Source organism: Lampetra planeri, chromosome 8 (genome assembly GCF_965212315.1).
Source record: "Lampetra planeri chromosome 8, kcLamPlan1.2.h2, whole genome shotgun sequence".
Classification (NCBI taxonomy): domain Eukaryota; kingdom Metazoa; phylum Chordata; class Hyperoartia; order Petromyzontiformes; family Petromyzontidae; genus Lampetra; species Lampetra planeri.
The window spans coordinates 3,123,586-3,195,674 of NC_136114.1; the positions used below are offsets into that span (position 1 = coordinate 3,123,586).

The 72,089-nt window shown below is 47.0% G+C and overlaps 1 protein-coding gene across 1 annotated transcript; it reads left to right on the forward strand.

Moving 5' to 3' along the window:
* Window positions 1-2,596: 2,596 nt before the first annotated feature.
* On the forward strand, window positions 2,597-39,517 carry RAB21 (RAB21, member RAS oncogene family). The gene is made up of 7 exons (XM_078596727.1): window positions 2,597-3,137; window positions 20,418-20,477; window positions 30,574-30,681; window positions 32,212-32,275; window positions 33,710-33,764; window positions 35,509-35,597; window positions 36,803-39,517. Exons 1-7 carry the CDS (start codon window positions 3,000-3,002, stop codon window positions 36,937-36,939), a joined length of 651 nt encoding a protein of 216 aa, XP_078452853.1. The 5' UTR covers window positions 2,597-2,999; the 3' UTR covers window positions 36,940-39,517.
* Window positions 39,518-72,089: the final 32,572 nt, after the last annotated feature.

Genomic DNA, 72,089 nt, shown 5'->3' on the forward strand with positions numbered 1-72,089 from the left:
TTAGGAGCGGTGGCCACCACCCTATGTAGTTAACCCGAAATGTACATAATTAACTTGGGAGCGTTGCGCAGTTATCTGTTATGTTAGCTGGTCTGAGTTGTGTTAGTCAATAAACGTGTTGCCTCTAAGACTCGGCGTGCGCCTGTTTAGAACCCATTACACTTGCATGGTCTGGACCATACCCCATCCCCCCCGGCATATGTTTCTATGTTTGATAATGTTTTTGTTTGATATGCATCTATGTATTACATAGATGCATATTATAGTAACTCCAACTGAGTCGCAGATGTTGTCTTGGCCTGGGCTGGGGCTGGCTCCGTCCCTCGCCCCGCCCACCTTCTAGATCTCTCGAGCTCTTTCCCGAGCTCTTTTATACCACGTGACCGCCCAGCGGCTCCTGTCCACCGGTGACCCCTCTCCAATATCATCTGGTCACGTGTCGGCAGGTCAACCAGCGTATCATGTCCCAACGTAACGCTGGCTGGCTGACACTCCCTCTCGCTCCATCACCGGGAGGCCGCACCGTACCGCACTCTACATTGTTCCTCCGCGCTGACCAGCGCTCACCCAAGCCCCGCTAGGGCTGGTACTATGCCCAGTAAGTGGGCTACACATAATGCCAACACATTATCCGCCATGGCTTCGTAAGCCCGGCACCACATAGTGACAATCACAGTCACTACAAATTTGTATTGGAGTAACGCGCACGGGGTTTGCAAACGGTGTGCACGCATGTGTAAGTTGCGGACAGTGAAGTCATATCAGGGCACACAGGTGCGGAGAGAGACAGCAACCAGAGAAGGTGACCAATTAAGATGCATAACAGTGATTGGCTGGCTGCAAATGCAGACACGGTGTAGGCGTCTCAGAGTCTGGAGATTGAGGGGATAGCGGCGGAAGCCACGGGCGTGAGGTTATGGGAGGTCGCCAGCTTAATTAATGAGTTAATGAGTGAGGGGATATAAGGCAATGTGCGGAGACACGCGGGAGAGCTGGGAGTTGGGTTGGTTGGAGTAAAGACAAGTCCGGGCCCCGCTCTCCACACCTCGTCCTCTCGAGTGGAGATGCTCTAGCAGTAGAGAAGCTAGCAGAGTATATAGGCTAGCAGTGGAGAAGCTACCAGAGTAAAAAGTAATAAGCTAGCAGTGGAGAGGCTAGGAGCGTGAGAGAGAGAACAGGCTAGCAGTGGAGAGGCTATCAGAGTGTACGGTGGGAAGCTACCAGAGTGTGTAGCGATAGGCTATTAGCAGAGAGGCTAGCAGAGGGAGAAAGAGAGAGCGAAGCGAGTGAAGCGTGGCAGGCGAGCAGCGCAGGCGGGAGAGTTGCGACGGAGTTACGTGGTGTTGAATGCGAGTTCTGTTGAATAAAAGTGACAGGAGAAAAAGAGAGGCGTACGCGTGAAATAAAAACACACACATTTAATATACCCTCATTTACTGATATAGTTAATGATTGAATGTTGCCGATAATTTATGTATTTCCAGTTTGTTGAATACCCTAAATAATTCTAATATGTATTTTTGTTTAGCACATAGGCTTGTCTTCTTTTATTTACCAGGTAACGCTTACTGAGCTTTTGACTCTTTTTCAGAAGCGACCTTTCCACAAATGATACCTCACGTGGAGATTTATAGCAGCAAAACAATCAAAACGCATATTTCTAAGTGTGGAGGGGAAAACCAGAGGACCCGGAGAAAAATCCAAGCGACCACGGGGAGAATATAAAAAATGCAAATATACAGGCGTTAGGTTCGAGATCGAACCCACAACCCCCTGTAAACCAGGTGACGGAGATAACATCTCGCCACCGCGGCACCCTATAATGAAGCAGCAATTGTACCACCCCCTGTCCCTGGCTTGAAAGCAGGTCCCCACGCATCTCGCCCCTACAGCTAGATCATTCCACCTGCGCATGCGTGCAAGGGGGACGACGGACAACATAAAATAAAATCACAATTTTAAAAATAAATCTGTTTAAGCACGTTCATTGACATAACAGTGTATGTTCGAGACCTTTCATACAATAATTGTATGTTTCAGAGATACAGAGCGTGATTGACGGACACTTCCTTCTAAAACGAATTCGGGTTCAGATTTGTACTATCACCACGGCGTACTATTTTCGGCCCCATTTCTTGCACTGCAAATGGGTGGGGTCTTCAGCCGTTACATATAAGTCGACTATTTACATCGCAAGATGTAAAACATCAGTGGAAACTAAAGGGTTTAAGTCAGCGAAGTCAGTGCGTCACCTCGCAGCGCACAACTTCTCGCGGAAGCGTCGACTTGAACCTGCCACGTGCAACGAAACCGCCCTTTGTTCCCCTGCGAAACCACCCGATTGGTTCCCTTACCGTGCGTGCGACCGCGATCTCGTGTCTGATTGGCTACAGCCACAGCGTGGGGTGCCTCCCCCCGCCCCCTTGCTCCGGGGTTGTCATAAGAAAGATGGCGGCTCGGGTTTTTTTGTAGAGTCATCGCGCGGCGACTTCTCGCGAGACTTCGCCTCACCGCCGTCACGCTGCAATCACGCGCGGGCACGTCACGCCCCTCGCGAAGGCCACGCCTCCCCCCGCCTTACTTTGGCAATGTTGTTGCAAAGGCAAGGGCGGCCATCTTACTAGGGGGTTAACGCCTCGAGACTGGAGGGGAGGGGGGAGGATCCGCTCCGAAGAACGTTAGTGCAACATCATCAAAAACGCGCCGCGCGCCGTAGGAACACATTCGGGGTTTACCCTATGTAAGATGGCGGTCAGTTTAACACGTCGGCTGAGTTGTCACGCCCAACGCAAGCCCAAGGCTTCATGTAAATCCACAACAAGGAACTCGCCATATTCGCTCCCCTGTCGGCGCAGACGGCGCTCTCGGTTTGCGGTGAGACAGCGGTAGACGCGGAAAAGAGGCAGTGGGAGACGAGAGTCGAGAAGGCGGCTTTATTATCGCCGATCGAGGAGGAGGAAGGGCGTCCCGATACAAAAGCGACGGTCGCTGGATGCGGCATGGCAGGCCCTGCGGGGGGCGGCAGGGCGCACTCGTTCAAGGCGGTGTTGCTGGGCGAGGGCTGCGTGGGGAAGACGTCTCTGGTGCTGCGCTACTGCGAGAACAAGTTCAATGACAAGCACATCACAACGCTACAGGTGCCCAGCGTGAGCGTGCGTGTGTCTCCACGTGCACCTAGCCTGGCACCGAGCGGCGCGGTGACGTCACTTGTTTGTTTTTTAATCGCGAGAGGCGGATGTTGTTGATGTTCTTGTGGATTTAGGGGGGATATAACACGGCTCGCATGGGATAGCTACCAACCCGGTGACCCGGGATCGATTCTCCCTCAACGGTGACCATCCGTGGCAGAATATCTGCCCAAGGGATTGGCCTTAAACGAATGCAGTACAGCACCGTGCCTGGCGCGGTGTGTACAACGTGGCGGCAGGGGATACGGCCTTAATAGGTGCTCGCCAACAGCATCTGCCCCGACGGGTCTACACGTGGGGAGACGATTGCCCGCGTGTATTTGGATCACTGTGTAGCTGAAATATTCGTGGCACTGTTCGTGTGCCTTTGGATTCGCCGCCGTCATTGTCCTTAGGCTTCTTTGTATCGCTCGGTAGGTTACTGCGTGTGTCTCTTATTGAGGGTTATCGAGTGTGTCACTCGTGACACTAGTTTTTGGGTTAATGTATGTGTCACTGATGCGTGTGTGTGCAAGTGCGTCATTGGTTGCAAATACAAATATCCCCCATGTAGCCTTAACAGACTTTTGGGCCAAGTGCTGTTAGCGAGCACCTTTGAAGGCCGGCACGGCGCACGAGGGAGGCAGCACCACGCCCTGGCCGCCTTTGGCTCCCTCGTGACAAATGTTTACACACCGCACCAAAATACAATTGAACATGAATCTTAAGCTCTGGGTGTTTGCTTCGGGTTGTATCACTGTCTTTTGCGTACTGTGGTTGTCACTGGGTTACAATGTGGGTGATTTTACCGAAAGAACCTGCATTTACGAAAGCTTTAAATCAAAATATGGGTCTTAGTTAATGTTTGTGGCACGGTGTTTATCACTTTTTTTTGTGGTCTATGGGTGTGTGTGCCGTTGTCATCAGGTCACTGGGTTACAGCATTTGTCACTGACATAGTTTGAGTAGTTTGCGCACTCCTATGAACCCCGCAACCAACGTTTCAATCCTGGCCATGGCTCAAAGGAGTGGCAAGTTATATCTGAATGTGTTCTGGCCTTCCCACTTCATCATTGGGAACTGAACAGCATGGTCAAATGAGCAACTGCGTATGGGAGGCCTTAATCCAATTGTGACTTGACATGGCTGTAAGTTTTTTTTTTTGTAATATTGATTTCGTTGAAAGTATGTTGGATTGAGGTGGGAAAAGGGCCTTTAGACTTCAAGAAAGGATCACAAGTAAAACAGTCCAAGGAGAATACCATTTCAGAGCAGTGGGGGAGTAACCACCTCACAGGTAAACATCGCTTTGCCAGTTACAACGTTTTTCTAAAGGCAGAAGTAACCAGTGCCACCTAATTCCTTCATCACTCTTCCCATTTTAACATCCGCATATTCCTCACATCAACATGTTCTGTTATTACAACTACACTAGCGTTTGTCACGTATTTTTTTTATCATGTTTCTGGACGAGGGTCTAACGACTAGGGGTTGTTGTAGCAAGGTTCAACGGTTGAAGCACATGTTAATCTTACAAGATTGCGTGACCCCGTGATGTGAGTGCGCGCGCTGTAATTTGAATGGTGTCCAAAGGGTTTGTAGTTTTACAGAAAGTGCTAATGCTGAGCCTTTCTATAATGAGTCCACATGCCTTGCATGTGTTTTTTTTGTAGCGTATGGCGATGTACTTTATGTGACTTTGCCGGTACTTAATTTTCTTTGCATAAAGAATATTGGATACATGCTGCCTCTTTTTGGTGCATCTTCATTATCACACTCGTGATTGTGATGGGGAACGTGTACTGCCAGTCGGGTAGATTATTAAGTACTGTTAAATTATTTTAATTTTTCCAGTACCTACCAAACTACGGTGTCCCTTAGACTTGTGCCAAGCAGTGTCATAATGTGCCGCTTTTTGTGCAGACGACACTGCATTGACTTAATGCATGTGCCCATGCTGTGATGGGTTTATGGCATGCCCCATAAAACTTGCTTTTTCTCTATTTAGTAAAATAACTGAGTATTGTCCATTATATGCGGAGTCGTCACTAAGCTTAATTGTGTGAATTTTTAAGAGTGCCTTTTTTAGTTTGAGAGTGCCATCTTGTGCCAAGTTAATGTAAGCTCAGCCATGGATGGAAATGTGTCTCATCCTTTAATGATGCCTTACAGAACACATGTGAAATCAGCTTAATTAATTTCCCCATTGTGTGGATTGATGTGTAATTGATATGGATGAGATCTCAACCCACTGAAATATGAGTTGGAGAATGAGTGCTCGTTTCAGTGGTATTTGTTAATCTAAACTCAATGCTGTACATGCACTTACTTGTAGGCAGAATGCTTACTGTGCATTTCCCAACGACTTTTGCTGAATTTGCGTCTTTGCTGCAGCGATTCCTTTCTCCACTTGCCAGGTACCTGCCAATTTCTAAATCCATTGCCAATAATGAATATTGGGTCATGGGACGTGACTTGTCCGTTCAGCAGATTGTGGATCACAGTTGACACGTTTTTGCAATTTGCTCAAATGTGGTAACATTTGTGACAGTGTGGGAAATTTCCTAATGGATAATATATAATTATTGAGAAATGTTCTTTTAGTAACTGGTGATTCCTTTCCAGAATTATTGTTCACTACAGTGTGCACACTGGTTGGGTGGTGAAGCGGTTAGCAGGTTGCTCACAATTTGAAAATACGCGAATTCAAAACCTGGATGGGGGTTCACCCAAGCCTATCTTCTTACAACGGTTGATACAAATGTGTATTGTTTTGTGGAGAGGTCACTCGTAGTTGACTTATTGGTACTCATCCACACCATAGGGATGTGGAATGTATACCACTGGATGAGGGCTGTAAACAGCAGATGACTACCATCTCGTGCTCATTTCAACAGGAAACTGCTAGATTTTTTTTTCTTCTGCGCATACAGTGAGCTCTCCTTTGGAGCTATGTCTCCACTAATTGTGTAATCCGCGTGATTCAAATAATTGTCATGGAGTTAGGATTTCGCATCAATTCAAGCATCATTTTTTTTTCATTGTGCATTTTGTGGTTCCAGTAAAATCAGGAGCCATATGAACCAATTGCATAAATGTTCGTCAACTTATGTAAATTTGCACGCATGTATATTGTACGTAGATATTTTTTTAGGTTATGCATCATAACAGTGACCACTAGAGCGGGGCAATTACTCCAAGAACCATACATGTTTTACTAATATACGTGGACACAAGTGGCCCATGTTTATGCCTAGCAATAAGCACAAAGCTACCTGTATGTATGCTACGCTGTACACTTTGTTGCTGTGTGTAGCCTAAGCCACCGCGAGGCTGGCCAGGTGCCATGGACAAGACCCCCTCTCCTTGCTTGAATGCCACACCTAGCTCTGTGCAATCTTCCACATTGGCCATTCCATCTCGTGTACTTGCTTAGGAATCGTATTTGACTCCCTAAGATCGAATCTTGATTTGAAGTTAGGAATCGTGGGAATCGCCGAGCTGTATAGGCACCACCGTAGGAATTTGTGATTTTTTTCACACTGGTTTTGGTTGGAAATGGGAATGATTATTGTCCAGTGCTTGTGAAAATATTTTGGTTATTGATCTATGCTCAGATCCCTGGATTATATTTTGTGAGAGGGTTATTTGCTTTTTTTATGTGGTTTATACTAAGGTCTTTTTGAAGTCACCTTTTAGATGTTTCCTGTGTACCATTTGCTTTTATCTGTTATTGGTTATATGTTGTGCTTTTTTGTGTTCAGCTGATATAATAAACAGCATCCAAACCCCTAAAGTAAATATTAGTCATAGCTTCAAGAGTGCATTGCATTTGGTCTGTTTATGCTGTGGCAGAGTGCCCATGAACATGAGTTCAAATTTCATTCGGTAGATGGACAAACCCATAATTATTCTTGGACGCATTCAGCACTTTGGTCAGGCCATTGCTGGATGAAGGTCTCCCTACAATGTGTGGGTCATGTGGGTTATTTGACCATACTTAACAATGCTGGTCATTGTATATTGGTGAAGCCAGGGAGTACAGTAGTAGATCCTCTGGTCACTACCATAATTCGTTCCATCGTGACTCGAACCTAATTTCCCCATTGGATTGTATGTAAATACGATTAATCCGTTCCAGACTCCTACGAACTGTATATAAATATTGTTTTTTAAAGATTTTTAAGCACAAAAATAGTTAATTATGCCATAGAATTCACAGTGTAATAGTAAACTAAATATAAAAACATTGAATAACACTGGGAAAACCTTGAACAACAGAGAAAACTAACATTGCTGCGTGAAGGTTTAGAATCGTTCAACAAGATGATTGTTTCGTTTGCTACATCAGTCGGTCGATTCTGAGAGAGAGAGAGAGAATTTTCGTACGAGCAATTCATGTTTTTATTGAAAGTAAGTTAACAGTAATATTTGGGTACAGTATTGTTTTTGGAAGCATTCGCCGTAATATCGTATGAACGTTTACTTCACCGCATCATCATATAAATGATGCGAGAAGAGATTAACGGGTTCTTATGTTAGCGATGTACGTACTCAGCGCTTTCGCTCTCTAAAGTATGGCTTGAATGAGAGGGGAGGGGTTTGACTACACTCACAAAATTTATATCTTACTAGGAATTTTATATAACAAAAGTTATATATATATAACTGTTACGCTTTGTGTTGTTTGTTGTAACCAAACAACAGGAAATTTGGCGCTTACAAAAAATAATGGTGCGGAGGGGGAAATCGGCCGCGGTCGTGTTTGATCGTCACCCGAGTTTGTGTTCGTGACCAAATAAAAAAATTTGTTAATTTTTTGGTCTTAACCCGATTTGGTCGTGGTCAGAAGCGTTCGTGACCAGAGGTTCTACTGTAAATGGCTTTTTCTGCTCTGTTCTCGATTGAGAATATGGTTCCGCATCATTCTTCAAGGGGTCATTAAAAATTAGAAGCACTTTGTGGGAAGTCAATAGGACTTATCCTATCTATATATAGCTTATTGACATTGGAATGCGGAACTTCCATCGCTGGCTGTCAATGGAATGGAGCATCACCCAATTATCTTTTTTGAGAATGGGGGCACACATTTCCTCTGAATGCATGGTAGAGGTGCATTATATTTATACATTTGTAGTGTTGTGGGATTCAGGAAATGTCGGAGACGGTTCCTGGAGGCAACACTCTTTATTAAACCACCTCGCTCGGCAGTACAGTCCCAGAACACTCAGGGTTATTGTCCTACTGTACCACTGTCTGGGGAGGTACTGCCTCCTGGCTAACTTGCCCTAACACAGGACTATACTCAGGGTCCTCCGGCTATGGGTGCCTAGGGGGAGGCTATTCTAACTCTCCCTAGCCAGGGTGCGAGTTCCGACCACTGACCCACTGGACCCGGCCCTTACAAGGAGGTCGGGCCAGGGGTTCCCAGGGTCTCACCACTGAGCCGCGCAGGGTCCCGGCCCTGATAAGGACCGCGGGGCTCGGGGTCTCAAGGTCCTATCTAGCTGGTCTTCGGCTTTGGGCTTCAACTGGTCCCGATCGGCTGGGGAGGTGCCCTTTTATGCCCCTTGCTGATCGAGGGGTGGGGTTGCTTGGGATCCTAGATCCCCCACAGCCTCCCCCCCCCCGTTGGTAGTGCCGAGGGGCTTAGCTGTCTGGGATCCTGAGCCCCCAGCAGCCTCTCCCCTCTTTGGCTTTTACTGCAGCCCCTCCCCTGGCGGTACGAGGTACCACCTGCAGATGGGCCCTGTCTACCACTGCCGGTAAGTGCGGCCCATCTACGGCACTACACATTACTAGCAGCCCCCATATTCTTTGGATGTGACCCTCCTTCCCTGCTCCAGAAAGCCAGGTGGAAAAACTGTTTTCAAATACAGGCAGTCCTTGAGATACAAGCATCAGACTTACGAATATCCGCATTTAGGAACGAACCGCCATAACCATCCGACTTGCAAACGTTCGGTCGCACTTCTGAACTGAACCGCGAAACTATTTTTCTCGGAGGAGTAATCTTCCACGAAATGTAATGAGTCGCCTCTTAGAAACTCACCTTCCGACAAGCAAGCTAGCATCAGGATTCAAGGTAAGTAAAAATAAAACAGTTCTTTTATTTCATTTTCATCTTTCATATTATTTACAGCAATACATCAATCACCTGTTGGATGAAGGGCCTCCTCCCACCGTGCCGATGTGGGATATTTAGCGCTCATGAACCGGTTAAGCACTGTGGAATGCAGGTGAAGTCTCCACGCAGATATGTGCGAAGACGTCACCACCGCACACACGCACTTGGGAGAGTAGCACCCAGACGGACAGGAATCCACTCAGGTTATCTGACCAGAAAACTTCTAATTTAGTATGATTTGAAACCTCCAGAGGCTATTATTTCATGTGGCCTGCTTGGACACTATGGGATTAGTGTGATTATGGTTTACCTTGAAAGGCAGAACATTTTAAAGCAAATTGGTTTAATGCCAGGAAAACATGTACAAGATTAATATGCAATATTGTAAAGGGATTAACCATTGAATTGTGCAGCACTGAAAGATAGCAACGTTAAATTCCTACTTAAAGAAATATGAATTTTGTAATCGATGTAATTGGCAAGTGAATCAGGAGGCTCATTCATATACTGTACTGTATTACAGAAGGGGAATATGAGTGGAACTCTAACCCATAACCTCGAGGCAAACGTGTGCATTTACTGGTAGGAATTTTACAAAGTTTATGATTGTTTTATGTTTAAGCCCCCATGATGACATCTGATATAGTATACTTTTATAGTCCTGTCTGATGTTTTGAGATATGGAGCCTAATGCAGATTAGTAATGTATTAGAGACCACAAGAAAAAAAAATTCTTGTAACATTGAAGTGAAATTGGGTTAAAGGCATTCCCACAGTGTATTATGCAGCTTAGATGGAAACTGTATGTGAATTGAACAGATACAGTGCTTCCTCGGTTAAAAATATTAATTGGTTCCACGAAAACCGTCGTTAATTGAAATTGTCGTATAGGAAATACCGTACAGGAAATACATATTAAAAGCTGAATTTTTTGTAAGATGGTCAAAAGTTTACCTTTTGACCCTAAAAACTTAGTTTATAATATTTAAACATAAGAACATAATAAAGCATTACTATTAAGAGAAACATCGATAAATAATGAATAAATAGAGCATAAAATTAAAATTCTTACCTAAGGCTCTCAAAACACTCATAGAAGGGCGTCGATGATTGGCTGAGGTCTGCCGAGTCCACTTAAGAGCATTTGGATTGTCCGAAATTGGCAGTCGCGTGATATTGTAAACCTATCGTTTATCGATAATGTATTGTTAATAGAAGCAATGGGACCCTATGGTAGGCAGATCCCTAATCGAAATATCGTTAATGGCATCGTAAACGTAGGGACCATTGTACTGTATAATCTTAGGTCAACTTTGCATGTGACATTACTTTGACCACGCTGTGTGGATTGGGGCGAGTGCCACCAGAAATGAACATTGGTACTGTACTGGCAAGGGACAAGCAGTCATGAGGGGATGCATGTCACAGTAAAGTATAGTCGTGTTCGCCAAGTAATTTGTATTCCTTTTTATTCCCAGTAAATCATCCTAATGTTGCTGGAGAGAAAAATACATTTTAATTAGAAACTCGTCGCCAGTAATGCACTGCCGTGTCTCAGCAGTCCCAGGATGATGATCTAGAACTACTTATTAAGTCACTTCAATATGCCTTCATCCACACCCAGGGGCACATGTCCCATACACCACCCAAAATTGTTAATTGCATGTCAATGAAATAGAAAAAGACCAGTGAAAATGCAAATGTAATAGGATCATTTGTTGTGCAGTCATTGGTAGCTTGACTAAAACCATCAATTTGCTACTGCTCAAGACCGGGTTTAAGCTGCCATGGCGGGGAAATTTTAACTCCCTCGCTTGGTGTACAGGAGGTCGTGGGTTCGACCCTGACGCCTGTTTATTTTTTGGAGTTTGCATGTTCTCTCCGTGGTCGTGTGGATTTTTCTCTGGGTTCTGAGGTTTTTCCCTCTATATTGAGAAACATGTGTTAAGAGTGTTTGGCTGCTATAAATATCCACTTTGATCATTCACTTTGTTGAGCTATAATTTGTGGCCAGGTCACTTCTGAAAAAAGAGCTATATAGCTCAGTGGGCCCTACTTGGTAAAATAAAAAATATATAGTTTAGTTTGAAATCCAGGATCTCATTGGTATTGACTCAGTGCTTAAACACATAGTTAACCTGAGCCACCTCGCCACCTCTCTCCAAATCATTGTCTCCAGTCACGTGTACCTGTTGTAAAGGTCATGAGTGGAAACACGTTTAACAGCTGACACGAGTGACATCGGGGTTACTGCATGTGCAAATCCTGTCTTGTCTGCACCTTTCTATATTGATGCACATTTAAAGTGTCACTACCATCAATGGTGCTTATGTATTGCATTATCGGTGAATACATACTGCTGCAAGATACACTATGGTCTATTCAACTGTACCGCTCTTACTGGGTGGACTCTTGCATATTTGAAAAATATGTTTTAAAAAATCACTCGAAATTTTACCTAAACAAAATGCGTATGGACAAACTTTCTCTGTTTGAAATTAGAACATTTGTGTACCTTCCTAATAAGGTAGAACTGCTAGTTTTATTTATTATGCCTTTTTACCAAGAAAGCCTCACTGAGTCTCATTACTGTTTTTCAGAAGTGCCCTGACAAGCGTAGGACATCTTCATTCATAAGAAATTCAGAACATCTTGTGAATGTTATTAAATATATTAAACTTAACCCTAATGATATTCTGGTGAGTTTTGATGTGATTTCTCACTAAGGTTCACTTCTGATAAAAGGTTCCAGTGAATGAGTCGCTTAAATTATTTGATACACTCGTAAAGAATACAGGTTTGACAAAATATATCCGAAACTCGCTGACCATTGTTAAAATAACACTTACTTCTTATGGAGAGGTGATTTCTTTAAACAAAAGGCAGGAGCAGCAATGGGCTCTCCTTTATCTCCTGCTATAGCAAATCTGTACATGGAAAACTTTGAAACAAGATCACTTGCCTCGAGTACATTAAAACCATCTTTTTGGTTTAGATATGTGGATGACACTTTGGTTGTCTGGCCACATGGTAAAGATACACTTAATGATTTTCTAAATCATTTCAATGCACAAAACCTGGCCATCCAGTTCACTATGGTAATGGGGTTGAATAACACACTCCCGTTTCTTGATATTTTGCTTGGACATGGTCTAAATGGTAAAATAACACCGCGTTTACAGAAAGCGAACGCACACTGATGCCTATCTGAATGCAGATTCACATCATCACCCAGCTCAGAAATCCTCTCTTACCACGATGCTCATACACCGGGCTAAAACAGTGTCTGATGATGAAAGTCTAGTGAGAGAGATTAAACATGTTAAATAAGCACGACGACAGAATGGCTACAATAATGCTCAAATTAACAGAGCACTGAATGCCAAATCACAATCGCAAAGCAACACTGCTGAAAGCGATCAGATCGTTAAAACAATTAAAATACCATATCTCAGGAGTAACTGCAAAAGCAAAACATTAAAGTAAGATTTGGTACAGTACACGGAATTCAAAAACTAGTATCTTGCACTAATGACGAATTACCTAAATTATTAACAGAAGGTGTATATTGGATTAATTGTTTGTGGCAGATGCTATATTAGACAGACGGGACGTAACATCGGCGCAAGACTAAAAGAACACCAAAGAAATATTAAATTATCTCAAACGCAACTGTCGGCAGTGGCAGAACATGCTTGCCAACAAGGACACTCAAATTGATTTTGATAATGTTGAAGTGTTGTGTAAAACGAATTATTACTGATTTAAAGCTTTCGTGACTGCAGGGATTCATCTTCTTGGTTCTTTCGGTAAAGTCACGTAGAAGGGAAGTAATAAAATAATAAAAATAAAACATAATAAAATAATTCTCACGACGTTTCGGCCACAACGCAAGCAGCCGTCCTCAGGTGAAGAACAGGTCTGTCAGAAAGACAGCGTCTGAATGAACACCACCAGGCTTAGCAGCGTATATTTAAGCTGGGTTGGAAGGGGAAGAGCGCCCCGACAAAGGAATTTGCATATCAAGAGGAATCTAGCATACCCATGGGAAATGCAGGTATGCGACCAGTGCCACTTATGCCCGTGCATTATGCAGGAATATCAGCATCAAAGGGAGGGGATATGGGAAATGCAGGTATGTGATTAGTACTACTTATGCCCGTACATTATGCAGGATTAGCAGCATCAAAGGGAGGGGATAGGGGTAGCATTAATAAAGGGAAGGAGTGTTAATAGTATGTAGCTGCAGTAACTAAAACCACCACGTAAACAACTAAAGTATAAACTACATAGTATCATCAGTATACTAAATATACTCTACAATAAGCTGAGTTACTAACAGTAAGTAATACATTACAATTCTACGTCGTAAAAAATATAATATGCTTCCATCTAAAATTGATTCTCTTACATCACACGAGTCTACACCGTACTATATACTGCCATAGACAAACCCAACATTAAATTAATCACATACCTGGTTTTCCCATATCCCCTCCCTTTGATGCTGCTATTCCTGCATAATGCACGGGCATAAGTGGCACTGGTCGCATACCTGCATTTCCCATGGGTATGCTAGATTCCTCTTGATATGCGAATTCCTTTGTCGGGGCGCTCTTCCCCTTCCAACCCAGCTTAAATTTACGCTGCCATGCCTGGTGGTGTTCATTCAGATGCTGTCTTTCTGACAGACCTGTTCTTCACCTGAGGATGGCTGCTTGCGCTGTGGCCGAAACGTCGTGAGAATTATTTTATTATGTTTTATTTTTATTATTTTATTACTTCCCTTCTACGTGACTTTACCGAAAGAACCAAGAAGATAATTATTACTGGCTAAGACTAATTAGAGAATCCATTGAAATTGAGAGACGTGGAAATAACTTTAATTGCTCTGACAGCTCCAGGCTTGGTGCGGCCTGGAAGCGTATTATTAAATAATACATATTTCAATTCCTTATAGGGGAAACACATACTAATTAACTGATTACTAATGTAGTATATAATTACAATAACACATTACAGATAATTACTAATCTACAACTTATTACTAATTGTAATAATTAACGTATTACTAATCTACTATATAACCCCCCCTCACCTTTAATTTCTGCACTTGAGTGGTTATAGTAATTGGGTTCAGTTATTAAATAATACACATTACAACTAATTACTAATCTACAACTCATAATCGTAACAATTGACTGATTACTAATCTATTATATGATTACAATACCCCCCCTCCGCCTCAAATCACTGCACCTGAATGAGTTAAATGATGACGTCACCTTGCTGCTCTATTTAAGACCAGGAGCAAGTGAGGGCTTCACTATTCTGGCAAATTGCCCGATGATGCTGGATGTAATTACCAGCGAAACTTCGTACTCAAAAATTGAAAATGTTGTGGAATCACTCTTTAACACACCGGTGGGCTAAAGTAGTGAACTATTTGTCTTTTGTCAATGTGACACTTTTTTGCTGATTGGCCGTGTCGGGTGGTGGAGGGTTACGACACATTTATAAATAACGCGATCTAACCCAAAAACGTTTATTATGAATTCCAATTGAGTTATTTAGCGAATATTATTTGGCCAAATAGTTTACCATAACGCAGGCACACTGGCCCACTCTTGAGAATTATGTCACGGGATCTTTAACATCCACTGTGAAAGAGAGAACGTATTTTTATGAATCGAGGCGAATGCAGGATTCGAACCATGAACCACTGCAGGTCCCGTGTCATAATCCTGGATAATTATAATCTGGGTCTTTGTGCATGATCAGCACATGTGAGTGCTGTTTTTATGTTAAGAGAATGTCACAAAGCTAATGTGTTTTTAATGTTGCACCGGGGTCCCAGAGGTATTGCCGTACGATTACTGTATATTGAATACATCATAAAGATGCGTACAGCATGGCATGCATCGAAGATGGATTGACCATTTGTGATAGACCTGCATTTTGCAAAAAAACCCATTGGGAAGAGAAGTCCTTCACTGTAGATGTAACCATGGATAAGCACCGACTTAAGGACCCTTATCAGGAAACTCTTACACGTGAGAGCTGACATTTTTTTGACACCTGATAATGCTGGATTTAATTTCGTAGATCGTTTTAAACTTTTTTTTTTAATGTTGCTTACTTTGCAACATTCTAGTATTGATACGCTCTGGTTCTTTCGGTAAAGTCACGTAGATAAAAAAAACATGACGTTTCAGTCGCAACACAAGCGTCCGTTTTCACGTGAGAAAAAATTATCTGTTGTTGTGGCTTTTTATAGGCACGGGAGGGGGGAGGGAAGGGGGGGAGTTTGGCTGTAGGAGTTCACAGGGGAGAGGGTTTGTGGCGTGCATGGGCGGGTGGTGTTAGAGAAATTAGCAAGTAAATGGACTTGTAGTACAAGTAGTAATCGGACGACGACAACCGGGTGGGTGAGTGAAAATCAAAGCAGTTAAACTTGACGTGGTTTATCACATCCTTCCAATGATTGCTCAATCTTTATCCATCTTCTCGATTAAAGTTTTGTCTGTATTTCTGGAATGCTTCATGACCAAATCTCTGAAGGTGGCCCGAGGGTTTGCAGAGCAAGTTAGTCTCGAAGAAAACAATGTCATGTGTGCCCACAGTGTTGAAACAATGATCCGCCACCGCCGAGGAGTTGGTTCTGCCGTGTTTCAAATCTGCTTTGTGTTCGCGAACCTGGTCTCAGACCCACCTCTCCCACCGGTGCCAGCCCCCACCTGTCCCTGCACGCCACAAACCTTCCCCCTCACCCCTGTGAACTCCTTCCCTTCCCTTTCCCCTCCCGTGCCTATATAAAGCCACAATAGCAGATAATTTTTTCTCACCTGAAGATGGATGCTTGTGTTGCGATCGAAACGTCGGTTTTTTTTCTACCTACGTGACTTTACCGAAATAACCAGAGAGTATGGATTCCTGCAGTCACGAAAGCTTCAAATCAAGATTCCAGTATTGTCCATTAACAAAATAATTTGGCATATTTGCCCACGTGACAACTTGATTTGATTGGCTCTTTTGGCTAGTGATATGCCTACACGGGCTGACCCAAAAATGTTTTATGAATAAGGTTTTTGGATCGTGACTCTGCCAGGGAAAGGTATACCTCGCCCTGGAGTGGAACGCCGAGTCAAGTCCCTTTAGGTCTTGTTTGGACCTTTCAGGTTTTAAGCAACCCTTTGATGAATTTCACCAGTTTATTGTTGGGCAAGTCCGTAATACTTAATACAAAAGTTTTGTTCATGTTGCATCATTCTTCCTGAGTTTTCTTGCTCTCATTGCAGACAGACTGCTTTTGCATTAACGATTTCCATCGTAGTCAGAAAGCATGAACACAACAGGAAATCCCAGCCATAGCGATGTGATTTATAGGAATAGGTTCCTTGAGTTTATTCAATGTCTACGACCAAGGGTTAACAGACATCAGGCCTTAAACAGACAAGGGATCCATAGAGGCAAGCATTCGGGTGTGGGTGAACCGTAAAGGTGTTTGTTAGCACGTCGGCTTGCGGACCAATATCCATAATAAAGGTTTTTTGAGTTAGATTGTGTAAATATAAATGTCGTTAAACCTGCCACCAGAACATCGGTGTGCTGAACTAGTAATTAATTGACATGTTTTGTTTACATGACGCACCTTACTAATTGGCTGCGTTGGATAGTTGCGGGTTTAGCGACACATATTTCTTCGATTTAACCCAAAAAACTTATGATTAAAGATGTTTGTACGAGGGGGTTGTGGAATCAATTAATACGTCTAATTTCTTTGTCTACACACTTGTACTTGTGTGGTTCATTCTTGCAGCGTGTGCAAAAGCGCCGAGCCATGCGATAGCGTCCTGGGTGGCCACGCATAGTTTTTCGTAGATCTCCGCTGAACTTAGTCGACACTCATCAACAGCGTGTAACATTGTACAGTACAATGCCACAGCTGTACAATGCCACAGCTGCAGTTTGGGTTGGAATTAAGACCCAAACGATGGAGGTTGGCTGCACAAAGACCTTGCCCCCTCCGGAACCTGCAAGGCCCACTGACGGCTTGGCAGGTTGAAGCTAGTTGGACAGACTTACTGCACGATCCCCAATTAATAACTTCTTTGGTGCGCAGTACTATGCTGCTGAGTACGAGATAGCGAGAGCGTGACATCCTTAAAGTTGAAGCATTTGCATGCCATGTTGAAATAGCCAGCGTGTAAAGGAGGTTACCAAGCATCTTGACCGTTACTGCCATCGTCTTCAGATGTTTCCAAAAGTCTAGCATCATCACACCCAAGTAGACGGGGGTTGTGCTTCGTGCCTCACCCTTTAACCATTCAGGTAGATATTCAGCTCTCTGCGATGGTGTAGGTGGAACACACTGAAGACTTGCTGGTGCTCGGCTGGAGGTGCCATGACTTGTGACAAATAACTGTTTAGTCATTGTTGTTGTGTTACATAACTGTGGCATTGATCGCATTGAACAACAACACTGGACACTTTGGAGGGGTGTAGGATTTCCCGAGGGTTCTGCAGAAACATTGATAAATCCCTACACTGGAGTGATTCATTTCAAAATCAGCCTCTACAATTGCAAACCAAAGTTTGGGTGGTGTTCAACCTGTGCCAGTGGTGGAAATTCCACATTCCAATGGCAGCAACCAGCAGATTCATGTGATTACTACAATTAACTTTGCACAAGGTGGTTCTTATATTTTCTTACCTCCGTGAGAGAATGCACTGAGATATCATTCACACCTTTCAGTATTGATTTCTCAAGCTTCAATTTGAGTCGACAATTAGGCAGATAATACTATGTTACATACCTCTCCCTCCACATGTAAAAAAATCTATGATTTTATGCATTAAATTAGCCACACAGTCTCAACACGAAGAAACGCAGGAAAGGCTTTTTGACATTCATCGTCTCACCAGTCAGGCTTGCTTGAACCAATGCTGGTGAACTGTCAGATGTTTATAGGCAACGACCTTCTGTTAGATATGGGTCCTAGTTCAATGCAAATCTACATAGTACATGAAGACAAACTAATAATGAGTGCCTGTCGAGAAAAGTAACCAAATTACGAGGTATAATTTGTGCATATTTACTTCGTTCGTAATATCTTCCATAACGATTATAATGATTATTTTGTGTTAATGGTTATTTTTTGATGGGCATTATGAAGTGATAGCTCTCACTCTAGCAGTGTACTTACCTGGCAAAATACAGTGAAGCAGAGTTCATGACTGTATATGCAAGAGAGCTATTGAGGTAACAAGGAATGAATCACCTGATCTGATTGAGCCATGACGAGCACTATTTAAGGGCATTTTTTTCTGAATTTGGTGAAATTATATTACGGTTCATACCATTTTCTGAAAGGCTTTTTGTTGTTGAAATGTTACTTTAATGTGGTATTTATCAAACTATGCATATAAGCATTAATACGAGTGGAATTATGTTTTGCCTGACTTAACAGCGATGAACTAATTTGACTAGATTTCCCTTTAATGGATTTTGTTATGTTTTCCTGCACAAGCACGCAGATAATTGTTTTACTCACATTCATATATTTGTAATTCGCAACTCCACTTGTGTACAGTACATGGTATATTATATTATAGTGTTAAGTTGAGTAAAAATGTTGAACTTTAGTTCATTGTCGTTTGAACTGAAAACCCTGATGGAATATGGAATATAGTGATAATATTTTCTTTCTCTACGTGTATTTATGGCCACTGCTGTTAATGCCCTCATTCATGACTTTTTGTCATATGAGACTAAATTAAAGCATTGCTCTTCAGGGTTCAGGGTTATCATTGTAGTTAAGAGCTAGAGTTACGGCTCGGCTCCTATTGTCGATGTGGAAATGGGGTGTTGACAGAAAGGATGTGCAGCAATCCTTCGAAAACCGAGGGGATTACGTTTCTGGAAAATACCGCCGTAGGCAAATCCGTGGTTGGTAAAGTACAGGGTTATGGAAAATAGGAGGTTCGAGGCTGCGGTCAGACTTGTCATGGCTTAATTAAATTGCCTGTTTCTTCACTAGACACGAATAAAATGCAGTGAATTATATAATAACATAGTGAAACATAAATAAAGATTACATTAACTCGATATACCTTTAATATTGAGGGTATAAGTCCATGATTATGACGAGGACAATGAGATAATGGGGAAGGGTTGGAGGAAGGAGGAGGGGCTCAGCCCACCCTCCCGTTCTTCCTCCGGTTCATCAGTGAACAATGAGTGGGCAGACGAGGGGAGGCAGGCACAGAGGCAGGAATGGACAAGGAACACCACCAGCAACACTATCCCGAATAACATCACTTTTTTTTAATGGTTAGAATGATAGACTCATTAACCCCAAAGAATCGCCCCACAGACACAACACTCTCACTATATACAAGCCTAAATAACACTTGCACTTTACTCCTCAAACCCATCACTTGTCTTTCTCTCTGGACAGCTGATAAGCTACGCAGCGCTAGGGGTGGCACGGAGGAGAATGGGACCCCGGAAAATTTATAAATGCTTGTTGCAGACGTCTGCTTACCCGGGGATACTCAAAATTTCTAGGCCGCATTTGGTCAATTGGTATACAGATAATAAACCGTGAATACATGAATTCCGCAGTTGGCTAGTCCGTGGGTGGAGAGGGTTTGCTGTATTTTGTGGAACCCACGTACCAATTGAACATTGTTGCTGATGTCATTTAACATGCCAAACACTAATTACATTTTTCTGCAATTAATCCATGAGTCTCTTTCTCCTTGGTATTGGGTGTAGCTACCACGGTTGACCACAGATTAAAGGATATGCAATGTTTCCCCCATGTCAGCATGGATTATGGAAGTTCTGCTGTATTTCCTGTGTAGAGATTAACCCATTTCTTTTCCTTAACAGTTATCAGCTTACATTGACAATTATCCACAAATGAGGCTCGATATGCATCTTAAATAATGGGTGATAAATTAAAATGTTCTCCCACATTCTACGGTTTACTGCAAACGTAATGCATTTATCTGGTGTTTGTCATGCGCAGAGTGATACTCAATGCTTTGCGTTGTATAACAGTTTACATGTTTGGTCATTCTCATGTTTTATTATGTGTGTATTTTTTCTCCTGCAGGCATCCTTCTTGACCAAGAAACTGAATATCGCTGGGAAAAGAGTAAATCTGGCCATTTGGGTGAGAATAATTGCATTTGAGACATTGCACAGTGAGTTGTTTGGTGATGCTGCATTGTAAGTAGTCCATAAACACATAACAAAAATATGACGCCTTTATCAATAACACTGCATTCATCCATCAATCTCCCTTGAAAGTAAAAGTATGTAGAAGGTGACATGTTCGGGCAAGGTCCCGTTCACAGCACATAGAGAGGCCGGAGAGGTTAGAGAGGTTGACCTCTGTGAAGAAGGACCATAGCTCAAAACGTCACCTACTGCATACGTTCCCTTTGAAGGCAGTGTTATCGACGATATGTATTCTTCAAAATACAATAAAAGCAAGATGTTGAGATTTTATGCCATGGTCCCACCGCTACGTCTTGTGTGGTAGTGGCAGGGCATAGTTTATGCATGGCTCCTGCCAAGCACTGTTAACGCCACATATTCCAGTTGAGCACAACACGTGCTGCAGATTAATTAGAATGCACTGCCAGAATTTCACACTGGCTGATGAAGCTACTGCTTTGGAGTTAATTTGTTGTTTGATTGCCACGCAGTTGGTTGTCGATTATGTTATATTGTGGTACTTTCAAGTTTTCTTAAAGCAAAACTGTAGACTGGTCCAGTGCCTCAGAAAAGTAGTCTGGCACCGCCAATTTGAGGTACTTATCTTTTATAAAGGTGTTCATTTATAGTCCTTAACATTTGTGTTTAATTTCTGGATTAACTTATGTAATAAAGTTGTGCTATAATTTTGATTCTCAAGGAAAGCACTGCAATAAGTGACTAATTGTTTGCTGCCACCATTGTCAAAATAAAAACAAATGTAGTTCTAGCGTTTTTCACGAAACATTGCATGATATTTAGTTTTTCACTTCCCTGCTCCTTGTCTGTTTCCACTTCCTTTAATGTGGCCTGGCGCTCTAAAATTACTTGTCCCCTGTGACGTGTTGTCATAAGTGAGCTTTGGGTTAATGCGAAGCGAAATATGTGGAGTGAGAGGCGGCAGAGGGGTGGAGCGAGAAGCAGAGATGGAGATGGCACAGGAGACATGAGCATGGAATTCAAGCTGTCACTTCCTCCTACTCTGCTCATTTCTCCCCTGTCTTTCTTGTGCTGTTTATCTCTCTCTATAAGCTTCTCTCTCACACAATACCCCCTCTCATGCTCTGTGATTATCTCAATCTACACACATCTGGACCAGTTGTTCATCTGCTTTTGTCACTATACATCTCCGCATGGTATTTATGCTTCTGTCACTTGATTTTCATGGCAGAAAATAGCATTCTCTGATCTAAAGTTTTCTCAAATACAAACGTTCAGGTTTTCCAGTCCCCTGAAGAACATATTAAAATGTTACTGTTTTATAAACCTCAAGCAGGCAATAATTTTCATCCACATACCTTCTCTTCAACTTGGTGTGTTGATTAACTTATGCTAATTACGTCATTTAATATATAAAACTAACTTTTTGTTTCCATATCTATCTCCACATACAAAAAGAAAGTATTGTTTTATACAGCCCATCCACCAAACTGATTTCTGGGAGTGCATCTTACAAGCAGCATGATTATTTTGTGGATTGTATTAGAAAGTTCTGCGTCAGACTGGCTAGGACCCATGTCTAATTCAAAGGTTCCTTGCCAATTAACATTTGTCAGCTCACTAGCATTGCTTCATGTAAGCCTGACTTGGTGTGGTCTGTGACTGTTGTTGTTTTGCTGCCTTGCCCAAGCTAGAATTTGGTGTTGACTAATTAGCAGGAATGTATGTGTTGTGACATAGAATTAGCTGTGTAGCAGCATAGTGCTGCTGCTGGCGGGGAAGGGGATCTGCAGCTTACAGCAGCTTTGACAGCAGCAGGCAAGGTAATACACCAGAGGGGGATCTAGGGGAAAGGTCACGGAAGGGACACACCAGGAACTCTCGGGCAGGTTCTAGAAAGGGGGCATGGCCGGGGGCGGAGCCAGGCCACGCTGACAGTATAAGAGGGGCCCCGAGGGGGGACCTCGGGGCTGTCGTTTGGAGTGGGATCCCCATCATGCTGCTGGAGTCTTCACCGTCGTGTCCGTCTTCACCATCTCGGTGTCGCCAGTCAGGCAGTCTACCAGCTGTCCTGACTGGGAACCATAGTCGACTATAGACGGATTATTTGGAAGTTAACCTGTTGGTGCGTGTTAATAAACAGAGTGCCTCCAACTGTTAGTGTCTCCGATTCAGTCACTACATATGTACTTCTATAATTTGTGCTTGTACTATTTATTTACTTATTTTTAGTGACTTGCTTACTTTAAAAAATCATTTTTGCTCTTATGTCAGTTTTTTGTACTATTTGTTTATTAACTCGCTGACCCACCCCTACTGGTCAAAGAGCTTCATAGCTCATCGGATTCCACCAGCCTAAATACAGACTCTGATTCTAGCAGCTGATAAGACTCTTAATTGTTGAAATCTGTTCAGATCTTACTTGCATTGAACCATTGCTTCTGTTAAGATGCCCTCCCAGAAGGGCATCTGGCCAATGCGGTGGCAAGATGTTAACTACCTCGCCTGGTATACAAGAGTTTGGGGCTTCTATCCCAACCCTGACGCCTGTATTTTAGGAGTTTGCATGTTCTCCTCGTGATCACATGGATTTTTATCCGGGTTCTCTGGATTTTCCCTCCACATTTAGAAACATGCATTTATATTATCTGGCTGTTATACATTTCCACTTGATAAGCCACTTCGTTAAGCTATCATTTGTGCGACTGATTACACATGATAGCTCAGTAAGGCCCTTTGAGCTATATAGCTGAGTCGGCCTTACTTGGTAAAATAACAATAGTTTATAGTTTTGTTTTTAGTTTACATTTATTTGTTTATGTGAAATAAAAAAACGATATCGACAGGGGGCATTAGTTATTTTGTAATGGACTTTCTCCACATAGATTTTTCATGATTATTATTTTACAATACTTGGCAGTATCACACGTAACATCTTTTTCTGTAATGACATAAAACAGTTTAATATTGATTTGATTTCATCCATCTATCCATGTGCTGGATGTTTGGTTGCAAGAGGCCTGGTGATACAGGGGTGAAACGAACTGTGTGCACATGTGCCTAGAGATGTACAGCTATTCACGTGTCTTATAAATCCCATTCCATTGCAAAGGTGGTTGTCCGTCCAGCCATCATGCGTAAAGTGTTAATTGGCTTAACATGTAGTTACCGCACAAACAACGTTTACTTTGTGGATAATATTGGTGCCTCATGCAAACAGAAATCCGTGACGGTGGCAAGCTCATTATTGCAACAGATATTTGCCTTCAAACAATGTAGCGGATGTGACCACTGCTGGGTATCACCCACCGGACATAGCAGTCGTGGCCAAAAGTTTAGAGACCAAGAAATATACCAAGCGGTGCACAAGATAGTAATATTTGTGTATGCACGCATAAGGGAATGTTTATTTTAAATGGCACACTGCTTGAAGTCTGGAACACACACCGTACCACTTTCAGAATTGGCACAACAATAAACGCATTTGCAGCAGCGGGAGCATTTGCAACGTTATCTGAAGCTTCCTTTTTTTACAAGAACAATATACAGCCTGATGAAAGGCACATTGAAACAATACAGTTACCTCCGTGAATTGGAAAATCTACCACTACACTTGCGACTTCTACACAGCACCAATCTGAAAAGAAGAATAACACGAACTTAGCAGGTCAGTCACTAAGTTTATATTGGCTAAGGCCCATTGAGCTAAGAATATATTTTTCAATGGTGACCTGGCCAACACGACTGATGTGATATTGCCAGTACATTACATGGCTGGGGACGATTTATAGGGGCTGAATAGAACAAAAGGAGGGAAATTGTATAAACATGGTTAAATAAACAACCATAACTATATACAATGGAAATCTAGTAAGTAGTCCAAATTAACATGCATGAAACTTCTGAGAGGAACTCGCATATAGCATTTAACATAGCATTTATTGCAGTAAGAATTACCATTACAATTCCCATTTTGCATTAACATTCTCAAGTTCCAGTCACAAAGAGCTTTACTGACGACAGTCAAAAGTGTGGCAGCAATAGCCATAAATTAATGCAGATCAGTTCAATGCAGATCGGTTCATTTGGAAGAGGCGAGTGAAAGCACGGACACATTCTCGAGACTTAAATGTACTACATCGGTTTAGTTTGCTACAATAAACAAAGAGGGTGGAAGCTGATAAAGGGAAGTTGGATTAGATTCCCCACTCCCAAAAATATGAGTTTAACAGATTGTACATGATATGTAATAAGTCTGTAATACAGCCTTTCATGAAGGTGTTGTGTATGTTAAGCTCATTGTGCTTTGTTACAGATTGCAGATCTTTAATTTAACACGGTGTTAAGTCCCTACTTTGGAAGAATAGCTGAAGCCTAATTTTTATTGGGGCATTATTCAAATAAATCTCCCTGTTTTTCCATGCATATGAAAATATTTTTCGAGTAAATTGTTTGCAACTGCTCAGCATTTTCAATCGGGGATTTGTTTTAATATGCACAGCATTTAAATCGCCTGGTAGAGACTGCCATCCCATACATTCTGTCTGTATAATTTATCTTTCATAGTGCATTGTTTAATTAGTTGCAGGGTGTCAGACCGTTTCCATCACCGGAAGGATATCCCTCCAATTAGTCTTGCTTCAAGGTGTTTTATTATGCTCTCTTTATGTGCTGGGGATGTGTGCGATGCAGTTTTTTTATGGTTTATTGAAAGGGAAAAAAAATCGACACCGAGGAGTTGTAGTGTCTATGTAGCTGTCAACCGCTCATGTGTGCATTGTTGCCTTTAATGTATGTGGACCATTGAGTGAAGATAAGTGTGTTCGTGATGGATGAATGTGCAAGGATCGGATCTCCACACGGAGGCAGCTTTAGGATGGACGCTTGTTGGGTGATGATCACCAAAGCCCGCGAGGTCAGACTAGACCGATACCTCACGTCCATGACCAATTCAAATAATGCTCGGCCCTTCTAATGTTGGCTACGTGCCCTGTTGCATGTATTATCTTACTTTTTATTGGTTCTGTGCTGTTACAACTGTGCTCTTAAACTTGCCATGGGTAGTAGTATTGTGCTCCTTCGTCACTTCACTCATTTTTGTTTCATTTTGAGTAGTGCGTTTACAGATTGGTTTCAATGTAATCTTTCATATATTTAGGATATTATAAAGTTAGGGTTTCACATTAATAATGTTTTATTTTTATTTAGTCTGTGAAATATATGAGGATGGTGCGGGCTATCTTTTAGTTTTTACAGAACTGAACAAAACTTCACAGGCCTGAGAGTTGGAGGAGAAGTGGTCTCATACGAGTCTAGTTGAGTATTTGTATTATTATTCGGGGGGAAAATATATAACGGATGCAAATACCTCCAATTTGAGTTTGTGCCTTGCCTGAAGTGCATTGCCTATGTTGTGTATTAAATTACAACGCTGAGGCAGGTCTTCAAGTAAGCGCTTGCGCCGGTTTATTAACAAGGGTTGGTGACTGGTGACAACTTCCACCAGTGGTAGGTGCCCTACACTCGGTCCTTCACGTGGACCCTCAGCTCTGTCCCTAGCCTCGGCGATCTCTTGGGCTCTCTCACTCGAGTCGGATCGGGGGTTCAGCCAACACCGACCGAACGAGGAGAGCAGCACCTTTTACGACTACAGCCGGCTTCTCTCCAGACTCCCTGAGCTCTACCCCTGGCTATCTCTTCAACCGCTCTCCATCCCGGGCTCCCACAACGACCCCGCTTTCGTCACGGGGCTCCCCTTAAGTACCCCCAGGTTACATGACGTCATCGCACCTCACAAGCGCGTATGATGTCGCGTCCCCATACTACCGACCCGGGTGTGAACATAACGAAAGCGGAGCTCCATTAACCCGAAGAGGAGACAACAATGGATAACAACAACAGGAACTATGTGAAGCGCGTGTGAAGGCGGAGCTGCCTGCAAGAACCCGAACATGAACATTAGGGCAGCACGGCAATAAGGAAGGCCCTCATCACACTGAACAACGCGGCAATTTTGACGACAATGGCTGGAGGCCGATGACAACGGGTCCCACTGGCCGTCATCGGAACCGAACGCCCCTTGAACGCATGTGAGCCGCAGGCCCGCTCCCACGTGCTGCGTCGGTCAGTGGGACAGACGACACGCCAGGTGGCAAGCGGCTCGACATTGGGGACTCCAAAGGAAGAGGCGTCGCCTCCGGAGCTGCTGGTGGGGGCTCTAGGCACACACACAGGGCGGACATCGTGCCCACCATCAAGACCCGTGTGAGCCGGCGTGTCGGACGCATCAATTACCGGCCGCTCGGAAAGTGGGGATGAATCCACGAGGCTAGGTGGTACATATCTTTTCAGCCGCGACAGGTGTACGATCCAGTGCCGGCGGCCGAAGCGAATGCGAACACATTGTGGGCGCCGGACCTCCACGACCTCAACAGGCCCTGCCAAGGGCGGTGCATTTTAGGGGACGTGCCAACAGGTACTTGGGGGCAGTGGAGCCACGCCTTTTGCCCCTTTTCCCATGGAAGGCCGGAGGCCTGATGTTTCGGCAGGCGCTCGTTAGCCGCCTGCCGGCTGGCCAAATTTTCCACAGCCGCCTGCCGTGCCTCGCGCAGCTGGTCGAGCACGACCTTCATCGGAGCGGCCACTGCGGACCCCTTTATCGAGGATCCCAGGTCCATTTGCACCTGAATGGGGATATTCCGGATCTCGGCAATACATTAGATAGAAGGGTGAGAACCCTGCTGAGACATGAGGGGCTAGCCTGTATGCGGCCAGGACCCCCGGGACGAACAGGTCCCAGTTCGACTGGGATGTGCTCACCTGGTGGCACAGCATAGATGTGAGGGTGCGGTTTAACCATTCAACCATGCCATGGGACTGAGGATGATAGGGCGATGTGTGATTTTTCTTGCTGCCAAGGAGGTCACAGACCTCCTTAAGCAGTCGTGAAGAAAGTTTTTTGACCTGGTCCGTTAATAGTTATTATGGCGCACCCTTGTCCTACACATAACCCTGCACAAGGACAAGGCCGACTGGTCTGGCAATGGCCACGTCATAGGCCAGCGCGTGAGGTACTCGACCCCAACTAAGATATATTTGTGTCCCCGTTGGGACGTCGGAAAGGGCCCCAAAATGTCAAGTGCCACAAGCTCATTTACACGAGCAACCCAGAAGGACTGCAGCAGGGCCCGATCATGGCCAACCGGGGCCTTCCACCGTGCACAATCGTGGCAACCTTTCAAAAACAGTGCCACATCACTCTCTACACCTGGTCAGTAGTAGTCCCGTTTAAGGGTCAACATGGTCTTATGATAACCCAGGTGCATAAGTTTCTCGGGAATGGCACGAGTCAATTTTCCTCACAGGCCAGTGGGTACAACCACACAATAGCGCTCCAATTCGGCATCCCAATGCATGAGGAGGCCGTCATGCACAGCGACAACCGGGCCCGCCGGTGGAGCTGAGCCCCGGGCGTGTAGCCCAACACAGCATCGTAACCATTTGCAAGTTGAACCACACCTCTCGGGAGAGACCCAGGCCAAATTCCATAAGCAATGCCACGCCCGGAGGTGGGGCCGCTTCGACCATTGCAACCAACTGGGCCGCGGTGTGAACCGGGGTTCTGCAGCGACGAACCCAGGGTACACGCGAACCCGCCCTCCGTAGGCAATCTGGACAGGCCATCCGCGTTCCCATGCTGTGTCCCCTTCCGGTAGATGACATTGAAGGAATATTTCTGCAGCACCTCAAGCCAGCGGGACAGCTGACCCGAGGGCTGATGTATCCGCAGGGAATATTGCAGGGCCGCATGGTCAGTTCGAACTGTAAACTGCCTGCCAAACAAATAAGGCCTATACAGCTGCAAAAAAACCACAATGGCCAGCAGATCCCTCTGGGTCACACAATACCGCTGCTCCGCGGGACAACACGCGACTGCCAGACATTTGGTCCTTCACGTGGACCCTCAGCTCTGTCTGTCCCTAGCCTCGGCTATCTCTTGGGCTCTCTCACTCGAGTTCGGATCGGGGGTTCAGCCAACACCGACCGACCGAGGAGAGCAGCACCTTCTATGACTACAGCCGGCTTCTCTCCAGACTCCCTGAGCTCTACCCCTGGCTGTCTCTTCAACCGCTCTCCATCCCGGGCTCCCACAACGACCCCGCTTTCATCATGGGGCTCCCCTTAAGTACCCCCAGGTTACATGACATCATCGCACCTTACAGCGCGTATGAAGTCACGTCCCCATACTACTCCTCTACACCTGGAAGGATGCCCTGCTAGTGGTGGCTGTCACCTTTGCCAGGAAGGGTGGGAAATTACAGGTGCTTTGCTGTTATTCGCCAGACTTGATTTTGTAAAGGAAAAGGGCTATAATCTGCAAACACTTTGAATTTTTCTCGAAATTGGTCTCGGAGAGGAATATATTGAACAATATTGTTGCCACATTCCATGAAAGTGCAGATTCCCCTAGCTTGATTGAATGGGGTGCATAATTTTGTTTTGAATTGTTGGAAGGGATTATCCAAGCCAGCAAACTTTTATAATACGACAAAAAATCAAACAAGGTGTTAACGATTGTGCAAACGGCCATCACTTCACATTATAACATCCAACAGTCACGTATGAGTTGTGACCAATTAACCGGGCACATGCAATGCAGTATTTGCATGGTGTACCTATAATTATCTCTGAATATTAATGTTTATTCATGGTGGAGCTTTTTTAATCTGGGTACAAATCATGCCACCCAACGCCGTACAAGAGCACTACACAACTGAACCGCGAAAACAACCGACGCAGTCGTAAACCCAACGCACTTTGGCCTCGCTATTTCAGACCGTGGTAGCCCATTAGACAAGATAAATACATATCAGAGAAAAAAAAACCTCAATCTATTTCCTAAAACACACTGCAGGAGGGCAGTGCTTGGTCACACACTGAGAACTGGCTTCCTCCTAAAACAATTGCGTGAGTCCAGCGCGTGACGCATGCCTATTACTCCTAGGTCCCTTGATTACCATGCCATGTTATGGTCTGCTTTTTTTTCCTATCTGTGAGTACTACACATTTCTTCTGTCCTCCATATAGCACATGTAGTAGTGTTATTATTATTTATTTTCGCTTGTCTTTTTGCTGCACGGCTGAAGGAAATCTATGTACGATTTTTTTTATTTCCACACTGCAGAGCTCTTCTGTTTGGTGAATGTAATTGTTATTCATGGTGGCAGCTGTAACTTTAGCATCACTGAATTATGGTTTGAATAAAAACAATTATATTAATACATACCATTACATCAGTATCTGTATGTTATTCTATTGCGGTAGTGTCTTTGTGTAGTATAACATTTATGATGTGCTAGTCACCGCTCCACTTTTGTTTTACTGACGCACTGGCACTGCCACATTACGGATCCTCTCAGCTATGTTCTAAATGCCAGGGTGTGCGGCTGTGTTCACTCTCTGGGATTTCCCCCACTGACTGGGTCATGATGCAGTGTGGTTTGTACGGGATCGTGAAGTCATGCTCATGCCCCACATCGATCTTGTGAAATGTTTTTAATCGGAAGCCAGGAAGCCAGCTTTTCATAGCTGTTGCAGGTATCTCAGTTGTTTAGTTCATGATCCCTCCAGTGTCTCCTTTTGGAATACATTAATTAACACATTTTCTATTAATTTGTTTCCTTTTGTGTTGGATTTTTTTTCACAATCTAAGTAGGTAGTGTAATGTGGCAGTGTCTGTGCTTGTATATAAATACATTTGGGTGGGACTAGCACTGCAACAAATGTTTAAACTGAACCACGCCAACATTGCAGACTCCTTGCCAAGCAGCCAAACTTTTCATCTCACTCCGCCATTCTCGGCTCTCCCTATCCTGTAAACATTCTTACAAATATATGAATGGATCCAGGGAAATCCTTCTTGGAAAGTTCTTCATGAAAAGTTTTCAACTACTTCTACCAACATATTTAAGTAATTGATCGGTGAATGTGCCAAGTGTTATAATTGAGTGACAGGGCGCATGGGCAGTGACTGGATTGTAAGCGCGTCTTCCTGTACCTGGTGTGTGCAGGACACAGCAGGCCAGGAACGCTTCCACGCACTTGGGCCTATCTATTACCGTGACTCCAACGGAGCCATTCTCGTGTATGACATCACGGATGAGGACTCCTTTCAGAAGGTATCGTTTACCGCACCAGCTGTAAACCGCCATTTTTCCTGTTTTACATTCACGCGTTTTAATTCTGGTTATGGAACCTTGTGGACCTGTTTCAACTAGACCAGTTCCAAAATTAATCCTACCTGTCTCCGTGATCCCAGTGTTGTCTTGTTCAAGTCAATATTAACTAATAATTGAATCTTCATAATTTGTTACTTTAGGTAATGTGATGTCACTAAATGATACCGCAATTTAAGGCTCTACATCCATTTATATTTTTAAATCATTGTGGAGTCTGCCAAATACACACTGAACAGTTTATCAGGTAAGTGTCGTCATCTGATTACAGAATTGTCACATCCAGGTCGACTTACCCATGTTGTTGGTGCTGGGTTTTGTCATGTTGAAACTATCTTTTTTTTTATTTAACATGTGTGCATGACATGGATGTATATTGGGGTCATAACCTCTTAATAAAATGCAAAAAATGTAATCTCTGCTATGTTTACATGCTTAACAACTGACTTGAATAAAGTATTTTATTCCAAACATGTTGACTAGAACTAGTTTTCCTAATTCAATAAAATTAAGACCATAACGTTTACATTTTAATTGGAATTCAAGTTATGTTTAGCACTACTGTATTTTGAAAGAAATAAGCATAATGGGTACAATTACCCTATTTTCATTCATTATAATTTCACGCATTCCTATTAGGGATTATTTTAGAAATTGAAAGTATTTTGGAAATTAGCACACTTACCCTCTTCATACAGTGACATATAGACAGTATATTCTTCTTTCGTATGGCTATAGATTGAGTAGCAGCTATAAATTAATGTCTAGGTTGTAAATCTTCTGTCGGCTTCCAGTTACAGCAATTGTGAAACCACTCCTGTCCTCTGAGAACGCTCTTTGAGAACGAGTTTACACAGACCCATGCACTTGCACAGAGACCCGTTGACTCGCACAAAGACCATATGCTCGCACAGTGACCCATCACAAATAAGTATATTTAAATAGGACAATGCAATTACTATATTTGTGTCTCATGAACTTAATTGACTTATTTTATATGTTTGTCCAGAATTAACTATTATATATTATCCAGTATGTGGTTTGTGGAAAGTTGTCCCATTAGTACACTTGGCTACGTACGGTGCGAAATAAGTTAAACTTGCATGCATAAATATATTAGAGATTTCTGCTGTTTTACTTGTTCCCTTACTTATTAATTGCCCTATCATATTTTTGACGTAAGATATGAATCACTTGTCACGTGTGAATGACTCTTTAAGACACTTGGCATAAAGGGCACTCTATCAAAAATAGATATTATTATTATTATTGCTATATCCAATAATTTCACTTGGATTTATGGGTTCCTAGCACAGTAAGGCTGACCAATGCACCACCTCTGTTTTCATTTAGAGTCTATCCATTACAATCGTTGTACAAATGAATTGCAGCACAATGCTTTTGAATTGGATAGTGTGATGTATTACAAATTACATTTGCCATGTGTGTTTGTGCTTCTATCTTTTTTTGCAGGTCAAAAACTGGGTAAAAGAATTAAGGAAAATGCTTGGAAACGACATCTGTTTATGTATAGTAGGTATGTCATTGTTCCAACATACATTTCAGACACTCATACAAAACATGTTTGTGTGCATGCTTGTTTCCGTGAATGATTGTAAAGTAGGGTAGAGTGTGGTAAGTATTGTATAAAAGCCCTTGCAAAGTTCTGCTGATGTATTTCATCTTAACTTAAAATGAGACATTTATTGCACCTTCCTGTTGATGTAATAATTAAGTAAGCAGGGTAATACTGTATGTGTGCTTAATTATGCAGAATGTCAAATGAAACAGGAGCTCACAAGAATGTTTACAAAATATATGTTTGAAGTTTATGCTAGTGGAGGCTCAAATTAAACTCGGATTTTTCAAACAATGCGATATCAGCTATGCACACAAATTGGGGCTAAAAATATTCCAAATGTTTAAGTTGATTGCAGCTCAGTAGATATCTGCACGCTAAAAGAAGAGCAATACGTGACAGTCTTTAGCCTTTGCATACTGCATTTAACCAATACGATGTTAAGGTATGTGGGAAGCTTTTAGCAACAAGGCCCATATTCATTATTATTTGCTTGTGAGCTTCAGTATATATGCAAAAATACCCCAATTAGCACAGTTAGCGACGTACGGTGCAAAGAAGTTCAACATACGTACATATAACTAATCACTGTCACCAGTAGCACTTGCCTTACAGCAGAAAAAATGGGTAATGGGTTGACATGTTGTGCATTGGCACTTCTTAATCGTGAAAAGTGACTAACTATTGAGATGGTGATAGTACTTTTCACTGAGTGGTCTAGAGAAAACTAGGGCATTTAAAAATACAATTACAAATAGACGCTTATTGAATTGACGAATGAACAGTTTTCCATTGGTTGAAACCGAGTGTAATAGGAAATGCCACGCTGATGGAGAAGCCTTTGTTATGATACATGATATGAACCCTTTGCTGTGTTAAGCCGCACCTCAATTCAGTAGCTGTGAACGTGGATACCTCCACAATATACAAGCCCTCAATGTATGTAAACAGGATTAAAATATTTATAAAATGTTCTTACATTCATTTCCCTCTCATACATTGATAGTTACTTATTTTATTATTTTTATCAAAACGATGTAAACAATACTAGCTTATCCTGTCCTGCAAGAATACAGGTTTTAAAATGCAAATAGTTTATACATAGCTATCTCCAACTCGGCCCACAAACTTTTGGTACAGGACTGACCATTAAGTATGCAGATTTGAGTGCTCCAAAACGCTGCTGATACATTCATAACAAAGGGAAAAGCCCTTTTACAATATTAAGCAAAGAAATACGAACAGAGGAATAATTTTTAGAATGATGCATGGCAAGTCAAATGTGTCATTTGCCTAGTAAATCATGAAAGCACATTCCTGTGACCTGTATAAAATCGTGTTTGAGCTTGCTGCATTCATTTTGTAAATGTACAATGTTTGTTTTGTGCACAGGTAACAAGGTAGACCTTGAGAAAGACAGGCATGTGTCCGTGGAGGAAGCTGAGGAGTGAGTACTTAAATAAACAATATTTAATGCGTGGAGATATCTGTGCTTTCTCTACTTTAAAGATACATTTTTACTCTTATTTGTAAACGTCCCTTTTCGCTCTAAATCCTGTTATCGTTGGAGAACAGCCAATGATATGATTTTTGCTGTTAATCACTTACGGCAGAAGATTTTCAGACAAAATTGTCGAATGCATAGGAGCGTTATTGTTTTTCTATAGCTTATGCTCACTAGTTCTACATAATCAAGGGGTCCAATACACTTGCATGACACGTTACGAATTATACGCAAAAATAATAAGCCATGGAAATGCCACGAATGCTCTGGTGATATTCCTCATTCCACTCTTCTCTTGCTGGGGGCATTTATTTTCAGGTGAGATCAGGCTTGCGTTGACAGCTTTCTATCTAATGCCGACTGGAGGAAGTTTCTATACCTCGAAGTGTGATGTCACATCTTACATCAAATCTTAAAGTACTCGCTTGTCTAGTTGTCATCCTCCCCTTGAAAAGAAGTTTACATTTCTATCACTTTGCACTCTGCGAGCAGTCAAATAGCCCCTATGATCCACTCAGGTGTGACGGGATCTACAGCCAGCAGTCCATTGACATAAGGGCTCTGTACATCTCCACATGTACTTCTTCAACAACATGTCTGAGGTTCAATGGACTCCTCATCAAAGTGCAAGAATGCAGCAACTTGAACCACTCCCACACTTTAGTCAGTTTTGACACGATGTTTTTATTTTCATTCATATCATCGCAATATGTTTCAGGAGCTAAATGCCAATCATCGGGGTCTACTAGCCATGATGAGAGGGCTGATTTAGTGTAGTTTTGATATTCCTCCGTTGAATGAGCATAGACGACGGTGGTTTGCTTTTGTGTTCCATATTTTGGGTGAGATTGTGGTCACCTCGCAGTGACCCCCCTCACCTGTTGTACCTTTCTGTGTCACCTTAAACACAGCTCATACTGTCAATATTGGAGAAATGGACCATTGCCACCTTAATATAGCATAGAGCGGTGTTCCTTGCATAGCTGAAGACCCCCAAAAGGTTGAGACCCCCCCCCCGTCTCAGCATTTGGATGGTTACTGTGTGCAAATGTAATTCCCATATTTGGATATTTCCATGGTGGTGTGTATAGGGAGTTGATAATCCCAACCATTTCGGAGAAATCGCCAAAATGTCCGCATGTCGTAATGACTGAAAAGGTGATGTGGAGATGTTCCTGTTCCACTGTCGGGATACTATGATGCTGTCGTGGATGGATTTCGTGGCATTCTGGGTGCAGTGTGAAATTTTGTTTATGCGGAAATTCCATTTTATTAATCGAAAAGTTTATTATTTGTCAATCGCATTAATGCAAATTCCATAAACTAAACGTTTGTAAATCGAGCAATACCTGGAACAGTATTTCCATTAAGATTCCACACTAAATAGCACTGACTACATTCAAGTTAATTTGATTCAGAAGCTTAAATGAGGTATGAATGCGCCTGAACATAAGAGGATATTTATATCTCACTGTATTTAGCATGTGCCTCGCCCCCCTGTGTCCCACTTGAGGACCTGGTGCAGTGTGCCAAACCAGCGCTGAGAATGCTACGCCATCTGGGCCTGGTGCTTACTCCAACACACTTGCGTTATTGGCCATTGAATACGAGTGCTTACAGCAATTACTCGAGCATTTTTCCCAAGCTATGACCTCATGTCTGTTTGTGTGTTTGCCTGTGTTCATAGGTACGCAACGTCAGTAGGAGCCAAGCACTTTCATACATCCGCCAAACAAAACAAGGGCATCGAAGAGCTCTTTCTGGACCTTTGCAAAAGTACAGTAGCTATTCCAAAAAATATTCATGCATGTTCTGCAGCTTGTTTGAGAATACAAGTGCTGATCAAAACCTATACCATTGTATATTGTTCCCTTAATGATGAATATATATTATTTTTTATTATCATTATGAGCCCTCCAGTGTGATGTTGGCAATAGATCCTGAACCTATTGTGCCATTTGATATGTAAATCCTCTCAAGAGATTCCCACTGTCTCATGTTGAAGTCAAAGTGCCTGCATGGTCAAATGAGGATTGGGTGACTCTTTGTCCACTGCTAAAAGTTTACTTTCCTAAAAACAGGGGCCAGTCTCTCCATAGGTTACCCACTGTCAATTTCCCACAAAGTAGTGTTTGTTTTATTAACCTAAAGAGGACAATAGACCGAGTTGAAACTGATTTCCGCACCTTTGATTAGCATGGTTGGCTATGTGCGGTGCGAAATAAGTTAGCCATACGTATCAGAATTTTAACTCTGAACTCTGATTGAACAAATAATTGACTTTACCCTTTCTGGAAATAATACAAGAGGTGTTAAGAGGTTCAAACACAAATTTGACACCTATTGCAAAGCATCTGCATGAACCACACATGCATGTGCTAAAACATGCACCAAATGTGCTTATATAATATATGCATTGTCTTTGAAATTGATTGGCCTCCTTTATAGCCTTGTCTCACCAGTGTTAGACGAGAGAATGCCAAATCGTGAACGGCTCAAATGTAATCCAAATATCAACACACTAAGACCTTTGGCTGAACGGTTATATTTATGTGACCATATTGTAATGGTATCAAAATATTTTTAAAGTCTATATAAACTTTTTTTATTTTACCAGGTAAGGTCCACTGAGCTATATAGCTCTTTTTCAGAAGCAACCTGGCTTCAAACGATAGCTCAACGATGAGGCTTATCACGTGTAAATGTATAACAGCCAAATCCTCGAAATGCATGTTTATAAATGTGGAGGGAAAAAACGGAGGCCCCGAAGATAAATCCACATGAATCATGGGGAGATAGACACGCAAGCTCCAAATATACAACAATCATCAGGGTCGGGATCGAACCCACGACTTTCTGTATACCAGGTGAGATAGTTAACACCTCGCCACCGCGGAATCCTTTTAAAGTAGGGACATCAGTGATTGGGATTCAAATGACGACAATGACTACGATGATGATAACAATGGTGTGTGTTTAAGGAATGCTGGAGACGGCGCAGTCAGAGGAGAGCGGGAAAGGGAACGGCGCGTCCCGTGGCGGCAGCACGCGGCGCGGGGTGCAGATCGTAGACGACGAGCCCCAGCAGCAAGGCTCCGGAGGCTGCTGCTCCTCCTGAGCTCCGTCCCACACTCCTCCTCCTTCCTCAGCAACCACCTCCACCATTGGGCCCTTTTTACAACAGCTTGGAAGTCGCTCCATGCATGTTCACCGACAGTGCTTGGAAAGCAATCATGAATGCTCATCCGTCGTTTATCCGACGTGAATCTCAAGTGTGGGGGGTGATGCTGATCTGGCTTAGTCGGTTGCCTGAGAATCTGGCTTGAGAATCTTGATGGGCATAGACGTAAGAAATTTGTAAGCAGTGCGTGCAGTGCAGCTGCCTCATCGCTTTGCGGAACAGCTTATACATCAACATTATACGTGTTGACATTTGAACATGAAACAATATTTACAATCTAAATTAAAAAGTTTTGCCAATGAAATTTACTGAAAAATGTATGTCAAAATATAATAATAAATTGAGGCGGAGAGCAAGCACCGCGTGTTTATCTTTCTGTAAACATCCTAACGTGGGGCGCCTCGGACTCTTACTTAAGATTTGGCGATTTAATTGCATTAAGACCTGTTGTAAAAAGGGCGATTAAAATAGCAAATTTATGATGAACATGACACCCTTTAATTATTGGAGTGCCATGTTGCTGAAAGAAGTCATTTTATAACTTTTGACACCTGTAATTCGCACTAGTGTTCTCCCACAACGATAGAAGATGTACAACCCTTCCGGATTAACAGACCACCAACTTTTTGTGTGCTTCGTAGGCATTTGTAAGGGGTGTCTAACAAAGTATCCCTTCTGTGTTTTCCTTTCAAAATGTTGGACAACTGCTATCTTTACTGACAATTCAGACACAAACCATGGTTGTACCTGGACACATGACATGTTGCATATTAAGAGGATTGGCGAATTAAATTTGTTAAAAAATGCACGGCATTTTCTCCATCACTTGGCATGAATTTGTGCTTAGGATGAATAACAGGGAAGTTGTAATCTGTTTCACATGCACCAAGGACCCCAATATAGTTTCATTTTAAACTTTTACATTTGCAAAACAATATTCGTAAGAAAATGACCAAACGTTCTAATTAAGGTCCTCCTGAAATAAAGAATTGAGTTAATTTAAGGTTTTCCTCGTTAAATACTGTAATTTACGTTTTGCGATTATAATTTTATCATGTGTTGATGTTTTCTCATGCCCAAGTTGCACACCACTTGTGATGTGCCTTTTGTTTGGATGGAACACATTTGGTGTCCCTACTATGTCACTACTCCGTTCATTGTTGAAGCTGGCCTAAGTCTGGATTTTCCACCCTCAAGCCTGCATATCTCTTGCATCTCTTGTGTTTCTCCACTCAATACATTTGCCCCCCCCTCCCAACCCCCTTCAGGTGTTTTCCGCGTACAACGAACGCACTTCTGTTTTTCCAAATAATGTCTTGCGTGTTTAGCATTGCTACATCCGTGCTGTGTTCTGGGTCAACAATGTATTTTCTTCAATTATTAAGAGCATTAATGCTACAAATTAAAAAAATTCACATTCGGGTTTTATATATGAGTAAAGAAGCATATACATACTAATCATAAATTGATATCAATTCAGCTTGAGTAATGAGACATTTCACGAAACACCCTAGGAATTTATGCATGCAGTGTTTAGCCATTTGGAAGAATTGAAAAGTCATTTCCAGGTGCCTCTGACCCATAACGCTGAGATCTTGGACATGTCAGTGTTGCTAAAATTAGACGTGGATTTGGCATGCATTGGCTTGATTAGAAGTTTCCTGGCCAATGGAATAGAATATTGTTACATGCTGGTATGCCCCCTTTTGGTGTCGTTCGAAGTCCTGTTGTTAAATATCGATTGTATGACTTAATTACTGCTGTGTTAAAGTTTATTTAGTTGAAAACGACATTTTCTCTATATGAAAAAGATGTTGCGATATGTGGTTGTTAATAAAGCTGCAACTTTAAAGTGACTTTTGAAGGACAAGATCCCTCGCTGGAGGAGCGGTGCAAGTAGTGTGTTAAGATGCTGCACTGGGAAGGCTACAGCAGACAGCTGTTTTTGGAAATTGTCGAGCGATGACACTAGTAGACATCGGCACTATCCTGTAAAAATGTTGGCGTCTTATTTGTAATGGACAGCCAACATTCAAGCCCCTAGCATTTTGGTGTGGAACGCACATTAGGAATTTGAAACATCAACTAAAATTGTAAAACTCAATAGTGTAGTTTTTAATTCGGCATTGAAAATGTATACGGCACATTTTGTATTTGTGATGGTGATATCTGGGTATGCATACAGGGGTTTCTTCAGATAGATGGTGAGTAGGAAGCGGAATGCCGACCTTCAACTTGAATGTTGATAACTGTGGCTTGCCTAATGACAGGATACATTGTTGTACTTTTTTTCACACGTTATCTCTATTCGTTGTGTCCAGAATCCCTTGAAAGATGTAAGGCAAATGCAAACTCTCACGTCTTGCCACAAAAAAATACCTATTGCACCGTTTATCCATTTGCTTTTTAAATTTAATTCTCAGTGCTAAACTATGTTAATTGACACTTTCTTGCAGTTTGTGGCAGCTGGAATGTTTGACCATACAGTAAAGGTTTTTCAATACACACCAGAAAATGGTAATTTTTGTTGTCGGTTTCTCAGATAAAGTATGCATTTTGCCGAGCTGCCAGCATGTGATGCGGAGTTCGGCACGATGGGAGTATTTGGTATTTAAAAGTGCCATTTGATCTGCCATGCTCGTGTCAACTTTTTCTAAAGCTTCTGGCAAAACTGCCCCCTCAAGATTCAAAAGGTTTTAAATTATTATTCTGAAGGCTAGATCCAAATTAGTTTATTTCAGGGGAAGTATTTTTTTTAGGAGGGTGTTAATATTTCAGTTGCCTTGGGTGCCCGACTAACTTGACGTTCAAAAAACCATTGAGTGCATTCTCCCGTCTCGTCACTTAAAACCCTGACATTGAGAAGGGAATTATTTAATTAAATCCACATTTTAACTGGCATTTGATGCTTAATTGTAACACTACTGTATAATTATTTTAAAAAAACGTGTATAGGTTAAATAAAAATGGGAAAATTATTTTCCTTAAATCTATAAGATTCCCACAAGGCCTTTTGAAGGACGGTTCATCCAGGTGACACGCCAGTCACTGGACACAGGCTTGGATCAGGCATGCTTCCAGCAGGGAAGGTCCCTTCCCCAGTAAGACATGTACATGGCTCTGCAGGCTGCCGTTTCTCCACAGTTAAAAAGAACGCACGCTACATGCATGTTGTGCATGCTGCTGTTGGGTATTCTCGATTTGTGCAGACTGTAATTGACACTTGTAAAAGTATTATTTAAAATACAGCATATAAAGTATTTTACTCATGTTTCACTTACAATATTTGCATCGTTATTGTGTGTATAATTCTGAAGTTTTACGGCTGTGTGATTTTAATCACAGGATAGGAACACTACAATCTTGTGGTACTTTTTTATTTGACCAGAATCTTTTTCTTTTATTTTTATATATAAAAGTCCGCGCGCTCGTGCTTGCGGGGGATTTGGCTCTCGGACGGTGGGCTATATGTAGAAAAAAATTTGCCGGGCGACACGCCCTAAGCCCCGCGGTAGGAAGAGGCTATTTCATTTTCCCATCCCTAAACTTTAAAGTAGTTTAATTAACACATTTGTGCCGTTTCTATTATTATTTATTTACTTATTGCGCGACGTCGACCGTACCAACTGACGCCAATTGCGTGGGAGGGGGGCGGACCCTGCCAAGTGATGCGCGTTCGCTCGAGCTCACGGGGGACATTTCCTTTTACGCGTTTTACAGCCAACACATAACGCTGCGGATATTGCTTCACAGTGTCATGTCCTCTTCGCCCCCCCCCCCAACACGATGTGTCCAATTTATAGTACAGACTCCCTAGATAATAAAATTTCACTGCTTACATACCATTATTCTTGCACGGGTGGGGGATGCTGGGGGGGGGGGTAGCGGCCCAGCCCCTAGCCTGGCAACGTGCCAACTCTGCCGCCTCGCCAATATAGGCAAGGAGGGGGGCTACGCATGGCACAAGGCCTCAACATGCCTATGGTAAGTACAAATTTCCAAGCTTCTTACACTAACAAATCAGGTCCAATGTTTTCTATTATTAAACACATTAGTTGACAAACATTACTATAATAATGTTTGTGTGCAGATAAGAACTCACGTTGATTGCTTTTATCAAACAAATACGTTGGGAGACATTACAATAATAATGTTTGTGTGCCCAAAACTATATTTTTAGGTTGTTAAATTTTCCCTTTTTTTGCTGCGCTTTTATGACGCTGCGACGATCTGCCAGTCTGATGTGGCCATGTACGTCCATGTGTATGTCAGTCCAGGGCTGTGTGTGTGTCAGTCTATGTGTGTCTTAAGTCCATTTGTGTGTGTCTTACTCCATATGTGTGTAAGTACATATGTGTGTTTACGTCAATGTGTGTGAGGCCACGTATGTCTGTGTGTGAGTCGCTGTATGTGTGTACGTCCATATATGTGTTTGTAACTCCATGTGTGTATATCTCAAGTGGATGTCTATGTGTGTGTCAATCCATATGTGTGTGTAAGTCGATGTGTTTGTGTGTGTCAGTCGATATGTGTGTGTGTCTCAGTCCATGTGCGTGTGTGTTCATCGCTTGGTGTGCATACCTCCATGTTAGTGTAACTCCATTTCTTTGCGTGTCTGTAGGTCCATGTATGCATCTTAGTCCATGCGTGTACTTTATTGACCTACTCAAGGCCCATGATACCATCAGTAGGCCTGGCCTCTGGGTTGCTCTTCGTCCTTTCCGAGTCCCTGACCCACTCATCACCATCTTTAAGGACCTTCGTGATGGTGAGCGGCCCCGCGTATAACTACGTGGCCGTGAGTCAGAGCCATTCCCTTTACACCTTGGGGTGCAACAGGGATGTCCTCTGGCTCCCACATTATTTTACATATATTTGGACCACGTGGTTCATCAAGCCTTCAATGCCTGTACCGGAAGAATTCCCATCTGCTACAGATACAATGGGAGGCTGATCGATGCCCGGGTGCGGTCAACGGATGGCTCCCTATTGCTCAACCACATTATGTATGCCGATGATCTGTTAATTGCTCACTCGGACGAGGAGTTCGAGGTGCTGCTGCTGAACCTGGAGCTTGCCACCAACAGGTGGGGCCTTACCATCAGCCCCACCAAAACTAAGCACCTGCCTGGCTAATTTGTACCATCGGACACTCCACCCCCACAACTCCCAATTGGTGATGGGGCAGTTGTGGAGACAGTGGAGAGTTTCCCATACCTTGCCAGTGTGCTAATGACCGGCTCCGGTTTAACAGCAAAAGTCTCACTCCGAATCAGTCGAGCTGCAGTATATTTTCATGGGCTGCGTAACGTGTGGAAGCTACCTGGTCTATCACTCTGTACGAAGCTTCAGGCCTTCTCGGCCACGGTAATTCCCTCCCATATCTACGTTTGCGAAACTTGGACCCCCCTAATGGAACATCTTCGCCGGTTAGAAACATTTAGGATGGCCTGCCTATGATCCATCCTGGGTTTAACCAGGCTGCATTGTGTGAGGAGCTCACAAATCCTTGAAAGATGTGGACAAAGTCCCATCGGTGACCTCCGGCAGGCAAGGCTGCGTTGCCTGAGTCATGTGGCCCGCATGGCCAGCCACCGCATGCCTAAACGGCTTTTTTTTCGGCCGGATCAAGGGGGCTAAACGGGCGCGGCACAGGCTGGAGAAGACATGGAGTGATGTGGTACAGGAGGACTTGGAGCTGAGTCCACTTGCGGATGACTGGTACCAGCCATGTCAAGATCGGCCTCTGTGGAGGAGGCTCCTGAAGGACGCTACTGGGCAGTTGGAGGCAGTCACCCTCCAACAACAACGGAGGGCGGAAGAGTGACGCTCACAACATCGAGCGGAGCGCCGGGTGGCTAAAGCACAGAAAGTTGCCACAGTAGGGGCCATGGGTGGTGCATCAGCCAGTCATCTCAGTCAGTCGACCTGTGCCATCTGGGTTTGCCCCGTGACCTCCTGCCAGCGGGCATTCGACACTTCACGTGGCCTCAAGGTGCACATAGCCTGGCACAAAAGTTGTCGTGACATCACCGCCACTTAGTGGCGAATGGCGGTTGTTGTTGTTCAGTCTATGTATGTATGTAGGTGTGAGTCCATTTGTGCGTGTAACTCTATGTGTGTGTGTCAGTCGATTTGCGTGTTTAACTACATGTGTGTCTGCCTTTTTCGCCGGGTACTAACCGCTAGTATATTATAACGGGGTGAATCGGTAGCACTAAATTCTTGTTTGAGCATCGTGCTTAGAGCCCTACCTAACAACCACAGTTCAATTTAAAACCACGGCTGACATCAGTGGCAAATTATATATTTACCAGTGCTGGAAGCTGCTTCTCTCCTGTCCTTCAACCCATTATTGACCAGCATGGTGAAGTATGGTCAGAAAATCCCCATGACCGACAGAGTAAAATAATGAAGGGCTGATGAATAAATAACAGTTAATTTACAGGTACTATGTGGAGGCAAAGCCGTGTACGGGTAACAATGCTGCTCCTTGCAGAAATGTATTGCCTATCAAGAGGGGAGCTCATGAACTTCAAACGAGAGACGCAGCGACACAGACACGTAGAAGCCAAGTGACACAAAGACAGACGCAACAACGGCCACTATTCGCCACTAAGTGGCAATGATGTCACCACAGCTTTTGTTTCAGGCTAGGTGTACTGAGGCAATGTCAAGTGTTAAAGGTTCGCTGACAGGAGGTCATGGGACACCCAGGTGTTTTGGGTTAACTGACCGAGACGACGGACACATGCGCACCACCTTTTCTTACCACTGCCAACTTGCTGCATTTTAATCACCTGACGCCCCGCTCGTTGCTTCTTCCACAGAGGCCGATCCTGACACTTGGTACCGGGTACTGGTGATAGGCAAGTCCACTCAACTCCACATCCTCCTATACCGCATCAACTCATTTCTTCTCCAGCCCGTGCCGCACCCGTTTAGCTCCCTCTATCCGGCAAACAGAAGTTGTTTGGGCACGCGGTGGCTGAGCATGCGGGTTTCATGACCTAGCCAAGGCAGCCACGTCTGCCGAATGAGGTCACCGATGGGGCAGTCCAGATACATAACATAGATATACACATTTTCTTAAAGTTGCTGTGAAGATGCTCTAAGGTCCAACACGTCAAGCGGCCAGCAATAAACAGCACTAACAAGGCTGTATAATATTAAAGAGATAACATGTTTCTTGAGAAAGGTGATCAAGTGCTTGCGAAATGGGATGATGGGAGGCTATTCGAAAGTGAAGCAGTGTGAGAGAAGAAATATCTGAAGTTTTGTAACTTGCAGTGTTGGTGGTTGAACAGTGTGGGTCCGAAGAAATGGTCAGTCCGGTAACACCGAGTCCTCAACATGGCTAGAGGAACAACGAGTGAATTTCACAGGAGCTGTAACCATGGTAATAGTGATCAAAGGCCTCGATACAGAAGCGTTGTTTCTCTGTGTGCCTATGTGTGTGTTTCTCTCTGTGTCTCTGTGTTATCTCTCTCTGCTTGTCTGTCTATGTGTCTCCGGTTCTGTTTTATCTCTCTCTTAAATGTAGCAATCTTTTGAAGAACGTAATCAACCAGGTAGGGTGTTGACTGTTATGCTAGCCGACTGTGTTGTATTGCATTATATTTCTAAGTTTACTAGGTTTGTTTTCGCATTCATTCTTACCTGACGACGATTGCTTGTGTTGCAATCGAAACGTATGCTATTATTTAATTTATTATTTTCTCTTTCTACGTGACTTTACCGAAAGAACCAAAGAGTAACTACTGCAGTCACAAAAGCGCCAAATCAAGTTTGATCAAAGAGTAATAAAGAGGGGATTGACCACCACCGTTGAGTGGCTAGAGTAAGCGAGTGTTGGACCACCAATCACCCTGACTGATTCTATTGTCGTAGATGTGGCGCAGGGTCTAATATAAGCCCCCTTATACTGCCACCCCATTAAAAAGTCACATCAAGATGCAAGAAATTGCATCCTTAGATAAGATGGCTTGGTCACGACTCAAGTATTTGACTTGTATCGTTAATGTAATCGGGCTTTAGTGTGGCACCCAAACTATGGAACAAACGCCTTTCCACTTGAAATCGGGAAATCGGAGTCAGTAGATATATTCAAGTCTCCTTTGAAAAAGCATCTCTTTAAAGTGTCCTTTTCTCTTTAGTGTGGTCGGTTGCCTTGGTTCTGTTTACTGCTTTTCATGCATTGCACACTGGGCATTTTAGGATGAAATGTACATTATTCATTTTAATTATTATAATTAATACTCAGGCTCAGCCCCCCTACACGCATGGGTAATCCCGAGCCCCACGCCTGTGCTGACGTGAAGCCATCGTCGGTGTCGGGGAGGGAGTGATGGCGGCCCAGCACGTGCTCGACACGTGGAGTGAGCGTCGACCGTGGCATTCTCCTATGTACAGGTGCGTGTGCTTGAGTCACCGAAAGGGGTATATGTACATCAAGTGTCGCCACTATAGCTAGGGTGTAGAGACCAGTGGGAATGTTATAATCTCTTATTGAGGGAGTTATTTGCTGCGGACGTTTACAGGCGTCTGAACATGCTGAAAGCAAGATGGCGTCCGTAAAGTTACAGAGTCTTTAAAAGCATAGTAATAGGTTTTTACCCTTTCAACTGGTACAAAACTGACACCTTTATACAAGGCATCATGTTTGCAATAACCACAACACAAGCAGTCAAAATGCAAACAAAAAGAAACAACTCTGATAATGATATGCACTGTCCTTGAAGTTGATTGGTCCACACCCGAGACAGTTTTTCTTAGAGCCTAGTCTCCATTGGTGTTGGACCAGATGACGCCATGTTACGCATTTCATATGTATATTTTTAGAATTCAAAGTAACATGGCTACAAAGCTTAGATTATTCTCAAGACTCGTTTGTGAGTATGGCTATGGTCAGCAATACACAAGATAGATAGACACACTGTAATAAACGTGATGGTTGATATGTGCCGTTAACGCTTAACATTCTTACAGTAAAGACAGTGTTTCACAGGGACACAGTAACTATAACACATTCCTGTGGAGGGAGCTGGTAGGAACGTTGGGTTGCTCGGTCAATGGCCAGGGTCAACGGTGGCGTGGTGTATTCCGCAAATATGGCCGACTGTGAGGGCGGGCACAAGCCAGCGTGAGTAGGTTAAATGTTGAGTTTTATAAGGGCACCACGGGGTGACCAGCCCCTCCCAGACGGACGAACACAATAATCCCCTGTGGGCTGGTGTTACCAAGAGGTTCCTACCAGTATAAAATATCTCATAAGTAGCTGTGACCAGGCCCATAAACGAGTTCTGAATGGTTTATTTGGATGAATATAATGGATGTGCTGTTTATGTTAATAATTCGATTTACTACCCGGCTTCGCCAGAGACTTGGAGTCTTCTTCTTCTTGGTTCTTTCGGTAAAGTTACGTAGAAGGGAAGTAATAAAATAATAAAAATAAAACATAATAAAATAATTCTCACGACGTTTCGGCCACAACGCAAGCAGCCGTCTTCAGGTGAAACCAGGTCTGTCGAGGCGACAGCGTCTGAATGAAACAGCACACGTGCTTGGAGCATATATATAAGCTGGGTTGGAAGGGGGGGGGAAAGGGCGCCTTGACAAAATAATTTGCATATCAAGAGGAATTTAGCATATTTATGGGAAATGCAGGTATGTGATTAGTACTACTTATGTCCGTGCATTATGCAGGATTAAATCGAAACTTGGATTCTTGTCTTGGATTAATACACGGCCGACGCGGAGGGTGGAGGCGGGGGGTTGCGTGACGTCAGCAGGCACACCGCGTCACGCTGCCACATGAGGGTGACATGACAAAGATGTCACGTTACCACTCACTTGCGTGCAAAATATATTCATTATTGCGCCCCCCCCCCCCCCCAAAAGAAATACAAAAGTCTATTTGTATAACTTTTGCATGGTGTACAGTCTGAAAAGTACCCACATGGCAAATTTCAAGTTTGTTGCATGTCGGGAAGTACGCTAAACATTTTGAACAGACACATTCACAAATTTCCCTTGTATATATATTAATTAACGAGTCAACAGCACAGTACACAAGTTTTAATGTGGTTGTAGAACGATTTATGGTACTGTATCTGATGACAATCGTTAGTTAATGTTCAAGAGTGTAGTTTTAAGGTGGTTATGTTAACAGTGAAGGATGTTAATATTGGTTAATATTCTTATTCTACTTTACAGTATATAGTAGGTAAATAGGGGGCTGTAAAATGGACAAGTGTTTTGGCGCATGTGCTGTAACATGTGCGCTGAGAGCTGAGCGTGGCATTCCCCTATGTACAGATTTCGAGTTGGAGATGGAGAATGAAAGCCAATCTACCCTGGAGAAGTCTTCACGTCCATTGTTGTGTGAATGTCCACCATCGAGTTAATTTAAAAACTCATTCTAAATTACTGAACTGGTTATAGATGCTGTACAGTTAGGAAGTGCAACACAGACACTCCTCATAAACACGCGAAGGCAGGTAAGGGTTCCAGTGCTTTTATTATTACACATGTAGTGTTGTACAGACGGACTCTTCAACGTCTTTTGTAGCACACACTTTTATTCGTCTTATTAACACAGTCCCTATGCACTGAGGGGTATACGGTCCCCTCACCCGTTACACTCAGAATGTACAAGCCCCCGTACCCTACAGGCTACTTAATATCCCGCTCTTTCAGTGTCCTCTGACTGGACCTAGGGAGATGTCTCCCGACCACTGGTTACTCTGAACCCTAGCCCTGATAAGGGCTGGAGGGCTTGGTCCAGGGTCCTAGGCTTCTTCCGCCGTCTTGGGTCTTCGTGTAGTCCAACTCCCCGAGAGCTCTCAGCGCTCTGGCTTTATACTTGTGTAATAAACGACTGGACCACGATGTCTGGCTCAGTGTCCTTTATTCGGTTCGTGCTGTACACCCACACGGCTGTCTTTACTCTGTAGCTTCTCCACGGTGCTGACTCCAATGTCGGCCCGATCCACAACAGCAGCCCCGCTGCTGTTTCTCTCACACAGCCCCCCTTGGCTGTACTCGCTGCAACTCCTCTCTCTCCACAGCTCTGACAGCCTCGTGCTGTCTCCCTCTCTCCCTCCGCAGCTCTGACAGCCTCGTGCTGTCTCTCTCTCTCTCCGCAGCTCCTCCTGGCAGCCACACCGCTGCCTCTAACACGCAGCCCTTCTGGCTGTCTCCTCTGCAGCTGCACACCACTCCGCAGCTTCCTCTTGTCTTCGGGGTTGGCTCCCGATGGCCGTCGGCGCCCCCCCCTCTTCACACTCGCCCGCGTGGCCTCACTCTTTTCCGCTCACACCCCGACTGACTTCCCCTTCCGGTTTACCCGCTTAAGGACCCGAACCTTCCACCCACGTCACATGACTCCACCCCCCGTGACGTCACATCCGGAAGGTCGCTTACGCCCGCATTACACCACCCTCCCCCGTAGAAAAATCCCAGCCGACCTCGGCTGACCAATAGCAAATCGTAATGCGGCGAACCGAGCTTCCCCCCCTAAAGGACACTAAGCATACAATGTAACAGCAAGAACAACAACAACAACGCAATTAACATCAACGAACGTACACAAAGCATGCAATAAATACAACTGTAAGAAAAAAAATAACAAGACAGCAACAATCAACGAAACGTAAGCGATTTGGAACGTGTGCGGGTCGCCGGCCCGTCCCGGACGGTCGGCGGCCCACTCGCAGAACGGGAACGCGATGAAAGTCGAGGAATGACAGGGGGTAATCCCCCTGTCGCAGCTGGAAGTCCACCGACGTCCCGTGTCCCTAAAGAGTTAGTCTTGGGCTTGTCCTGTGACCGTGCCCGCAGCTGGGTCGGAAGGGCTGCAGGGCTCGAAGGTCCCGCAGACCTGGCAGGCGTCCTCCGAGCAGGGCCCCTCGTCCCCCGCAATGTCACGGCCGGCCTGTCTGGAACAGGTACGACAGGCGCTCTAGCAAGATCAATGGACGCAGGCAGGGGAGAGTCAGCAGCAACAGACCCCGGTACAGTGGACGAGCCCGTAGCGGCCGCGACGACTCTCCGTGCCAACTTGCGCCACTGCGTGACCGAGCGACAAGGCCCCGTCGAAGGGCATGCTTTAACCACAACGTTAGGATGGCGCAACGACGGTGATGGGTGAGGTGTAAAGCCTTGCCGAGTGTCTGGTGCGTGCCGACATGCCTGTTTCGGAGGATCTTTAGCCGACTTGACCGGTGCCGAGGCCTCCTGCTGCGGCGGAGCCGGGAAGCGGGCCCAGCAGTCTCTGGCGTAGTGGCCCCTACGCCCGCAGCGGAAACATTCGGCCTCGTTGCGCCGAAGCGCAGGCCTCGCCTCCTGACGGCCCCGTTCTGGTAGCGCCGCGCGCGGTCTCGGCCCGCCGCGTCCCGTCCATGGAGCGGAGGCGGCCGTCAGTTGTTGAGGGCCCCGGTCATCCGGAACATAGACAGCCTGCGCAGGGTTCCACCCCAGCGCATCCCCTTCTTTGACGGGCCCCCCCGTCCACGCCGTCACTTGTTTCCAGCGACGGAGGTTGAATTGCGCATCGAGACACTTAGCAGCCGTCCGGGAAGTTAGCTTCTCATGCCCACACACAGGCATGGGGATCCCTAGATCCCGAGACAGCTCCAACATTTTCCCTAATATGAGAGGCTCGAGCAGGTCCTGTGGCGTCTCAGGATAAGCTGCCATGGCCAGCTCCAGCACCGCACCCCTGAACGCCACGGGCGACTCCTCTGGTGCTCGTTGTCGTTGAGCGAATCGCCGATGCGCATCATCTGGTGGCTCATAAGCATCGGCCATTTCTTGAAAAACACCACATAAAGTTGCCTTCTTATCGGTCGTTATGGAACGGAAGAATCGGACAGATTCGTCGTCCAGGAGAGTCGGCAACACCTCCAAAGCCTCCGCATCGGTCCATCTTGCTGTGCGTACCGCCGCCAAGAAGCGGCAGGCGAACGCGCTCCAGTCCCCACCGACGGAAAATTCTTTAACCGTTGTAAGGTGGCGACTCCGACTCCTCTTCCCGCCGTCTTCCAATGGTGGTGGTTGTGATGGCAAATTCAAAATGGCGTCGGCCCGCGGCGTGGCCAAGATGGCGGTTTGGCGCCACGGAGCGCGCAAAATGGCGGCCTCTTGCCGCGTGGGCAATGGCGGCGGCAGGACAGGCAACGTGGCGGCCCGCGGAGCACCACTTGCATCATCCATCATCCCTGGCGCGACGAGATGGCATAGATGCGCCAGGACGTCCTTAAGTGCCTCCAGTTGTACCGCCATCGCTTGCCATCGTTGATCCGCGTCTGATGATGTCGACGGACCCGCCACCGCGCCAACATCCTCCACTCCCGTTCCCGTGGTCGCCTCAGCCGGGCTCTCCTCCACCACCCCAACAGGATCCGTGGTTGGAGGGAGTTCGTCGTCGTCGGACGAAGAAGCCGATGCAGGCGCCGGATTAACTTTCTTCCTCACTTGTTTCGACATGCCGTTGCACTTCCGACACCAGTGTAATAAACGACTGGACCACGATGTCTGGCTCAGTGTCCTTTATTCGGTTCGTGCTGTACACCCACACGGCTGTCTTTACTCTGTAGCTTCTCCACGGTGCTGACTCCAATGTCGGCCCGATCCACAACAGCAGCCCCGCTGCTGTTTCTCTCACACAGCCCCCCTTGGCTGTACTCGCTGCAACTCCTCTCTCTCCACAGCTCTGACAGCCTCGTGCTGTCTCCCTCTCTCCCTCCGCAGCTCTGACAGCCTCGTGCTGTCTCTCTCTCTCTCCGCAGCTCCTCCTGGCAGCCACACCGCTGCCTCTAACACGCAGCCCTTCTGGCTGTCTCCTCTGCAGCTGCACACCACTCCGCAGCTTCCTCTTGTCTTCGGGGTTGGCTCCCGATGGCCGTCGGCGCCCCCCCCTCTTCACACTCGCCCGCGTGGCCTCACTCTTTTCCGCTCACACCCCGACTGACTTCCCCTTCCGGTTTACCCGCTTAAGGACCCGAACCTTCCACCCACGTCACATGACTCCACCCCCCGTGACGTCACATCCGGAAGGTCGCTTACGCCCGCATTACACTTGTTCGTGGCCGGGTTGTCCAATCCCCGGCCACCTTGTGGAACCCTGTGATTGGTCGTTCCCAATATGCTTTTCGATCCCAATTCACCCTATCTGACCCTGACCGTTTGTTCACGCGGGAAAACCTTGTTTACGGTCAGCTCTCACAGCTTGTGAGACCCTGACCGTTAGTTTGAGCGGGAAAACCTTGTTAACGATTTGCTCTCCGAGTTTGTGAATATCGAGTGGGTAACTCTACTACACACACAAAGCTCCCTCCTTTATCTGCAGCTCTCTCTCCCCCGTCACTCCTCAGACGTGCCCTCTTCTCCCCACGGTACCCTCTCTCATTCCCTCCTCTCACCCATGTCTCCTCATGCCAAAAACCACTTAAAAGTTAATGATATTGTCCTTGTAACTTTTTATGTTGACAGTTGTTTCACAAATGCTTTAACTTGCAGCAAGATGTTTTATTGAACTGCCGTCTTCCAATGTATGTATAAGTATACAGCAGAGCCACGGCAATCAAAATCAAACTCCACCCACTCTTGTAAAGATATGCAACTACTGTACTGTAGCGGCGATCACGTTGATTTCGGATTAACCGGAGCACATATTTGTTCGGTTTAAGCACGTGACTTGTAATAAACATTTCCAAGAATAACAATGTACAACTGTTTTTAGATTATTAATTTGGGCTTAAAGGAAAATCCTTGAGTTTTTAATGCATGGTAATCTCAGGTGCGTGGTTAATCTGCAAATTGGATAAACTGCACGCGGATAATCGAGAGTACTATATAAAAAATGTCACATCTTGATAACTGCTCAAAACACATTAAAAATGTCATAGCTCAATCCATGCTCGAACGCAGACACGTATTAAGAACTAGCGGTTAGTACCCGGCGTTGCCCGGGCGAAAAAGGCAGAGACACATGTAGTTACACACGCAAATCGACTGACACACACACATAGAGTTACACGCACAAATGGACTCACACATACATACATAGACTGAACAACAACAACCGCCATTCGCCACTAAGTGGCAGTGATGTCACGACAACTTTTGTGCCAGGCTATGTGCACCTTGAGGCCACGTGAAGTGTCGAACGCCCGCTGGCAGGAGGTCACGGGGCAAACCCAGATGGCACAGGTCGACTGACTGAGACGACTGGCTGATGCACCACCCGTGGCCCCTACTGTGGCAACTTTCTGTGCTTTAGCCACCCGGCGCTCCGCTCGATGTTGTGAGCGTCACTCTTCCGCTCTCCATTGTTGTTGGAGGGTGACTGCCTCCAACTGCCCAGTAGCGTTCTTCAGGAGCCTCCTCCACAGAGGCCGATCTTGACACGGCTGGTACCAGTCATCCGCAAGTGGACTTCAGCTCCAAGTCCTCCTGTACCACATCACTCCATGTCTTCTCCAGCCCGTGCCGCGCCCGTTTAGTCCCCTCGATCCGGCCGAACAAAAGCTGTTTAGCCATGCGGTGGCTGGCCATGCGGGCCACATGACTCAGGCAACGCAGCCTTGCCTGCCGGAGGTCACCGATGGGACTTTGTCCACATCTTTCAAGGATTTGTGAGCTCCTCACACAATGCAGCCTGGTTAAACCCAGGATGGATCATAGGCAGGCCAACCTAAATGTTTCTAACCGGCGAAGATGTTCCATTAGGGGGGTCCAAGTTTCGCAAACGTAGATAAGGGAGGGAATTACCGTGGCCGAGAAGGCCTGAAGCTTCGTACAGAGTGATAGACCAGGTAGCTTCCACACAACGTTACGCAGCCCATGAAAATATACTGCAGCTCGACTGATTCGGAGTGAGACTTTTGCTGTTAAACCGGAGCCGGTCATTAGCACACTGGCAAGGTATGGGAAACTCTCCACTGTCTCCACAACTGCCCCATCACCAATTGGGAGTTGTGGGGGTGGAGTGTCCGATGGTACAAATTAGCCAGGCAGGTGCTTAGTTTTGGTGGGGCTGATGGTAAGGCCCCACCTGTTGGTGGCAAGCTCCAGGTTCAGCAGCAGCACCTCGAACTCCTCGTCCGAGTGAGCAGCAATTAACAGATCATCGGCATACATAACGTGGTTGAGCAATAGGGAGCCATCCCTTGACCGCACCCGGGCATCGATCAGCCTCCCATTGTATCTGTAGCAGATGGGAATTCTTCCGGTACAGGCATTGAAGGCTTGATGAACCACGTGGTTCAAATATATGTAAAATAATGTGGGAGCCAGAGGACATCCCTGTTGCACCCCAAGGTGTAAAGGGAATGGCTCTGACTCACGGCCACGTAGTTAGATGCGGGGCCGCTCACCATCACGAAGGTCCTTAAAGATGGTGATGAGTGGGTCAGGGACTCGGAAAGGATGAAGAGCAACCCAGAGGCCAGGCCTACTGATGGTATCATGGGCCTTGAGTAGGTCAATAAAGTACACGCATGGACTAAGATGCATACATGGACCTACAGACACGCAAAGAAATGGAGTTACACTGACTAACATGGAGGTATGCACACCAAGTGACGAACACAAACGCACATGGACTGAGACACACACACATATCGACTGACATACACAAACACATCGACTTACACACACATATGGATTGACACACACATAGACATCCACTTGAGATACACACACATGGAGTTACACACACATATGGACGTACACACATACAGCGACTCACACACATACATACGTGGACTCACACACACATTGACGTAAACACACATATGTACTTACTCACACACATATGGAGTAAGACACACACACATGGACTTAGACACACATAGACTGACACACATACAGCCCTACACACATACACATGTGACACACAGACATCTACTTGAGATACACAGACATGGATGAACAAACACATATGGACTCACACAAACGCATTGACTTACACACACACATCGAGTGACACACACATGTATAGACTTACATACACATGTAGACTAACACACACACATATGGACTGACATACACATACACATGGACGTACATGGCCACATCAGACTGGCAGATCGTCGCTGCGTCATAAAAGCGCAGCAAAGAAAGGGAAAATTTAACAAACTAAAAATATAGTTTTGGGCACACAAACATTATTATTGTAATGTCTCCCAACGTATTTGTTTGATAAAAGTAAGCAATCAACGTGAGTTCTTATCTGCACACAAACATTATTATAGTAATGTTTGTCAACTAATGTGTTTAATAATAGAAAACATTGGACCTGATTTGTTAGTGTAAGAAGCTTGGAAATTTGTACTTACCATAGGCGTGTTGAGGCCTTGTGCCATGCGTAGCCCCCCTCCTTGCCTACATTGGCGAGGCGGCAGAGTTGGCACGTTGCCAGGCTAGGGGCTGGGCCGCTACCCCCCCCCCAGCATCCCCCGCCCGTGCAAGAATAATGGTATGTAAGTAGTGAAATTGTATTATCTAGGGAGTCTGTACTTTAAACTTGACACATCGTGTTGGGTGGGGTGGGCGAAGAGGACTTGACACTGTGAACAAATATCCGCAGCGTTATGTGTGTATGTGTTGGCTGTAAAACGCGTCAAAGGAAATGTCCCCCGTGAGCTCGAGCGAATGCGCATCACTTGGCAGGGTCCGCCCCCCCCCCCCACGCAATTGGCGTCAGTTGGTACGGTCGACGTCGCGCAATAAGTAAATAAATAATAATAGAAACGGCACAAATGTGTTAATTAAACTACTTTAAAGTTTAGGGATGGGAAAATGAAATAGCCTATTCCTACTGCGGGGCTTAGGGCGTGTCGCCCGGCAAATTTTTTTATACATATAGCCCACCGTCCGAGAGCCAAATCCCCCTCAAGCACGAGCGCGCGGAGACTTTTATATATAAACTAGCGGAAGTACCCGGCTTTGCCCGGGTGAAAAATATATTTCTTAAAAACCTTGCATATATATACACAGATACTAAGGTGTTCTCAAAGCCCGGTTGGCTGTTTGTACATTTCTCCACCAACAAATATATAAGAGGCTTTCACAAGTCCAAAAAGTTGTAGAAAGTGTGGGGTAAATAGTTGATGTCAAAAGGTTTCCGAAAATTGTGGTCTCCCCCCCCCCCCTCAAAAAATATCTTTACCCCTCGTAGGTATATATACTAACAACACCTTACATACAACAGAGGAAGTGGTATCTATTGACTCTGTAGTAGTATCTACTGACTGTACCGTAGTATCTACTGAGCCAGTAGTAGCTACTGACTGTGTAGTAGTATTTAGTGACTGTAATAACTACTGACCATAGTAGTATTTACTGGGCCTACAGTAGTATCTACCGACTATATATTCGTAACGACTAACTGTATAGTATCTGCTGACTCTATAGTTGTATCCACTGACTATAGTAGTAACTACAAAATCTATAGCAGTATCTACTCACTCTATAATAGTATCTACTGACTCTAGTAGCTACTCACCGTGGTAGTATGTACTGACTGTATAGTAGTATATACTGACTGTAGCAGTATTGACTGACTGTAGTGGTATATACTGACTGTTTTAGTATTTACTATAGCGGTATCTACCAACTCGATAGCAGTATCTACTATCACTACAGCAGTGTATACCGACTGAGGTCGTACCTGCTATCACTACAGCAGTGCATACTGACTGGTGGTACCTGCTATGATTATGGCAGTGCATAGTGACTGGTGGTACCTGCTATGATTACAGCAGTGCATACTGCTGTGTTGGTACCTGTTATGATGACAGCAGTGCATATTGTGGTGGAACCTGCTATGATTACAGCAGTGCATACTGCTGTGGTGGTATCTGCTATGATGAGAGGAGTACATATTGTGGTGGTGGTACCTGGTATAACAGCAGTACATACCGAGTGTGGTGGCACCTGCTATGACGACAGCAGTACATACTGTGGTGGTACCTGCTATGATGCAGCAGTACATACTGTGGTGGTGGTGGTACCTGCTCTGATGAGAGCAGTACATACTGTGGTGGTGGTACCTGCTATGATTACAACAGTGCATATTGACTGTACTCATCATTCACCCTCACCATTCACCACTCACCCTTACCACTCATCCTCACCACTCACCATTCCCACTCACTATTCACCATTCACCCTCACAACTCACCACTCACCAATCTCCCTCACCAATCTCCCTCACCACTCACCCTCACCACTCACCCTCACCACTCACCCTCACCACTCACCAATCAGCACTCACCCTCACCACTCACTCTCACCACTAACTCTCACCACTAACCCTCACCAATCTCCCTCACCACTCTCCCTCACCACTCACTCTCACCATTCACCCTCACCATTCAGCCTCACCACTCACCCTCACCACTCACCCTCACCACTCACCGTCACAACCACCACTCACCCTCACCACTCAACCTCACCCTCACTACTCACCATTCATCCTCACCAATCACCACTGACCAATCACCACTCACCACTCTCCACTAACCCTGACCACTCAACCTCACCACTCACCCTCAAAACTAACCACTTTCTCACCACTCACCCTCACCACTCACCCTCACCACTCACGCTCACCACTCACCCCTCACCGCTCACCACGCACCCATCACCACTCACAACCGCCACTCACCCTCACCACTCATCCTCACCACTCACCCTCACAACAACCACTCACCCTCAATGCTCACCACTCACCCTCACCACTCACCCTGACCACTCACCACTCATCCTCACCAATCACACCCTCACCAATCACCAATCACCACTCACCCGCACTGCTCACCCTCACCACTCACGCTCACCCTCACCACTTACCCCTCACTAATCACCACTCATAACCGCCACTCACCCTCACCACTCACCCTCACCACTCACCCTCACCACTCACTCTCACCACTCACCCTCACAACAACCACTGACCCTCACTACTCACCCTCACCACTCATCCTCACCAATCACCACTCACCCTCACTGCTCACCCTCACCGCTCACCACTCAACCTCACCCTCACCACTCACGCTCACCCTCACCACTCACCCCTCACTAATCACCACTCACAACTGCCACTCACCCTCCCCACTCACCCTCACCACTCACCACTCATCCTCACCATTCACCCTCACCACTCTCCCTCACCACTCTCCCTCACCACTCACCAGTCACGCTCACCACTCACCCTCACTACTCACCATTCACCCTCAACACTCACCCTCACCGCTCACCACTTACCCTCACCACTCACCCTTACCACTCACCCTGATCACTCACCACTCATCCTCACCAATCACACCCTCACCAATCACCACTCACCTTCAATGCTCACCCTCACTGCTCACCCTCACCACTCACCCTCACCACTCACGCTCACCCTCACCACTCACCCCTCACTAATCACCACTCACAACCGCCACTCACCCTCACCACTCACCCTCACCACTCACCCTCACTACTCACCACTCATCCTCACCAATCACACCCTCAACAATCACCACTCACCCTCACCACTCACGCTCAACACTCACCCTCACCACTCATGCTCACCACTAACCCTCACCACTCACTAATCACCTCTCACAACCGTCACTCACCCTCACCACTCACTCTTACCACTCACCCTCATCACTCACCCTCACCACTCACCCTCACAACAACCACTGACCCTCACTACTCACCCTCACCACTCATCCTCACCAATCACACCCTCACCAATCACCACTCACCCTCACTGCTCACCCTCACCGCTCACCACTCAACCTCACCCTCACCACTCACGCTCACCCTCACCACTCACCCCTCACTAATCACCACTCACAACTGCCACTCACCCTCCCCACTCACCCTCACCACTCACCCTCACCAATCAACACTCACCCACACCACTCACCCTCACCACTCACTACTCACCCTCACCACTCACCCTCACCATTCACCCTCACCACTCACCCTCACCATTTACCCTCACCATTCACCCTCACCACTCTCCCTCACCACTCTCCCTCACCATTCTCCCTCACCACTCTCCCTCACCACTCACCCTCACCACTCACCAGTCACGCTCACCACTCACCCTCACTACTCACCACTCACCCTCAACACTCACCCTCACCGCTCACCACTCACCCTCACCACTCACCCTGACCACTCATCCTCACCAATCACACCCTCAACAATCACCACTCACCCTCACTGCTCACCCTCACCACTCACCACTCAACCTCACCCTCACCACTCACGCTCACCCTCACCACTCACCCCTCACTAATCACCACTCACAACTGCCACTCACCCTCCCCACTCACCCTCACCACTCACCACTCATCCTCACCATTCACCCTCACCACTCTCCCTCACCACTCTCCCTCACTACTCACCAGTCACGCTCACCACTCACCCTCACTACTCACCACTCACCCTCAACACTCACCCTCACCGCTCACCACTTACCCTCACCACTCACCCTTACCACTCACCCTGATCACTCACCACTCATCCTCACCAATCACACCCTCACCAATCACCACTCACCTTCAATGCTCACCCTCACTGCTCACCCTCACCACTCACCACTCACGCTCACCCTCACCACTCACCCCTCACTAATCACCACTCACAACCGCCACTCACCCTCACCACTCACCCTCACCACTCACCCTCACTACTCACCACTCATCCTCACCAATCACACCCTCAACAATCACCACTCACCCTCACCACTCACGCTCAACACTCACCCTCACCACTCATGCTCACCACTAACCCTCACCACTAACCCTCACCACTCACTAATCACCTCTCACAACCGTCACTCACCCTCACCACTCACTCTTACCACTCACCCTCATCACTCACCCTCACCACTCACCCTCACAACAACCACTGACCCTCACTACTCACCCTCACCACTCATCCTCACCAATCACACCCTCACCAATCACCACTCACCCTCACTGCTCACCCTCACCGCTCACCACTCAACCTCACCCTCACCACTCACGCTCACCCTCACCACTCACCCCTCACTAATCACCACTCACAACTGCCACTCACCCTCCCCACTCACCCTCACCACTCACCCTCACCAATCACCACTCACCCTCACCACTCACCCTCACCACTCACTACTCACCCTCACCATTCACCCTCACCACTCACCCTCACCATTCACCCTCACCACTCTCCCTCACCACTCTCCCTCACCATTCTCCCTCACCACTCTCCCTCACCACTCACCCTCACCACTCACCAGTCACGCTCACCACTCACCCTCACTACTCACCACTCACCCTCAACACTCACCCTCACCGCTCACCACTCACCCTCACCACTCACCCTGACCACTCATCCTCACCAATCACACCCTCAACAATCACCACTCACCCTCACCATTCACGCTCAACACTCACCCTCACCACTCATGCTCACCACTAACCCTCACCACTCACCCTCACCACTCACTAATCACCTCTTACAACCGTCACTCACCCTCACCACTCACCCTCACAACAACCACTCACCCTCACTGTTCACCCTCACTGCTCACCCTCACCACTCACCCTCACCACTCACGCTCACCCTCATCACTCACTAATCACCACTCACAACCGCCACTCACCCTCACCACACACCCTCACCACTCACCCTCACCACTCATCCTCACCAAACACACCCTCAACAATCACCACTCACCCTCACCACTCACGCTCAACACTCACCCTCACCACTCATGCTCACCACTAACCCTCACCACTCAACCTCACCCTCACCACTCACGCTCACCCTCACCACTCACCCCTCACTAATCACCACTCACAACTGCCACTCACCCTCCCCACTCACCCTCACCACTCACCCTCACCAATCACCACTCACCCACACCACTCACCCTAACCACTCACTACTCACCCTCACCACTCACCCTCACCATTCACCCTCACCACTCACCCTCACCATTCACCCTCACCACTCTCCCTCACCACTCTCCCTCACCATTCTCCCTCAACACTCTCCCTCACCACTCACCCTCACCACTCACCAGTCACGCTCACCACTCACCCTCACTACTCACCACTCACCCTCAACACTCACCCTCACCGCTCACCACTCACCCTCACCACTCACCCTGACCACTCATCCTCACCAATCACACCCTCAACAATCACCACTCACCCTCACTGCTCACCCTCACCGCTCACCACTCAACCTCACCCTCACCACTCACTAATCACCACTCACAACTGCCACTCACCCTCCCCACTCACCCTCACCACTCATCCTCACCATTCACCCTCACCACTCTCCCTCACCACTCTCCCTCACCACTCACCAGTCACGCTCACCACTCACCCTCACTACTCACCACTCACCCTCAACACTCACCCTCACCACTCACCACTTACCCTCACCACTCACCCTTACCACTCACCACTCATCCTCACCAATCACACCCTCACCACTCACCACTTACGCTCACCCTCACCACTCACCCCTCACTAATCACCACTCACAACCGCCACTCACCCTCACCACTCACCCTCACTACTCACCACTCATCCTCACCAATCACACCCTCAACAATCACCACTCACCCTCACCACTCACGCTCAACACTCACCCTCACCACTCATGCTCACCACTAACCCTCACCACTAACCCTCACCACTCACTAATCACCTCTCACAACCGTCACTCACCCTCACCACTCACCCTCCCCACTCACCCTCACCACTCACCCTCACCAATCACCACTCACCCTCACCACTCACTACTCACCCTCACCACTCACCCTTACCATTCACCCTCACCACTCTCCCTCACCACTCTCCCTCACCACTCTCCCTCACCACTCTCCCTCACCACTCACCCTCACCACTCACCAGTCACGCTCACCACTCACCCTCACTACTCACCACTCACCCTCAACACTAACCCTCACCGCTCACCACTCACCCTCACCACTCACCCTGACCACTCACCACTCATCCTCACCAATCACACCCTCACCAATCACCACTCACCCTCACCACTCACCCTCACCACTCACTACTCACCCTCACCATTCACCCTCACCACTCACCCTCACCATTCACCCTCACCACTCTCCCTCACCACTCTCCCTCACCATTCTCCCTCACCACTCTCCCTCACCACTCACCCTCACCACTCACCAGTCACGCTCACCACTCACCCTCACTACTCACCACTCACCCTCAACACTCACCCTCACCGCTCACCACTCACCCTCACCACTCACCCTGACCACTCATCCTCACCAATCACACCCTCAACAATCACCACTCACCCTCACCATTCACGCTCAACACTCACCCTCACCACTCATGCTCACCACTAACCCTCACCACTCACCCTCACCACTCACTAATCACCTCTTACAACCGTCACTCACCCTCACCACTCACCCTCACAACAACCACTCACCCTCACTGTTCACCCTCACTGCTCACCCTCACCACTCACCCTCACCACTCACGCTCACCCTCATCACTCACTAATCACCACTCACAACCGCCACTCACCCTCACCACACACCCTCACCACTCACCCTCACCACTCATCCTCACCAAACACACCCTCAACAATCACCACTCACCCTCACCACTCACGCTCAACACTCACCCTCACCACTCATGCTCACCACTAACCCTCACCACTCAACCTCACCCTCACCACTCACGCTCACCCTCACCACTCACCCCTCACTAATCACCACTCACAACTGCCACTCACCCTCCCCACTCACCCTCACCACTCACCCTCACCAATCACCACTCACCCACACCACTCACCCTAACCACTCACTACTCACCCTCACCACTCACCCTCACCATTCACCCTCACCACTCACCCTCACCATTCACCCTCACCACTCTCCCTCACCACTCTCCCTCACCATTCTCCCTCAACACTCTCCCTCACCACTCACCCTCACCACTCACCAGTCACGCTCACCACTCACCCTCACTACTCACCACTCACCCTCAACACTCACCCTCACCGCTCACCACTCACCCTCACCACTCACCCTGACCACTCATCCTCACCAATCACACCCTCAACAATCACCACTCACCCTCACTGCTCACCCTCACCGCTCACCACTCAACCTCACCCTCACCACTCACTAATCACCACTCACAACTGCCACTCACCCTCCCCACTCACCCTCACCACTCATCCTCACCATTCACCCTCACCACTCTCCCTCACCACTCTCCCTCACCACTCACCAGTCACGCTCACCACTCACCCTCACTACTCACCACTCACCCTCAACACTCACCCTCACCACTCACCACTTACCCTCACCACTCACCCTTACCACTCACCACTCATCCTCACCAATCACACCCTCACCACTCACCACTTACGCTCACCCTCACCACTCACCCCTCACTAATCACCACTCACAACCGCCACTCACCCTCACCACTCACCCTCACTACTCACCACTCATCCTCACCAATCACACCCTCAACAATCACCACTCACCCTCACCACTCACGCTCAACACTCACCCTCACCACTCATGCTCACCACTAACCCTCACCACTAACCCTCACCACTCACTAATCACCTCTCACAACCGTCACTCACCCTCACCACTCACCCTCCCCACTCACCCTCACCACTCACCCTCACCAATCACCACTCACCCTCACCACTCACTACTCACCCTCACCACTCACCCTTACCATTCACCCTCACCACTCTCCCTCACCACTCTCCCTCACCACTCTCCCTCACCACTCTCCCTCACCACTCACCCTCACCACTCACCAGTCACGCTCACCACTCACCCTCACTACTCACCACTCACCCTCAACACTAACCCTCACCGCTCACCACTCACCCTCACCACTCACCCTGACCACTCACCACTCATCCTCACCAATCACACCCTCAACAATCACCACTCATCCTCACCACTCACGCTCAACACTCACCCTCACCACTCATGCTCACCACTAACCCTCACCACTCACCCTCACCACTCACCCTCACCACTCACTAATCACCTCTCACAACCGTCACTCACCCTCACCACTCACTCTTACCACTCACCCTCACAACAACCACTCACCCTCACAACAACCACTCACCCTCACTGCTCACCCTCACTGCTCACCCTCCCCACTCACCCTCGCCACTCACCCTCACCAATCACCACTCACCCTCACCACTCACCCTCACCACTCACCAGTCACGCTCACCACTCACCCTCACTACTCACCACTCACCCTCACCCTCACAACAACCACTGACCCTCACTACTCACCCTCACCACTCATCCTCACCAATCACACCCTCACTAATCACCACTCACCCTCACTGCTCACCCTCACCGCTCACCACTCAACCTCACCCTCACCACTCACGCTCACCCTCACCACTCACCCCTCACTAATCACCACTCACAACTGCCACTCACCCTCCCCACTCACCCTCACCACTCACCCTCACCAATCACCACTCACCCTCACCACTCACCCTCACCACTCACCCTCACTACTCACCACTCATCCTCACCAATCACACCCTCAACAATCACCACTCACCCTCACCACTCACGCTCAACACTCACCCTCACCACTCATGCTCACCACTAACCCTCACCACTAACCCTCACCACTCACTAATCACCTCTCACAACCGTCACTCACCCTCACCACTCACTCTTACCACTCACCCTCATCACTCACCCTCACCACTCACCCTCACAACAACCACTGACCCTCACTACTCACCCTCACCACTCATCCTCACCAATCACACCCTCACCAATCACCACTCACCCTCACTGCTCACCCTCACCGCTCACCACTCAACCTCACCCTCACCACTCACGCTCACCCTCACCACTCACCCCTCACTAATCACCACTCACAACTGCCACTCACCCTCCCCACTCACCCTCACCACTCACCCTCACCAATCACCACTCACCCTCACCACTCACCCTCACCACTCACTACTCACCCTCACCATTCACCCTCACCACTCACCCTCACCATTCACCCTCACCACTCTCCCTCACCACTCTCCCTCACCATTCTCCCTCACCACTCTCCCTCACCACTCACCCTCACCACTCACCAGTCACGCTCACCACTCACCCTCACTACTCACCACTCACCCTCAACACTCACCCTCACCGCTCACCACTCACCCTCACCACTCACCCTGACCACTCATCCTCACCAATCACACCCTCAACAATCACCACTCACCCTCACCATTCACGCTCAACACTCACCCTCACCACTCATGCTCACCACTAACCCTCACCACTCACCCTCACCACTCACTAATCACCTCTTACAACCGTCACTCACCCTCACCACTCACCCTCACAACAACCACTCACCCTCACTGTTCACCCTCACTGCTCACCCTCACCACTCACCCTCACCACTCACGCTCACCCTCATCACTCACTAATCACCACTCACAACCGCCACTCACCCTCACCACACACCCTCACCACTCACCCTCACCACTCATCCTCACCAAACACACCCTCAACAATCACCACTCACCCTCACCACTCACGCTCAACACTCACCCTCACCACTCATGCTCACCACTAACCCTCACCACTCAACCTCACCCTCACCACTCACGCTCACCCTCACCACTCACCCCTCACTAATCACCACTCACAACTGCCACTCACCCTCCCCACTCACCCTCACCACTCACCCTCACCAATCACCACTCACCCACACCACTCACCCTAACCACTCACTACTCACCCTCACCACTCACCCTCACCATTCACCCTCACCACTCACCCTCACCATTCACCCTCACCACTCTCCCTCACCACTCTCCCTCACCATTCTCCCTCAACACTCTCCCTCACCACTCACCCTCACCACTCACCAGTCACGCTCACCACTCACCCTCACTACTCACCACTCACCCTCAACACTCACCCTCACCGCTCACCACTCACCCTCACCACTCACCCTGACCACTCATCCTCACCAATCACACCCTCAACAATCACCACTCACCCTCACTGCTCACCCTCACCGCTCACCACTCAACCTCACCCTCACCACTCACTAATCACCACTCACAACTGCCACTCACCCTCCCCACTCACCCTCACCACTCATCCTCACCATTCACCCTCACCACTCTCCCTCACCACTCTCCCTCACCACTCACCAGTCACGCTCACCACTCACCCTCACTACTCACCACTCACCCTCAACACTCACCCTCACCACTCACCACTTACCCTCACCACTCACCCTTACCACTCACCACTCATCCTCACCAATCACACCCTCACCACTCACCACTTACGCTCACCCTCACCACTCACCCCTCACTAATCACCACTCACAACCGCCACTCACCCTCACCACTCACCCTCACTACTCACCACTCATCCTCACCAATCACACCCTCAACAATCACCACTCACCCTCACCACTCACGCTCAACACTCACCCTCACCACTCATGCTCACCACTAACCCTCACCACTAACCCTCACCACTCACTAATCACCTCTCACAACCGTCACTCACCCTCACCACTCACTCTCCCCACTCACCCTCACCACTCACCCTCACCAATCACCACTCACCCTCACCACTCACTACTCACCCTCACCACTCACCCTTACCATTCACCCTCACCACTCTCCCTCACCACTCTCCCTCACCACTCTCCCTCACCACTCTCCCTCACCACTCACCCTCACCACTCACCAGTCACGCTCACCACTCACCCTCACTACTCACCACTCACCCTCAACACTAACCCTCACCGCTCACCACTCACCCTCACCACTCACCCTGACCACTCACCACTCATCCTCACCAATCACACCCTCAACAATCACCACTCATCCTCACCACTCACGCTCAACACTCACCCTCACCACTCATGCTCACCACTAACCCTCACCACTCACCCTCACCACTCACCCTCACCACTCACTAATCACCTCTCACAACCGTCACTCACCCTCACCACTCACTCTTACCACTCACCCTCACAACAACCACTCACCCTCACAACAACCACTCACCCTCACTGCTCACCCTCACTGCTCACCCTCCCCACTCACCCTCGCCACTCACCCTCACCAATCACCACTCACCCTCACCACTCACCCTCACCACTCACCAGTCACGCTCACCACTCACCCTCACTACTCACCACTCACCCTCACCACTCACCCTCACAACAACCACTGACCCTCACTACTCACCCTCACCACTCATCCTCACCAATCACACCCTCACTAATCACCACTCACCCTCACTGCTCACCCTCACCGCTCACCACTCAACCTCACCCTCACCACTCACGCTCACCCTCACCACTCACCCCTCACTAATCACCACTCACAACTGCCACTCACCCTCCCCACTCACCCTCACCACTCACCCTCACCAATCACCACTCACCCTCACCACTCACCCTCACCACTCACTACTCACCCTCACCACTCTCCCTCACCACTCATCCTCACCATTCACCCTCACCACTCTCCCTCACCACTCTCCCTCACCACTCACCAGTCACGCTCACCACTCACCCTCACTACTCACCACTCACCCTCAACACTCACCCTCACCACTCACCACTTACCCTCACCACTCACCCTTACCACTCACCACTCATCCTCACCAATCACACCCTCACCACTCACCACTCACGCTCACCCTCACCACTCACCCCTCACTAATCACCACTCACAACCGCCACTCACCCTCACCACTCACCCTCACTACTCACCACTCATCCTCACCAATCACACCCTCAACAATCACCACTCACCCTCACCACTCACGCTCAACACTCACCCTCCCAACTCATGCTCACCACTAACCCTCACCACTAACCCTCACCACTCACTAATCACCTCTCACAACCGTCACTCACCCTCACCACTCACCCTCCCCACTCACCCTCACCACTCACCCTCACCAATCACCACTCACCCTCACCACTCACCCTCACCACTCACTACTCACCCTCACCACTCACCCTTACCATTCACCCTCACCACTCTCCCTCACCACTCTCCCTCACCACTCTCCCTCACCACTCTCCCTCACCACTCACCCTCACCACTCACCAGTCACGCTCACCACTCACCCTCACTACTCACCACTCACCCTCAACACTAACCCTCACCGCTCACCACTCACCCTCACCACTCACCCTGACCACTCACCACTCATCCTCACCAATCACACCCTCAACAATCACCACTCATCCTCACCACTCACGCTCAACACTCACCCTCACCAATCATGCTCACCACTAACCCTCACCACTCACCCTCACCACTCACCCTCACCACTCACTAATCACCTCTCACAACCGTCACTCACCCTCACCACTCACTCTTACCACTCACCCTCACAACAACCACTCACCCTCACAACAACCACTCACCCTCACTGCTCACCCTCACTGCTCACCCTCCCCACTCACCCTCGCCACTCACCCTCACCAATCACCACTCACCCTCACCACTCACCCTCACCACTCACCAGTCACGCTCACCACTCACCCTCACTACTCACCACTCACCCTCACCACTCACCCTCACAACAACCACTGACCCTCACTACTCACCCTCACCACTCATCCTCACCAATCACACCCTCACTAATCACCACTCACCCTCACTGCTCACCCTCACCGCTCACCACTCAACCTCACCCTCACCACTCACGCTCACCCTCACCACTCACCCCTCACTAATCACCACTCACAACTGCCACTCACCCTCCCCACTCACCCTCACCACTCACCCTCACCAATCACCACTCACCCTCACCACTCACCCTCACCACTCACTACTCACCCTCACCACTCTCCCTCACCACTCTCCCTCACCACTCTCCCTCACCACTCACCCTCACCACTCACCAGTCACGCTCACCACTCACCCTCACTACTCACCCTCAACACTCACCCTCACCACTCACCACTCACCCTCAACACTCACCCTCACCGCTCACCACTCACCCTCACCACTCACCACTCATCCTCACCAATCACACCCTCAACAATCACCACTCACCCTCACCACTCACGCTCAACACTCACCCTCACCACTCATGCTCACCACTAACCCTCACCACTCACCCTCACCACTCACTAATCACCTCTCACAACCGTCACTCACCCTCACCACTCACTCTTACCACTCACCCTCACCACTCACCCTCACAACAACCACTCATCCTCACAACAACCACTCACCCTCACTGCTCACCCTCACCACTCACCCTCACCACTCACGCTCACCCTCACCACTTACCCCTCACTAATCACCACTCACGCTCAACACTCACCCTCACCACTCATGCTCACCACTAACCCTCACCACTCACTAATCACCTCTCACAACCGTCACTCACCCTCACCACTCACCCTCACAACAACCACTCACCCTCACAACAACCACTCACCCTCACTGCTCACCCTCACTGCTCACCCTCACCCTCGCCACTCACCCTCACCAATCACCACTCACCACTCACCCTCACCACTCACCAGTCACGCTCACCACTCACCCTCACTACTCACCACTCACCCTCACCACTCACCCTCACCGCTCACCACTCACCCTCACCACTCACCCTGACCACTCACCACTCATCCTCACCAATCACACCCTCACCAATCACCAATCACCACTCACTCTCACTGCTCACCCTCACTGCTCACCCTCACCACTCACGCTCACCCTCACCACTCACCCCTCACTAATCACCACTCACAACCGCCACTCACCCTCACCACTCACCCTCACCACTCACCTTCACCACTCATCCTCACCAATCACACCCTCAACAATCACCACTCACCCTCACCACTCACGCTCAACACTCACCCTCACCACTCATGCTCACCACTAACCCTCACCACTCACCCTCACCACTCACTAATCACCTCTCACAACCGTCACTCACCCTCACCACTCACTCTTACCACTCACCCTCACCACTCACCCTCACAACAACCACTCACCCTCACAACAACCACTCACCCTCACTGCTCACCCTCACCGCTCACCACTCAACCTCACCCTCACCACTCACGCTCACCCTCACTAATCACGACTAACAACCGCCACTCACCCTCCCCACTCACCCTCACCAATCACCACTCACCCTCACCACTTACCACTCACCCTCACCACTCACTACTCACCGTCACCACTCTCCCTCACCACTCTCCCTCACCACTCACTAATCACCTCTCACAACCGTCACTCACCCTCACCACTCACTCTTACCACTCACCCTCACCACTCACCCTCACAACAACCACTCACCCTCACTGCTCACCCTCACCACTCACCCTCACCACTCACGCTCACCCTCACCACTTACCCCTCACTAATCACCACTCACAACCGCCACTCACCCTCACCACTCACCCTCACCACTCATCCTCACCAATCAGCCACTCAACAATCACCACTCACCCTCACCACTCACGCTCAACACTCACCCTCACCACTCATGCTCACCACTAACCCTCACCACTCACTAATCACCTCTCACAACCGTCACTCACCCTCACCACTCACTTTTACCACTCACCCTCACCACTCACCCTCACAACAACCACTCACCCTCACTGCTCACCCTCACTGCTCACCCTCACCCTCGCCACTCACCCTCACCAATCACCACTCACCACTCACCCTCACCACTCACCCTCACCACTCACCCTCACCACTCACCAGTCACGCTCACCACTCACCCTCACTACTCACCACTCACCCTCACCACTCACCCTCACCGCTCACCACTCACCCTCACCACTCACCCTGACCACTCACCACTCATCCTCACCAATCACACCCTCACCAATCACCAATCACCACTCACCCTCACTGCTCACCCTCACTGCTCACCCTCACCACTCACCCTAACCACTCACGCTCACCCTCACCACTCACCCCTCACTAATCACCACTCACAACCGCCATTCACCCTCACCACTCACCCTCACCACTCACCCTCACCACTCATCCTCACCAATCACACCCTCAACAATCACCACTCACCCTCACCACTCACGCTCAACACTCACCCTCACCACTCATGCTCACCACTAACCCTCACCACTCACCCTCACCACTCACTAATCACCTCTCACAACCGTCACTCACCCTCACCACTCACTCTTAGCACTCACCCTTACCACTCACCCTCACAACAACCACTCACACTCACAACAACCACTCACCCTCACTACTCACCCTCACCACTCATACTCACCAATCACACCCTCACCAATCACCACTCACCCTCACTGCTCACCCTCACCGCTCACCACTCAACCTCACCCTCACCACTCACGCTCACCCTCACTAATCACCACTAACAACCGCCACTCACCCTCCCCACTCACCCTCACCAATCACCCTCACCACTTACCACTCACCCTCACCCGTCACTACTCACCCTCACCACTCTCCCTCACCACTCTCCCTCACCAGTCACGCTCACCACTCACCACTCACGCTCACCACTCACCCTCACTACTGACCCTAACCACTCACCACTCACCCTCAACACTCACCCTCACCACCACCACTCACCCTATTCCCGTTTTAAAAACTTACTTACGTGTCGCCAAGTATGCTTGAGGGTGATTGGTGATTGGTGAGGGAGAGTGGTGAGGGTAAGTAGTGAGGAATAGTGGTGAGGGTGAGTTGTGAGCGTAACTGGTGAGGGTGAGTGTGAGTGGTGAGTGGTCAGTGATAGTGAGTGGTGAGTGATAGTGAGTGATAGTGAGTGGTGAGGGTGAGTGGTGATGGTGAGTGAGGGAGAGTGGTGAAGGAGAGTGGTGAAGGTGTATATATTTTGCCTATGATGACAGCAGTACATACTGACGTTTTGTATGTTAAATGTAAAAGCTAAATGTGTGAATGTGTGTGTCGGAAATGTTAAGGGCGATCCTAAAGTAATCTACAACCTTCGATTAGTCCTTTGCGCGATTCAAAGAATCGATTCCTGGCATGTTGGGGGTTTACATTTTGAATGACAGAGTTTTATTTTCATTGGTATGTTATGTTTTAATGTTTTTAGGAGTTTTTCATTACATTTTTGCCCCGGTCAACGCCGGATATTTACCGTTCGTAGCAGTTTATATCGACTATAACCAACTTATAGTAAACGGGAATCGTCCGATTCTTAAGAAATCTACAACCTTCAATTCCTTTGCGCGATTCAGAGAATCGATTCTTGGCGCGTCGGGTTTAAAAGTAATTACACAGTTGTATTTTCATTGGTATGTAATGTTTTAAAGTTTTCAGAAGATTTTAAATGTATTTTCCCCCCGGGCAACGCTGGGTATATCGAGTTTATACCACAAAGGCGTCGCTTGACACGTGTGGGGTGTCGAGGCCTAGTACCGTGCAGAGCCTCTGGCCTCGCCTAGATTGCCCACCCGGCTGAGGCTGGGTACTGGGGCCGTTACCCCCCCCCCACCCCCGCGCTACAATAATACTGTCTAATCGCTATAATTTTATTATCTACCGACCCTATAATAGTAATTGCACACATTGGGGTGAGGGGGAGTGAAGAGGACGTGAAACTTTGATGAATTTACCTCAGAGTCGCGTGTTAATGCGTGCGCATATTTTTAACGGGAATTAAAAATGGTGTCCACCCCGCAGTGAAGGCATTGCTACCCGTTGCCAGGGGCAACCGCCGTGGTCCGCGACGGTCGGCAATAGTAAAAAAAAGAAAAATAAATAAATAAAGAGAAATCGCACTAAATCGATAATCGGTCCGATTTAAAGTTTAGAGACGAAAAATCGGAAATGCCTAAGTTTACCGTGGGGCCGGGGGCGTGCCCACCTGCAAAATTTCATCTCGCCGAACCCCACGGTCCGAGAGCTACATCCCCCACAAGGGAGCGTACACGGACGGACAGACAGACAGACAGCCAAAAAATTAATAATATAGGTTAGACTAGCGGTTAGTACCCGGCTTTGCCCGGGCGAAAAAGGCAGACACACAT

What these genes read in the sequence shown, in the direction of transcription:
- RAB21 (XM_078596727.1), top strand. Translation starts at nt 3,000, where the DNA reads ATGGCAGGCCCTGCGGGGGGCGGCAGGGCGCACTCGTTCAAGGCGGTG. An exon ending in GAGTAAATCTGGCCATTTGG is followed by an intron (nt 20,478 to 30,573) that starts GTGAGAATAATT and finishes TGGTGTGTGCAG; the next exon opens with GACACAGCAGGCCAGGAACG. An exon ending in ATGAGGACTCCTTTCAGAAG is followed by an intron (nt 30,682 to 32,211) that starts GTATCGTTTACC and finishes CTTTTTTTGCAG; the next exon opens with GTCAAAAACTGGGTAAAAGA.